The sequence below is a fragment of the Sander lucioperca genome, chromosome 8 (assembly GCF_008315115.2).
Source record: "Sander lucioperca isolate FBNREF2018 chromosome 8, SLUC_FBN_1.2, whole genome shotgun sequence".
Classification (NCBI taxonomy): domain Eukaryota; kingdom Metazoa; phylum Chordata; class Actinopteri; order Perciformes; family Percidae; genus Sander; species Sander lucioperca.
Window position 1 is genome coordinate 2,275,063 of NC_050180.1, and position 72,089 is coordinate 2,347,151.

Sequence of the window (72,089 nt, forward strand, 5' to 3'; positions counted from 1 at the left end):
AGAGAATCTGTAAGCTTAACGGATGGCTACCATAGTGGCTACTTTACAGGCCAGCAACCTTATCATCAATGTTGTTGAGGTTGTTATGGTTAGATTTATCTTCGCTAATAATATGTTGGATTCATGCTATTATTTTCATACATATTTTAATTTGGGGGGAGAAAAAATTTCAAAAAAGTATTAAACAATAATTTTTAAATTACAAAAAGGGTATAATGTGAATCTCCTACATGTTCAAGCACTACCTCCAACAGACTGCACAGATGCAATGGACACACACAGTAGTAGTGCTCTTTGTTTATCCACTTGTTTAAGCATTACTGAACTTATTTTTTGGACAACAGTAAGTGATTGGGTAAGTGGCTAAGTGAGTCTCTCATAATGCTCTTTATCTAACTGAGTAAACCATAGGTACAAGCCATTACTGCATGCCGTATCAGATACAGGATTATGTTCTCCCAATGCACAGAGATGTGTATCACAGAAACATGATAGGCATGCAGTACCCCCTGGTTTTTGTATGGGCTGCATTTACTCTGACTGACACACACACACACACACACACACACACACACACACACACACATACAGCTTCTATATGATACAGTCCAAGAAGCAGTGTATAGAACATTGTTTAGTTGGATATGAAGTTTCCATATTGTCATGATTGTCTTCTAATATGCTATTGATAATTAATATTGACTGCAATTTAAAGGGTTGTTTGGGGACCTATCCATGGTGTGTCCAGCCTCTCTCCTAATGCATAATGGATTATTGTCTCTACTGTTGTCTTATCACTACTTTCCACTTCACCTGTGGCATTCAACTCACTCTTAGCTGGTAATATCAACATTTGTATCATATGTAGTCTGTACGTCTGGCTACACCACACATACAAAAAAACACTCTGGGTTGTTTGCATTTCTCAATCACAATCATCTTGGACGGCGCTATGCTCCGGATGCAGCGACGGTGGCTCTGCAGAATAGTCTCAGGAAGGAACTTGTTTTGGTGGAACATTTGCACCCCGCAAAAGAAAACACCACATACAATATTAAATGAAGTTACCTGTTGACACAATACAGTAACGTGAGCTATTTAAATTAGCTGATACATGGTTCAACCTCATTGCCTCGTACCAGTATATTGCCATGTGTACTACACCCACAGCAATCCAAACAATTGGTCCCAAAACGTCCCAGTTAGAGAGGAAATTACGTAAACATATTCTTTGTAAATCTTTACAATCATTCCATGAAAGAACCAAACAGGCCTGCCTTGTTGCACAATCCACATTTTCTTCAAAACTTGGCATTTTTTAGGATGTAGCTTGCTAGCTCGAAGTTTGTTGTTTCCTAATCGAAGGGAGTTTGAGAACGACAATTCACAGAGAGCAGAAGGTGAGCTTTATCCTGGAAATGTACTTCCATTGATCCAGACTATATTATATGTAATGTTTTTCTAAAAGGTTTGCCTGTGGTTCAGGAGCTGTCTGCAACATTCTCAGGGAATGGAACCTTTATCTATTTGTCAAAGACAAAGCCTTTACGTAATTCACAACACGTGAGCGTGCACATCCCTGGTAGAGACATAATAGACAACCCTGGCAGAAGCATAATAGGGTACAGTACATTGACACACAAGTCCCAGGAACAACAGGCTGTCACATTAACAGTATGTCTCTCCAACAACCCACTCAGAAGTCCACTCTACGTGAATGCTGGACAGCTTTGACTCAAAATACTTTGAGTTTCTATGATGTTCTTTTTAAACACCAGGCAAAGTGCCCTTGTGTTTTCATGGGTGTTACATACAATTGGTTTCATCCCACTTCTCTAAACTGCACTCTGCAGCACTATTATGACTTCTGTTCTGGATAGCAATTGCACTGCCTGTGCTCTCTATATGAATGTAAATTAAATTAACCCATATATCCCAAAGTCATGTTTAGTGTTTTACCCAAATTTAATTTAGAAATGTTGCCATTGCTTTTAACAATAATCTTATACTATCTATTTAACTATTTGAGTATCATGATTATCCAAGTCCATGATTCGATTAAATTTTTAATTTTTTAACAGGGACGGCAATACCACAATAAGAGCCACGAGATGGCAGAAGGGTACTTTGTAACAGTTTGAGTTTATCAAAATTAACAAAGTGCAATTGAGGCACCATTAATTTAACAAGATGCACATTAGATGCACCATGGAGTACTGTCATAGACCACATGCTTCACCTTGGTTGTTTGCTTCCATAACTTACTCACGGGGAAGGCAAATAACTTAACTTCAAGGAAGCGGGAGGATTTTCAAGTTCTGGTGTTTCTCCGTCATCTCCAACATCGGCAGTGGCCATGGTGTCTGGAAAAGTGCAGCTGCAGGCTAACCTGTTACCCTGTGTCTTTAGCTGCATGCTAACAGCCGCTAAGCTACGCTGTGTCTGTCGTTTTTTCTTTGGACGTGCGCAAGTAGGTGGGGGTGAAGAGAGAAGGAAATGCTGGGGGAATCACTGATCCTGCTTGTGATTTTAATTAAAAAAGCTTATTTCGATCGATTTTTGATTTGAAATTGAAATTGTCACACAACCGGTATTTGAGGCTCACTGAACCACTAGCAGGGCTATAGACTGGTTCAAGCTGAAACTATACAGTACTGTACTAAACAATACATCTGTGACTTTTAAAGATTTAAATCTTTCGTAGGAACAAATAAGCTTGAGGGTGAAAGCCTCAGACACGGTATGGTAGAAGTACTGAGAGACTGACTAAGGCATCTTTTCATGGGATTTGTTCAGAATTACGAATAGAACAGCTGTATTTTCCTTTCATGCAGGGTGACCTTACCAGAGCAAAGATATAATTTTACAAAAAAGCCGAATCAAGCAATTACATCAAAAAACCACTCTGCAGTTAAATACTAGAGAAGCATAATGTATTCTTGCAGTGTCCATTTTCTATATTGATATTACTCAACTCAATACACCATGTCTAATGCTGCTACCACTCAGCTAGACTACGTTATATTAAATTCCTAGTGGCTAATTATCAAAGCTGTATGACTGCACGCTTTAAACGATTCTTGGCCCTGGGTCTTCATGCTGCACAGACAGTACCATTATAAAAAAAAACACTCAAGGTTGTTGGCATGGTTACTGCTGACTATACTCTTATCATAGATCTTATGATTAGTCACGTCTTCCATTAGCTTTCTGCACCAACCTCTCCGTCTTGAGTTCTCTTTCTCTCTGGGCAGGATGTTATGGGCAAGGCTGACTTGATAAGGGCAACATGTCCCCAAGCCTAAAAAAAAAACAAAAAAAAAACTGTTCTGTCATGTCATTTACCATCTGTCTCTCTCTGGGTCACAACCACCGACCCACTCTGCATCCATCCTCTGCCTTTCCGAGGCCCAAGGATCAGGCCTTTCACTGGTCTTGATGAATCACACTACTCCCCTTCCCACCTTCAGGTCCCTGGAGATCCTCAGCTCCCCTGTGGCCCCTTTCCTCCCTCCCTTCTCCCTTTTTCCCCATCTCCCTCTTCTCCTCTCCCTCTCATCTAGCCCTTTCCCCCTTGCTCTGCCCCCTCCTGCCCAGCTCCTCCTCCTTTCCCCAGGGTTCCGCAGGGCTGGCATCCACCCAGAGTCCCTCCATTTCCTCCACATCTGATATAATCAAGGACAGAAAAGAGCTAAGAACATTCTTTTCCCATGATTCTTAAGTGGCACCAGGGACACTCTGGGCGGCTGTCTGACTGGCTGGTTGGCCAACAGTTGGCTGGTTTGATGACTGTCCGGCTCTGAAAAAAAAGACCTGAAGCGCATAACTTAGCCGGATTAGCCTGTGGCTTCCCCTGTATGCTTGCACCAAAACACTTGTCTGTGATTGCAGCACTGGGATATTTCAACACGCCATCTGTATGAAATGATAGCAGAAATAATCTTAATGTAACACATCTTTATTCTGTTTGTACGCTGCATTATCCACCCAAAAAAAGATCCTTTGCCTGTTTCTCATTTCTGTCCTGTTTTTCTGCTCTTGTTTAAGCAGATACATCTTCACACTGTACATTGCAAAGATACTTTGATATCACTGTCTATTCATCCTTTAATGTAAACATGATCCTTCAATTTTTTATTAAATGATGTTTGAATTTGGCATTTCTTCAAATAACTAGGTTATTCATCTAATCACCTGCTGCTGTCACTACAGAGAATTTCAAACAGACATACCCACCGCAAATTTGCGTTTCCTAGGATAGCGAAAGAATGTCCAGCCATACTCTGCCTCTGATTGGTTAGTACTCGTTGTTTTTGTTGGCTAGATTGGTTAGATTTAGGTATGGGCAGTGAGATTGGATGGGGCTAAGGTGGAACATTCCTTTGCCATCCTAGGAAATGTAAATTTGTGTAGCGACCACCATTTGTCTGATGAGGTATGCAAGCTAGTTTGGGCAGTCAACTCCACCCTACCATCCACCTGTAGGCTCAGAGTCCACCTTTCCCTTTCGGTGGAAAATTGTGTTTGTCGCTCCCCGCTCCCTGCTTCGCTGAGCCTGTTGCTACTCTTAAGGAGTGACGAGGTCAGTGCCAAGACGCCAAATATTGCGGTAATACTGTACATATTCTACATGGCTAACATGTAGAATAAAATATTCCTGATTTAAACGTACACTACAGAGGTAAAACTATCATTATAGCCGTATTTGACCATTTAACATTTCCTTCTCAAGCCATGGTTATTAATCTGCTGCTAAAACAGCCCAGACTCTTCTGGTTTCAGACTCTCCCAGAGTCTCTACCAGATGTTGGAACATGGCTGCAGGGATTTGCTCTCATTCAGCCACAAGATAAGATAAGATATACTTTAATGTCCCTGTAGGGAAATGTGTTCTGGAATCTGTCCTGCAGTTCCACAGAAGATAAAATCATACATGTGTTATAGTTAAAGTCTCAACAACACATAGCTTCATGTAACAATTGCACATACACATACACACCTTCTGACAATGGCGACCTATTGCACAACCCCATGGCCAACATCCTACATTACCTGTTAACGTTGAGAATCTTAAAGGACATGGGCACAAATTCATTTGGATCAGACACCATTCCCTGTGCCTGTCTGATAATAGACTGATCATAGATAGTTTGTAGGGGGTTGAGTGTTTTTAAAACCCCCATCATTTTCATAGCAGACTGTACCAGACGAGCAATCTGTGATTTTAACTGTACAGACAACCAGCTGAGTGCATTATCCAACACCTCCTCATACCTAAAAGACAGAATAGTTTTTTTTTCCAATGACTCCAAAATCTGCAGATATGACCGTTTACTGCAGCACAGTGGTCTTAAACACATAACCGTAACAGGTGATTGTGGTGGCAGTTTTAATCATCTGACCATTCTATTTAAAGTCATGACCGCTATTTTAACCACGTATTTAACGTTTTGAAGAGATCTTGTTAAGTTTAGGGTACAAAAATACTTAGGGTTAGGACATTATCAGAGATTGGCTTAAAAAAGTCATGTTAAACTACTAAAATGAGGACGTAACAGCGTCATGGACTAAGGTGCGCAAAACCCTTGACTTTTGATTTCACACTGGACTTGAACCATGGTCTCCTGTGTTTGTTTGACCCATCCACCACCCCAGCCTCTCTACTCACGCAGAATTTGGTGCTCTTATACTTTCTCAACTCACTTCCTCGTTTGATCTCTCGATAATTACTACAGTGACGAGAGGTCGCCGCCTAACAGCAAAAGGTGAGTATTGGTCTTATCACAATGGACCTAAAAGGTCGTTTTCTGGGTGACGACGGTCTGGTATTATTTTTTATTTTATCTTATAAGAGCACACCTGAGTGATGGATTGTGAATAGCCACCAGCCTAAGATTACCCACTGCCCTAGGGTCAAACACTATCTCCTTGGTTCTTCACATTCAATTTAAGATGGTTCACACCATTGCACAAATCTCTCTATTTCAGAGTGGCAAACTGATAAGGCCTGGCTCACAGACTACGTTCCAGTTCCTCTCTAATGTGTAGGATGGGGTTGTGGTCAGGGCAGGCCACTGAAGTTTTTCCACAATAAACTGAGAAAACCATTTCCTTATGGGCTTGGCTTGACTTGGGGCATGGGGGCATTGTCACCCTGAAACAGGGAAGGGCCTACCTTATACCTCTGCCGCAAAGAATAAAAAACAGCTCCACACCAAAGGTCCTAAATATTTGGACTAGGGTGGTCTCACATTACCAGCTCTATCTCCACAGTGCCATGGAGGACGGTCTGGCTAGTCCACACAACATCCCGGGATAGGAGAACAACGTGCTCTGGTTTATTCGCATTTCTTTAAAGCAATCACAATCGTCTTTGCGAAATAGCAAAATAGTCTCGGGAAGGAACTTGTTTTGGTGGAACGTGTATGTAGAGAGGCGAGCTCTGGAATTAAAATGGCTGTCGAGTGTGTGATGAGAATTTTACTCAAAAAAAAGATAACTATAATTTGATTGGTGGTTCTAGCTCGGAGGATGTTTCCCGAATCGACCGGAGTTTACAATGCCAACACAAAGAAAGTGGAAGACGAGGGACATCAGGCCGAAAATGAGGGACATAATGATACTTCATCGATATAGACTAGGATAATATAGATGTAATCACTGTTGGATGGATCACTGTTGGGCCACAGGATTCCATTGTGTTTCTTTTTTACTTTTAAGTAACCCTTCCATTGATGTCTTGTGCATGTAAGAACTGCTCTGTGCACAGCTTTTCTGCTGTTCAGCTCCCTGCCATGTGCCGTGCTGTCCTGCTTGTTCTCCTGAGCAGCACTGTGCAGTGAAGTGTGTGGTGTCCTGCTGCGCTGGGCTGCGCAGTGCAGCACACTGACGCTATACACTCAACTTTTGCCTCCCTTCTTCTGGCTTGTCTCTCTGATTTTGTCTCTCTTTTTGTTGTAGGCCTACTCGGGGAGCATTAGATGGAATTACCAGCTAGCTGTGTTCCCATGACAACAAGGTACTGTTAGCGTCAGGCAGAATCAGAATCAAGCCTCGGGCTGGGATCTTAAAAAGGACCTCCTCCATTGCTCCTTCCACGCCATCTTCTTCTGTTCACCCCCCAAGGAGCTTGGTACTCCCTCTGTCCCTTCTCTTTCTCTCTCTCTCTCTCTCTCAGCTCAACCTCATCTCCCGGCTGCTGACTGAACCTGTTCACAGAGAGGAGCATTTTGAATTTCACTCTCTGCACAAACACAGACACACACACATACCATTCACAACATGCAGATGCCTGTCATGGAGGAAACACTTTGAAGCCAACTCTTGAATGAAAAACTCCTTGAATGTGCCGTTCAAGATGGACAAGGAGGCAGTCGAAGAAAGGGGAGACACAGGGAAGGAAGACAGGGGGGAGGAAAGAAAAATGGTGGATGAGGAATAGAGAAGAGCAGGGAGGTGAGGCAAGGGCAGGGTTTAGAGTGGCACTGACCCAGGACATCAGCCTCAGTGACAGCGGGGACAGAAGATATGCCAGGCTCTGCTTGCCATAGTGACTGACAATAAAGCCAGGTCCTATTCAGAGCTGCCCTGCATGGGGTACAGCAGGCATGTGTGCTCACATCGGGGGGGTTGAAGTATTTGATTTTGTGTGGATCTATGTGTGTGTGTGTGTGTGTGTGTGTGTGTGTGTGTGTGTGTATGTGTGTGGGAGGGTGAGTGATTGATTGTGTGTGTAGCCTGATGCAGAGAAACAGGGCGGAAGAGGGTGCAGATAGAGCACAAGTAAGCAGCGAGTGAACGTGCGGTAAAAGTGCATGGGTGTGAGTGTGTGTGAGTGTGCGTGTGTTTCGGGGGTGTCTCTAAGGAGGATGGAGATGAGCCACTGACTTCCTGGGCTCTGGGCCAGGACGAAACCATTCAACTATGATGTACACAGACTGTACAACAGAGGGGATTAGCACACCCAGTGCTTGCAATAGAAATATAATGGATAATATTTCTGCTTTTTTTTTTTTTTTCTTTTGCAAAGGTATGAGGAGGATTATACAATTGTCTGAAATTATTTTGGCAGGGAACAATATTTGTAGAATATTACTTTGCATTGTCCTGGAAACAAAGGTACCAAGAATAGAAGAAAAATACATTTTACAATTATTCCCTTTATCAGAAGTTGGCAAATGTATGTATTCACAAAGCCCGGATGCAACTTTGTAATCCCCGTCCTTCCGACAATCAGCGAAGAACTGAAGGAGAGTTTTGATTAAGTGAATTAAGGCTAGGCCCAGCTCTGGCAGACAGCTCAGACATTTTGTCAGCGGGGATAAGGGGAGTTCCTGGCAACATCCTAAAACAACAAAAACAACAGAAACAATAGTTCTTGCTGCTACTCTCTGCCATTGTGTTGTTTGATTTCAAGTCAAGTGCAGGTTGGGGGTCTGGAAGTTTTACATATCTCCTTTTAATTATAACCATCAAATAAGGGACGCGCTCGCTCCCAAAAATGGGGATGTGATCACTCATTTAGTATGTTTTGAGTTACCAGACAGATATCATGCTGTGAAGACAGTGTTGAGCCTGTCCTCACAGGCCTTGATAGATGGGCCTGTTCCCAGGAGGAGACATTTGTAATCACCCTTCAAACATGCTTTCTTATTTAACCGGGGAAGCGGCACAACATACTGTATTAAATGCTGCGGTGTCAGGAGTTCCTCAGCAGCCTCGCAGTCTTGACTGGTATAATGTGCTAGATGACTATCCAATTGATCAATTAACAGAACTGTCATGTCTTGAGTCATTTGACACAAGTTTATGTTCATTTTCAAGTCATTCTATGCAAGTCCAGGTGAAGTTTCTAATCCTTGGAAACAAGTTCAAGCCAACTCTCAAGTCATTTGAGACAAGTGCAAGTCTCAAAAGCCTTTTAGACAAGTCTGAGTCACATCTCAAATTCCCAAATTCATTTGGCATATGTACAAGTCTTGAGTCAATCCATATAAATCTAAGTCTAAAATAGTCTGTCTCAACGGATGTAATGCTGGGATAAATACTGGCATTCCTCCCTTCTCGCTATCTCCGCTTAGCGCCGCCCTGGACGGTTGTGATTGGTTTAAAGAAATACCAACAAGCCATGGCATGTTTTTCCCCTATCCCAGAATAGATAGGTGGTGTAGCCAGGATTGAGTAATTTGAGAAAGTCAACACTCAAAAAATTGAAGTCCAAGTAAACTCAAATCATTTCAGATAAGTCAATAATGTGTCCAAGTCAAGTCTCCAGTCATATGAGACAAGTGAGTTTCATGTCATCTCAAGTCTGATTTGCTTGAGGGTAGGTCCAAGGAAAGTCTTTGTAAATACACTCCAAGGCAAGATGCCAGTCTTTCATGGCTCTGGATGCTGTCTATTTAAATGACTTGCATGTTAACATTTTCCTTTCAAAGATGTGTTAATGTGCTTTTAGAGAGCAAAGACAGAGTCCTTTAAATTTATGTTGTATACTCAAGTAGTGTAGTTAAGCAAGGGCAGGTCTTTTTTTTCACATTGACAGGATTTGAACAGGTCAAAATTTGATAACGCAGGTACTTATGTACTACACAATTACCTACTCTATGACTAAACATTATTTATAATTATATTTATAATTTATAATTAGTATGTTGCTTACTTTCATTGCTTTATTGTTACTATGTAAATATGTAATGAGAATGTAAAGCAAAATGAGGACCTACATCTGCACACCAGTTATTCATGTGCTTGCTCTTTATCTAAAACATGCGATGAAGATAAAGATCTTTTTCACCTCATTTCCGGTTCTCTCTCTCTCAACCACAGAAGTGGGACAGTAAACACGTCCCCTCTTCATCACGTCTTCATCAGATCATGAATCATTCAGCCACAGTGTAATGCAGCTGGATGCCTGTGACAGAGTTGCAGACAGGGGGGCCTCAGACTGGCAGGTCAGTGTGCTTGGTATGTTGGCCGGGTCTGTTTGTGGCAGTATAGATTTTTAAGTGGACCTCACAGGAATTGAAGTGAGTGAGGGTAGGTGTTAATATTTTATAGGAAGGTGGTAGCCAGGCGGCGTATGGACACAATCGACAGTGTTGAATCCTGTGGAGCGCAGCACTTATGTCGGCCTGTGAGGACTTTTAATGGGGTACAAAGCTTAATTGGTGGACAGCCATGAGAGGCTCGTAAAAACAGCTATGAAAGTAATAATGGCTTAGGATAGGACAAATGAACAAAAAAACTGAATCAATAATGAGGGGACGGAATATTCTACTGCTGTTGTCAGATGGATAAGCGTGTAAATTCAAAATGTGAACGCTCTGCCTATAAAACACCAGAGTGTAGCTCTCAGACACAAGTCAATACCTCAAGATCACCAGCATCAAAGAACTATGGATGTTGTGCTCTGTAAATCTGCATGAATGAACAAAGATAGGGCTGTTGCAGACAAAAGAGAGAAAACACAGTAATGGAGATCAATTCCTACATCATAAAGGAGATGTTATGGTAATCCATTCCATTTAGGACTACAAAGTGACTTGTGCTGTAGTAATGTTTAAAAAAAGCTTTTTCCACCACATGGTGGCAGAACTGCGCCAGTCTCACCTAATCCCGACCTTACATCAAACAACTTTTCAAGCGATTCCACTGTCGCAGACTATTTTCCAATATGGGAAAGAAATCATTAGAGTCTTGCTAGAGTTGGAACGTGCTCCCGACGTCTCAATCGTTTGGTGTAAGGTGTTTATTAAACTCAGTCCCAGTCAGTCTTTTTCCCGTCTTGATGTTCCGACAAAATCAAACGTGTTTGATATTATCGTAAGTCTTGGTAGTGAAGTTAAATCACGTAAACATTGTCAACAACCAATGGCTGCGCACTGCACGCTTACTCCAGCACCAAACAGGCTAGACCCAGTGTTGTTTATGGTTGCAATGGCACTGCGCTAAGCTATACGCTAAAGGAGGAAAGTTGCTGATTTTCATACCTTCTGAAGCTAGTCATCCTGTGGAGATTTACCAACGGGTAAACGCGGACCTCCTGGTACTGCCGCTATTTATCTGCATGTACGGCAGCACAGAAAATCGTCAAACTTTCCCTTACCAGCTAACGCTAGCTGTAGCTAGTTAGCTTGGTTAATTTTTTCAAAACGAAACTAGTTGTAGTCTTGCAAATTGTGACCGTGCAGATCCCCAGTCATTCGTATAGTCTGTGATTAAAAACTCAATGACAGATTGTCTTTAGATGTGAGATGGTGTCACACTAAAGTCTTTTTAAAGTCTTTTCAGACTCTTAGTGTATTGTAGGCAGAAGTTGGATATACCCATACTATCTCAACAAAGAGGCCTCCAACATAAACTCTGTGGCAGCCATATTGGAGAGCACTTGTTAAGTAGTCAGTGTTGTTAAAGCACTGCACTCAATTGTACTTCCTTCAGATGAATACAAATGGATAATTGTTGTTGTTCAGTGTGGAGATTCAAGGTCTACACTGTGTTTGGACATCAGCTTGTTAACACAGTATACTGTATAGTCACTGAGTGCATTATTGAATAAGTTGTGGCTACTAGTTTTATTCACATGAGTATCAGTGGTTTATAGCACAGTGCCAAACACAGCGAGGTACAGTAACCAGGGAGACTCTACAAGCTGCAGTCAAGTGCTTTGATTTTTCAGGCTCTTTACTTTTATTCATAACATTAGTGAAATGACCTCCACCCACCACAGCAATTCCACTCTGTTAACACTCAGCTATGTCTGTTGTCTTTAGCATTACGTAACTATCCATCATGTCCACAAAGCCAATGAGCCACTGGACCTCAATGACCACACAGTCAGCATAGCAAAACCTCTGGTAAAAGAAACTTACTAGAACACACCGGATATAATCACCCTGTAATTTGCCAGCCTGTTCTCATGAACCAAATGTTCAAAAAGCTACGAAATGTTAAATACTGTAATTTGTATGATTTTTTTCTGCGTGCACATTGAATGATGCTGTATAAGAAAGCGACTGGTGAAAACACAGGACTTTTAAACCAGGGAGCGGAGTTCGCTTCCTGGGGAAAACAAAAGACTTTCATCCAGGAAATGCGTGTTTCTTGGGAATGTTTTAATCCAAACCACCATCTTTTTCCTAAACGTAACTAGTGATTTCGGTGCCAAAACTTAACTTTTGTCGCCGCATAACGCTCACTTTTTCTTGCCTAAATGTATATAATCTCCGGCGAAATAACTGGCAGCTCGTGGTGCTCTGTACCCGGCTCACATTCACCTATTCTAGGGTAACTGAACAACCAACTACCGCCTAGCAGGAGCTCTTTAGCGTCTTAAACAGCTAGCAACTGCCGCTCTGTAGCACAGAGTTCTGTCCTAGTTTTCATATAATATCATACGTTTTAGTGTGCATAACTTTTTGTACGATATCATACAAACCCGTTCATGAGAACGCGTTGAATTTGCATACACACCGTGTAGTATGCTGCTTCAGTATGCTGAAAGCAATACTCCTACCAAAGATGTGCAAGTAGATGGTATAGGAAGTCCTCGGGTGGGGTCTGAAGTTCAATTTACATCGCCACGCTAATCTGACACTACATTTGATTGATTAGAAAAAGTTGGAAGGGAACACTAAAACATAATTTAATCTAGTGACAGTACAGGAACAAACCTTTATATTGTGTTTTTCACCATATCCCTGGTTAATGTATTATATTCCAACCAGTAGGCTATATTTAATGGAGATGTAGTGACTTAGCTCTTTATTTTGAACCAGATCCAGTACTAGGGTCCAGTGTAAGGAGGTTTGGCAGAGCGGGGCTGTTTTCTGATTGCGCTGCATTTTTATCAACCAGTCATAACCAGGTCATGGGACATATTCTTCTCGCTGCTCTCCTCTTCTCAGAATTGTGCTTTTTTTTTCACTGTTTAGTACAATGTTCCAACATGAATGTGCATTTCCGAAGAAAGAAGAAGGAAAAAGGAGACAAAGTGCATGTTGCCAACATGGATGTGCATCATTTTTAGTGGTTGTTTAGTAGACATTAATTATTCAAGCCATTCAGATTTATGCAAAAGCCATGCATGCAGAGATTTTGCCAACGTGGTCAAGCCACTAGCCACAGTGTGCAGACACAACGGAGGAAATTATACAAGACATCTTTTGTCAAGATGTAGACCTCAACCAAATAAACTCCCCCTGTGAACTGAAACAAAGGAGGATTGTATGATCAAATATTACCAACCCACCCCCCATAAACCACACTGCAAGTTTTCGAAGAAAAGTCAACAATGCCAGCCACCTTTGTGTCTCTCACTTTGAGGTGAACAATCCAGATGCAGTGTTAAAACAGCTCTCTGACAGTTCTGACACTTATCTCAAGCATGCTGAAAATGTGGTGTTAGAAGCCATCAAACTCCCAATTATCAAAGTCACACAGACAAGCCAAGAAAATGTGGGGGAAGGTGCGGCTGTCAGTTAATCGGTGGGATTACAGTGTTTGCTCATTATCACATACTAACAGTGCTGATGAAAGGGAGAACTGGAGTAAATCTGTGGTGGGGAACTTGTTTAGTTGCACACTCTCTAACTGACTGTGATAGAATGTAATTGGTGTTGTATTTAACATCGGCTTGTCAACATTATCCCATGGAGCCATCATATTCAATAAAAAAATTTAAAGTTTGAGCTCCCATCGTACTTCATTTACATCAGTACAGACTAGATATGCTTTCTGAATCATTTTCTTTGGTACTACCGGTAACCTTTTCCTGATTTTACATCATTGTCTCCCCACTGAATCATGTCCCATCTCCTGTGTGCTCATTGTGAGTATAACTTTTCAATGTCAGGATCTCTTTTTCCCCTTCTACTTCTTACTCAGTACCATGCCTTATCTACCAAACATACTGGCCCTTAGAGAGTGTCAGAGGTTGTATCTGTGTCCTTAGAATCCATCCATTAGTCATGGGACTTGGAGATTACTAACTCTACAACACTATATTTACATGTAGTGGACACAGACATTTACAAGAGAAATATGAATGTTTATACAAAACAAAAAACATAACAATCAACTTATCAAATATTCTTTTTTTTAAAGATAATTTTTTGGGCATTTCATGGCCTTTATTTCTACAGGACAGCTGAAGACATGATAGGGGAGAGAGAGGGGGAAGACATGCAGCAAAGGGCCGCAGGTCGGAGTCTAACCTACGGCCACTGCGTCGAGGAGTAAATGTCTATATATGGGTGCTTGCTCTACCAGGTGAGCTACCCAGCTACCCTGGGTTACATTTTTTAAGTTAAAACATTTTTTTCCGACACTTTTGTCGCTTTTCCCAACATTTTTGTCACTTTTTACCAATTTTAGTTTTTTCTCACTTTTTTCTGCGTTTTTTTTTTACGTTTATTTTGTATTTTTTTCAAAAAATTTTGAAGCTTTTTCCAACATTTTTGTCGCTTTTTTTCAACGTACTTTTATTAATTATGTTCTTCAAATGCTATGAAATTGAATAAAACACCCAAATTCAATGAAAGTAGTGAACTGATCATTTATTTTACTCGTAAAGAGGGTTCTAGAGAACCATCCACGTTATTTTTTTTTTTGACAATTTGGTTAAAAGAAAGCCAAATTTCTGACAGAGAAACTCTTTTGAAAATTGGTCAAATTTGACCCGAGGACAACAGGAGGGTTAATAACCCTAATTCATTTTGAAGTAAATCTATGGTTGACCTTACCATGTTCCTCCATGTAAAAGTCACGTTCTTAAAAACTTCCTATTTGACCTCAGTATTTGAAGTGTATCCGTTACAATATACCCAAACCTTATTATGGCAATGTTTGGTGTTCCCTTTAACAGAACTATGCTAATAGACTAGTGCTGGACGATTAACTGAAAATGTATCAACATCAAAATTCTGAAGCTGTTATCGGCATATTTTTCCCATGACGATAATTTAGATAATTTATTCCTGTTGATAGGCCTACTTTCTCCTTAAAAACATTCTACCGCCCGGCCCAGTCAGCCGCATGGAAAGCATAATGGAGGATAACTCAAACACCGAGTCTGAGTCAACTGAGCAACTTGTGCCCAAAAAATAACGCTGTGTCCGTCGTCTGGAAACATTTTGGCTTCAGAAGAGATGATTTAGAACAACATGATTAATTACCGTTAATTCATTGTTATTGAGGTAAAATTTTGATTTTATGTCATATCGTGCAAGCTATAATAGACCTACTCCATATCAATAGAATTGTACAGCTTTTGCCTTATTGTTAGCGGCCGTCTTCTACACATTGGATCAAAGAGATCATGATGTGTCTTCAAATCAAAAAACTGAGATTTACTTTAAGTGGATCACTCAAGAAATAAAATAGAATCTTGTCTCTCTTCATCTATTATGTGGAGAATCTATCCTTCCTGGCATCTCGAATGCTGATGTCACGTCGGTCTAGGCGAACGCTGAAACTCCTCACTCCCTAACTATAAGCTTTATCAAAGAGGAGAGCTTTAAGTTTACTCTTAAATGTGGTGACGGTGTCTGCCCCCCGAACCCAGACTGGGAGCTGGTTCCACAGGAGAGGGGCCTGATAGCTGAAGGCTCTGGCTCCCATTCTACTTTTAGATACTCTAGGAACCTCAAGTAACTCTGCATTCTGGGAGCGCAGTGCTCTAGTGGGACAATAAGGTAGGGCTGAACGATTAATTGCATTTGCAATAATATCGCGATATGTTAAAACGCAATTTCCTAATCGCAAAGGCTGCAATTTGGTCACGTGAATCGCGAGAGCAAATCAGTCTGCACCCGCAGAGAAAGCATCAACTTAGCACGCTAACACTACGCCGTACCTTGAGCAGATTTCTGTCATTCAAACAACTCTGAGTTGTAGTTTAAAACTTTTACAGGCGTTTTAATAAAATGAAGGATTTTATTCGGGCTTGAGTCCATACATGCAGTTAATGGATACTGGTACGCAGAACTGAAGGCTCAGTTAGCAACGATTAGCTCTGATTAGCGGTTAGCTCCAGTTAGCTAGCTCTGTTATAAAGATATGGAGTGGAGGAGACTGCCACGGAAAGGGGTAACAACCAGACTCTGATAAATGACGTTCGGGGAGCTTCCACAGCAGCGTGGCTGTGTTGTTTCAACAGTTTTATTAGTACAGTTAATCTCACGACAAGACCACCAGCAGCATGCTACTACTAACGTAACGATAGCCTCTCTGTCTCTGAGTGCAACGTTGACGCTGTCATGCACGCAACTTCATGAGGCTGGAGGCAGCTCCTTCGTGTGCGCTGTAAAAAAAATACACCGTTGTATATACTGTATATACTATATTTTTACTTATTTAACTGTCTAGTAAAGTTCAAAGACAGTGTTTAAAAAGTGCAATCCATATGTTTACATGTTACATTATGTTTATTACAATCCATATGTTTACATGTTACATTATGTTTATTACAATCCATATGTTTACATGTTACATTATGTTTATTACAGTAAATAATAATTCAATAATCTAAATACTACTAAGTGTGGTAAAGCCACTTATTTGTTTTTATATTCCTGCAATCTGCACTTTAGTTTGTGTGATTTGTTTCTGACTTTCATATGAATGTTTACCCCCCCACACACACACACACACACACACACAACCTCCTAATCCGTTTTCATGATTAAGAATAATATTTGTTATCATTACCATTCTAATAAATTCCCCTATTTTACATGGAGTTTTTATTCAAATGCCAGCTGTCTGTCATTAATTTTCTCGTATTAGTTTGCCCTGTAGAATTAGTGACTACACCGACTAAAGCAGCTAAACAGTTGGGCTGTGGGTGCAGTCATTTACTCTGCAGTCCTTTTCTTTCTCAAATGTCAACGGGAACCGGAAACAACTATGACATTTTAAACCCTAATGTCTTAATAATGAAATAGAATTAAATCTAAATAAGGCAGCCATAATCAAATTCAGTGAATGGCTGCCGAAGAGCCGATGCAGTGTGTCGTTTCAGCAGCACACACTTATCTGCTCCAAAGACTTTGCACATGAATGAAAATCAAACCCATTCATATCCGAGGTCATCGGCTGCAATGGGGAACGGACTGAAACAATGTAGCGAATGAATATTAATGATCTCAGGTCAGCACCCTTGTAACAATTACACTTCACACATTAGACCACACTTTGCCCGTGTTCCCCCCTTTAAACCCATTTGCATGCACAATGAGGGATTTTGAATAAGAGGTCATCACTTATTAATGCTGTCATTTATATTTATGACCAGTGTGCTTTGGTAGTGCGGGCATGCTGTCAAAGGGCTCTGGATGAGCGCTGCCATGGAGTCATGAGTTTGACAGGATTGAGTGGGGAAGGATGGGTTTCCCCACAGTTAGACAACATCCTAGTGCAAACTCCATTGGAGAGTGTATCATTCCTGCAGCATGATGTAAAGTATCAACAGTCACTTTTAACCAGGCCACAAGCCTCAAATTGCAAAATAACAATGAGTTGATTTAGCGCTAGTGTTAATGGTGACAGATTTAGTCCCACTTAATTGTATAACTGGAGCGGTTTAAATGACTGACTGATAGCTAATGATAAATGTTAGGCACTGTCTAGTGAGGTAATGAAGGCATCGTTGATGTAGCTCGGAAATAGTTGCAAATAATGACATCTCGTATATCTGCAATCTTCTCAGCAGAGCCGGAGGAATTCGCTGCTGGGATGAAATATTGGGCAAAGGATTGAGACATAAAGCCATCTGCTTTGACTGTATTTCTGTCATGCTCCGTCCTACTTCATTCACTACAAGAATTAGAACTCAGACAGCCGAGAGGAATCGGGAGAGAGAGAGAGAGAGAGAGAGAGAGAGAGAGAGAGAGAGAGAGAGAGAGAGAGAGAGAGAGACAGAGAGACAGAGAGAGAGAGAGAGAGCAAGATACATCACGCTGAGTAAAAGTTTGTTCATTTATCATGGTCTGTCAGTGTCGAAGAATCATGTGTAAAAAAACAAACAAATCCAGTTTCATCCGAGATGGCTGTGTGCGCCGAGACAGCTTTCCAACCGTCGACTGTCATCAACTCCCCCGGCGATTTTCTCCTCTGTAGCGCTTCGTGGAAGCTAATGCATTCACATTCTGGTAGCAAACTGTGCATGATCAAGTTCAACGTATCACTTGGGAAACCCTTGTGGGTAGAAATCGCTGGGGAATAAAAGAAAGCCACCTATGTTATTGGGCTCCAAAAGAATTACAAATCATAGTCAGACATGATTGAGGAGTGACAGCAGCACAAATAGGATGGAGCGTATCTTTTGCATAACCTGGCGTATTCAAAACCCGACACACTTGGTCTTTGACTGAGTCCCTCGTCGGAACAAAGGTCTGTGGGAAGGAAGAGATTCATTGTACAATCTGGAACTGAATCCATATGGTTCAGGAAGCAGAGGCGTACACCAGAGAAATATTACATGCATGCAGATAGGTTCCCTTTTGAACGTCTCTCACTCTTCATTTCCCAATGCCTGCTGTATCTTTGTTCTATTTAAAGCCTTTGGAAATATCACAAAGTAAGTGCTTCACTTAACTAGCTAAACGTCTGCTCCGCAATCTGGGCAAAGAAAAATGTCCCTTTTTCAAATACAGACGTGCTTTATTGTCATTATGGTGCTGCCTCGCAGAGGAAAAGAAAGGACTCATTAACGCTGGCTGGAGATGGTGCGGAGCTAAACTGACCCTGTGTCACACGGATAAGAGGGAAGATTGAAAACGAGACATGGCTCAGTGTGTCTGAACATGTCCCATTGTACAAGTAAGGAGGGAGGAAGAGGAGAAGAGGACCTAAAATTACAAGTATTTTGAACTAAGTAAAGTGCTGTAACGTGAACACATAGTGCCATAGAAAGATAAAATCCGAGCAGCAGTTGCTGGTTGTATTTAGCCGCTACAGAGCTCCGGGACGCCGGCTACCAGCAGCAGTTGTTTAGCCGCCAAGAGGTGACCGCGAGCCGGCTACAGGTGCCGCCCCTTTCAGGGGTCGTGGTAGTGGAGTTTAGCCAGAAAAAGTGAGCGTCGTGTGACAATGACAGTTAAGATTAGGCACCAAAACGACTTGTTAAGTTTAGGAAAAAGATGGTGTTAAAAAGATGGTGTTAAAACACTTCCGAGGAACGAACGAGCGTTTCCTGGGTGAAAATATGTTGTTTTGTTTTGTTTTTATGTTGACCCCACATTGTGCTATTTCATTTTGAGATTATTTTCCATTGGATATTGAAGTTCATAAATAAGTGTTTTGGCATGGCTGGCTCTATATCCATGGTATTGGAAGGGGGGGATTTAATTCTCGCATGTTTTGTTTTGTTGTGCATGATCAAAAAACTCCCCCCCCCCCCTATGCTTTTTTCACAAATCCCACCCTGCATATTTGTGTGAGAGAAGGAGAGATCCTGGAGAGCTGGGGGGCTGTTCAGCCACCGATCAGAGCATGCGTGGGTGAAGTGAGACATGGTTCCGGCCAGTGGCGACGCAGCCTCCCACACTCACAGAATCCCTGCGGCTGGTAACGGAGGGCTCGACATGATGGTTTCCTTCGCCGTGTCCTCTGCACGTCTCCCTGTTTTTCTTTGATTTGTGCTAGCTGCAGAGCTCTATCTCACATACAGCATGTGCTTGGCAGTGGTGGAATGTAAATAAGTACATTTACTCAAGTACTGTACTTAAGTACAAATGTTGAGGTACTTGTACTTTACTTGAGTCTTTTCTTTTCATGCCACTTTCTACTTCTACTCCGCTACATTTCAGAGAGAAATATTGTACTTTTTACTCCACTAAATTCAACTGACAGCTTTAGTTACTAGTTACTTTACACATTAAGATTTCTGCACACAAAACACATGTAGTTTATAAAATCTGATGTTTTATTCTAAAGTAAACTAGCCAACAATATAACAGCCTACAAGTCCAGCTAAAATGATTAGACTATTAAACACACAACTGGTTGGATCCTTTACACTTTCTAAGGATTGTTCTGCATTAAGTACTTTTACTTTTCATACCTTAAGCACATGCTCATGATGATACTTACATTTTAAATATACTTACTTTCCATTTTACTTAAGTAACATTCTCAATGCAGGACTTTTACTTGTAAAAGAGTATTTTTACAGTGTGGTTTTAGTACTTTTACTTAAGTAAAGAATCTGAATATTTCTTCCACCGCTGGTGCTTATTCACTTCATGCCCAGACTTAGATAAGAAGATCAATATCAATCTCATGTCTGTGCGTACAAAGCTACAACAAGGACATGGTTAGCTTAGCTTAGCATAAAGACCGGAAACGGGAAAACAGTTAGCCTATCTCCGTCCAAAGCCTGTCAGCACCAATTAACACATGATATCGTATTTGCTTGTTAGTGTTAAAAGGTTACATGCTGATGTTTGGATCCTTTCCACTTTCTAAAATGGGAGGATTGTTCTGCATTGAGTACTTTTACCTTTAATACTTTAAGTACATTTTCCTGATGATACTTACAGACTTTGACTAAAGTAACATTTTCAATGATGGACTTGTAACAGAGTATTTTCACAGTGTGGTATTAGTACTTTTACTTAAGGCTTTAGTGCGTAACTTTTTTATATAAATGAACGTCTGTTACATTCAAGCCATTGCCAAATTAGTTGCTACAAAGCTAATTAAGACTCCACACAATCAGCTCCACACAACTCTCTCTGTATTTCTCAGTGTGACTATGTTCAGAAGATTGTGGCGTCCAGCGACTTTCGACAACAGAAACTCGAGTGAAGATAATTACCTCTTCTGAAGAGTCCATCATGTTTTTTTAATCCTCTGTGTCCTCCTTGGCTACTAGCAGCTGTTTGGAGGAGGGGGGGCGGGGTGTTGCGCGGTCACGGAAGGCTTGTATCATGTGGACGTGCCAACAGTTTTGTTGTCATTACTTAGAATTCCTCATGGGGGAGACAGAAGCTACGCACTATAGCTTTAAGTAAAGGATCTGAATTCTTCCACCGCTGGTTCTTGGCAGCTTTGGAATAAACGTGTATGCCTGGTTACTCACTTGCTAAGTCCGGTAAGTTACCGTTAATTTTACTTGTATGTTAGTAAAGGTAATCATACTTTTACTTAAGTAGATTATTGTTGTCCTCTTTCCACCTATGGTAACGTCCAATCATATTCATCCAGCTGTACAGGGCAGCCTACAGTACACTGTCCCTGACTGAAGGAAAGGAAATGATTCCAAACTGCATGTATATGCAGGGGTGAGAGAGGGCCGAAATGTTTTGGCACCTTGGATTAATAAGTAAATTAGTCGAATTGGCAGTTTCATACATTAGTGTTTGCTTAAAATGGCACCAAACACTCATTCCAGTGTTCCCCTGTTCGATCTCAGCATTGCAATGCCGTGAGACCATGAACAAGGGAACTGTGTGTAGATAGTACACATGGCTTGGGAACCGGAGGGTCACCGGTTCGAGTCCCCGTATGGACCAAGTACGGATTGTTGATTGTTGTAGCTGGAGAGATGCCAATTCACCTCCTGGGCCGAACCCCCAACTGCTCATGGCGCCTTTAATGGGCAACCCCCTCACTCTGACATCTCTCCATCAGTGCATGTAGAAGGCATGTGTATGTATTTTGGGCCTGTGTGTAATATGTAATACATCAACAGAGTGTAAAAATGTAATTTTCCCCCTGGGGATCAATAAAGTATCTCTTCTTCTTCTTCTTCCTCTTCTTCTTAAAGGGATACTTCACCGATTTAGCATTAAGCTTTGTATCAGCAGAAACACGGTAGTATTTTTGATATAATGTCATTTTTATATATTTTAATTGTGTAACACCACAATAAAAAACACTTAAGTTGAGTTGACTGTCTCACTGTCTGTCTGTCTGTCTGTTAACGGTAGGCGTGGCTTGGGACTCTAAAGCAGCGAAGCAAGTGCATTCTGGGATTTAGTGTCTTTTATCCACATGATCCAAAAACACATTTTCTGGCTTTTCTCAGCCTAGAAGCCACCAATTTCTAAAAAGAAATCACATTTCTACTACATAAGTGACCCAATTTAAAGATATATTCATCTTTCCAACGGTGAAATATCCCTTTAAATGTCATTGATTTTAACCAGGGCCGATTCCAGGATTTTTTAATGTGGGGTGGCACAGAGTACAGCATAGAAAATCTGCTAAGAAATATAGAAAATATTGGATAGGATAGAACAACACAATGCAATTCTGCTAAATACAACATCACATACAATATCACATTACATGAAATATCACATTCATTATTAATTCCACTTGTTTTCAAACAAATTGTATATCAGAATACAATACATATTTTCTATAAACTCAGTCTGCCACTTTAAAAAAACTAAAACAATTCCAGTGCTGGTTCCATGGTATCAGAATATTGGATAGTCGTCATGGAAACATGAATTGGTCATGTGATGTGACCATGTGAATTGGCAGAACAGGCATCATATTTCAGTGGGGGCCGGTGCCACCCCGTGCCCCCCTTCTAGCCCGCCCCTGATTTTAACTGCATTAGTATTAATAAAGGCATTTTGGGTCTGACGTTAAAACTACATAAGCAACGTAAACCATGCCAGTCACAACCCCATGGTGAAAACATGCTCGACACCCAATTCAGCTTCATCCACACTATATGTAACATATGGTGAAGCCACTATGCTATAGTGAATGCTTTAAATATTTCATGAGTTTACTTGAGTTCCAACCTTGGAGAGCTACGTAGCCGTCCATGAGATCACTGCAACAGATGGGCAAGTCATCCACTCGCTGCAAAAACAGGATTATTTATAATGTGTTTGAGAGCACACATTCACACAAAAATATCACCCCTGAGAGAGTGAAGAAATATGGTGTGAAGCATCAACGAATCTTGCACCCTCACAAAGATGTGTCGTACTGTAGATAAGAGACAGCCTCTCTGTGCATAGAGAGGGATTCTGAAGTATTGTCTCCAAAATAAACGGAAAGAAATAAGCAGCTTTCACATGACCTCAGCAAGAGCCAAAGCAGATTCGCCGCCATCTGCTTGTAGCTTTGACAATGATAGAAGTGGAGTTTTTTAATATAGCAAAGGAGGCCAGGCAGTGCAGTGACATCCAAATGAGAAGCAGTGTGAACATGTCGGTTCATATTACAGTGAGACGGGAACAGTTTGTTTGTGAGTGCATGTGTGCAGGCCTTTGTATGTGTGCATAAAGGAGAGCGAGTGGGAGAGGATATGTGCTGAGACTGGTGTGTGTGTGTGTGTGTGTGTGTGTGTGTGTGTGTGTGTGTGTGTGAGGAGACATTCTTGTTCATCCACTGGAGTGTGGGAAGGTAGAAGATGAAAGAGAGAGGGAAGCCAACTCCCCGAGTAAAAATGACAGACACCTTCTCACTGAAACATCCCTTCATATCCACAGCTTCACATCTCATAAGAGTTACCTTCACCAACACAAACAAGCCACTTCCCATGACAACGAGGTGTTTTCATAGAGTTGAAGTGCAACAAAAATTCCAAATACTACTTTTATCCTCCCCTTAAAGGTAGGGTTAGCAACCATTTCTTATATACACTTTTTTTTATATATATTTTTTGAACTGGTCTTTACACCCTGACAGCAATAAATAACTTATGGGCTCTGAAAAAGGAGCGAAAAATATCCGTCATCTGTAGCTGCATCAATCCTGTAAAAAACGCCCACCAATGAATGTTGTGACTTCATTCCCTGCTCAGGACTTCATTACTCCCCTATATCTTTACATAGCAAATAGTTGTTAACTGCTATATTACAGTAATGTTCTGAAAATTGAGTATAGCCCCTTTAAGGTTTAAGGCACAAATTGGTCTCAGCTCAGCTCTGCAAGATGTACAGGGAGCATATGGTCTGGGATGCAGTGGTGAATACTATACAGCATAAACAGCCTGATAAGCATACCAAAGCATCTTTATTATGTCAGGCAGTGGAAGATTAATAAGGTGATGTGTTTCGACTGTAATTGACCCAGTTAATGAGACCCTTGTTTTGTGGTTTCCTCCCCCGTAACCAACTGTGAGGGTGCTCAAAACAAGTGCCAAAAACGCCAAATGAAATTGGCTTATTAATTCCAATTATACTGATCATTGAACACTCAAATGAAAAATGAAGACGTTTCAACTTGACTAATTGGCCCCAAGAGTGAGCGTATGTTTCAGTGTGTGTGTGTGTGTGTGTGTGTGAGGAAGGCAGAAAGAAAAAACTGACTGTGGGACAGAGAAGGAACTTTTCTGTTGTTAGATTACAGTGTAGTATGATAGCGGGGGAAGAATGGTATACTTGTATGGGACTGGGATTTCGGCAAACTAAATATCTCATTTTCTTTCTTCCTCCCCCTCTACACACACACACACACGCGCACGCACACACACACACACACACACACACACACACAAAGACTTTTAAGTTATGTTTTTCCTTCCTGGAGAAAAACAAGTTATTTGTGGTTGCTCGTAGGCATAAAAAAAATATGTCACTGGGTTGGCTCCATCGGCAGATCAGGTCATCCATTAGACTTAGGGTTGGTGGTTCTGAACCCCAGCTCGTCTTGTCTACATGTCTCCTTTTATTAAGTTACGGGCCCCAAATCCTATCTACTGGCGCATGTGCTCCTCCGATGGTCCAAGTTTCCAAAATCAGAAGTCGTTCAAAAGCTGTTCAAAAAGTGGCTGGTCAGTGCTGAGCTCTATTTGGCCACAGTTCATCCAACAGCAGTTTCAAATCTAAGTGGACAGACTACTCATTCCTGCAGTGATTCGGGATGCCATGACAGCATAACCTGGCTCGCCACAGACGACAGACCCCACAGCAAGAAACAGCACAGAGAAGCTATTCACAGAGACAGAGAGGCCGGCAAAGTGTCGGGCTGTTTATTTAGTTTCGGGGTTGGGACACTGAAGAGAGCTGCTCGGAAATGACACACATCCACAAGTGCACCTAGGTAAATATACACACAGAGTACATACACAATGCCATTAAGCCTCAGCTGCACTGTGCAGTGTTTGGTGCCAGAGAAAGAAGTATCTGTTTAAATCCTGAGAATGCTGATACAGAGATGTGAATGATGTCCACAAACTGTGCCCAGCATGTTCATATGTCTAGCTGTGATAATTTAATGTTAAAAAGGTGCCAAAGGGAAATTGTGTTTTGCAGAGTATATAGCATTCGGAGTACATAGCAGGACTTTGTACCGTGAAAAATCACCAATAAAGGTTTCTAAACCAAATATTACACAACCGGACATGTCCCAGCAGTGAAGTGACCGGAATTTGGGAAGAAATTACCAGCATTGATAGATTACAGCTATGTCGCGTTAGCATGTAGCTACTTAATAGTTAGCAGTATGCTAACGTTTGATTGTAGTGGAATGGACATGTTTCAGCAGTAATGCACCCCGGAAATGGGGAAAATTTAACAACACTGACAGCCCAGATGACATTGTTAACTGCCGTTAGCCATGTAGCTACTTTAGTTAGCAGTTGACACTAATAGAATATAGCAGCAATTTCTACAGTCAAAAATAAATAAGGCTTTTAAACCAAATACTACTAACAGAAAATGTTTAGGAGTAATGTGACCCGGGATGGGGGAGAATTTAACGACACTAGCAGCCAAGGTGACATTGTTTACTGCTGTTAGCATGTAGTTACATGGGAAAATGTTAACACAGCAGTTGCTTAAAAAAAACACTCCAGTGCTTCCTACTTGGAGCAGATGACCAATCATAGCAGACCGGCTTGGAGTTGTGTAAGACTTAGCCGAGAGTAGAAAAAACTGATGAAACCGGAGTGTTCAGAATAGTTGGAAATCTGAACGTTTTAGCTCACAGGGATTTGTCTAAAATACGTTACCTCATTATTTGAAGCTCACTTTTACCATAACAATCCAACATTATAACACTGTACATATGACAGAAAACACGGAAAAGCATATATGTGACCTTTAAGTGTAATAATTGATATTATTATAAATTGCCAAACAGACATAACAGACATCTCTACCAACCTTTTGCTATTTGATCAATTGTACCTGGCGTCTCAAAAAAGTTCCCACATAGAAAATGTGCATACATAAAGTAATTAAAGGACAAGTCTGGTAATATTCTTTAAATTTCTTTTTTTCATAGAATTGTGTGTGTATCCATAGCCTGATATATCTTATTTAACTGTGCCACAGAGCTCCATTGTTGTCCAAAAACACACACACACACACACACACACACACACACACACACACACACACACACACACACACACACACACTGTGGTTTATTTTGACAAAATCCCAATTTGGCAAACTGCAGCCACTGAAGATGACTGTGTAATATGAATGGAAGCCCTGAGGCTGACAGCCATGGACAGAGTTGGTAAGTTGTTTTCATGGGATATGTTGACAATAATCGACAATACAAAAATATAAAATAACAACCTTTGATTGTTTTTTTTCTGCTGGTAACCATATCAGATACCAGTTACAGGACAATTGCTCAAAACAGTGAAAGGTGAATTGGAATTAGGGAAAAAAACAATCAAATACAGGTAATTCCAAAGAAAAAATGAAGGTGTGTTTACCCTTTGCTGATGTGGAAAAGTTATTGCATCAATAAAAGCAAAGTTACTAGGATGGTACTCAAGTATTTAGTTTCATTTAGTTTTGTTGGATTTCTGTGTGATTCTTTGGGGATTATGGGATAGGCAAAAATAAGCCTTGGCTTCAGCCTATTCCTTTTTCTGTTAGCTACTGTGGCAAATTGTGGGAATTACTTGTTTCTTTCATGTAATTTACATACACATGTTATTTTGCAGATTTTGCAAAACTTTTGCTGAAAAGTCATTAAATATTTTGGTAGAAGTTTAATGGAAACCTGCAGAGAGATAGTCTTACCTGAACATTCCCCATGCAACAATGACACATTTTTGCATTTTGCAGCTATTCCAAACCTGCTGGTAATATGAGTCATATTTAATGATGAACTACAAAATGGCCCATTTAAGCTAAATGATAGAAATGTTTTGTTGTAAGAGTGTATAATTACCTGACTAAGTTCATACTGATGTTGCCTTTTGCTACTAATGATATACTCTGTTCGTCTCTATACGGCGAGCTGTTATTATATGTAACAGTGATTTCTCTCCATTGTATACTTGTTTACTGTCTCTTTGCACTTAGGCATCTGTTGCATCTCATTTATTCCACTCCTACAACAGTCAATCTAGGAAATAATTGGCAAGTCTGATAGACAGAGTGGATTATAAACATTACTGCAACAATGATGAGGATCTTCCGCCACTACCATTAATATGATGATTCTGTTGTTCTTACTCCCCGAGACATATAATCTTAAAGCCTCAGACAGTATGTGGGTGTGTAGAATATGATTATAGGCTTTCATTATAGACATAAATAGAAGTGAGAGAGAGCTGCAGCAAGTGGGAGAGGACTGCCTCTGCAGAATGTTAAATGCTGGAGGAAATACCAAACAGCATTAATGCCTACAAGAACAGAAGAAACAGAACAGACAGAGTGCTATTGAAATAAAACAGAGACGTGTTAATGGGATATGAGAGAGAGAGACTTAGGTTTAGTAAAAGATTGTGGTTTGGGTTAAAATACTTATGTATGTGGCGTTCATTAAGGTAAGTAAGGGAGTTAACTTAGGTCTAGGTAAGTAAAAAAGTCAACGTTGACTTTTGGTTTTACTTTGGACACAAACTCTGGGCTCCCACGTGAAAGTCCTGTGTTTGTTTGACCTGTTGACCATCCCAACCTTCCTACCACCTAACGCAGAGTATCGGCCTTTTAATACTCCTCCCTACCACTGTCGCTCTTCATACTACGTCATCTTCCAGCACCGCGGACGAGCAGTTGCTCTGCATTTTGAATATTGACGCGGATGGGTGATCCAGCTTACCAATGGATGATAACGGCCCAGTAAACCAACTAGGAGGCAGATTAGGGCCCTATTGCCTCATATATATGGTAGTAATAACAACTGGTAACACCCATTCAATTGGCTGATAACATTCAAAGAGGGTGACATGATACAGGCGCCAGCTTGAGCATGAGTTTGGATGTGTTTCCGGCTTCAGTCACTAAATGCTGCTGTCTACCTGAGCTACAGTAACGTAACCATAGCTATAGAACAATAGATATGACATGACGTCATAACTAATGGGATAACTGTCCACCATTTCACCTGGGTACTGTTTACAATTGCCACCTATGTGCAGAAACTTCATTATGAGCTGTGCAGCACATGTTGCTTTATCAAAAGGACCAAAGTGACTAGGGAGGCTGGCATCAGTTCTCACATGTCAGTATAGAGTAGGTGAGACATTTATATTTTACATATAGGTCAACTAAAACGGCAAAAAGGTCAGTGAACTACATAACTTTACCGTTAGCTACCAACGGGCCAGCTGCATTCTAACTTCAGTCAAAGTAACTCCTAGCACTCAACTTGATTTGTTAGCAAAACAGATAATTTATGATAACTCAGCTCAAATGTAAGGTTTAGTTAACGTTACAACAAAGTTATTATTATAACCCTAATGTTGACATTTGACCGCTAAGCAGCGGATCCATGCCAATCAAGTGTAAACTTAGAATGTGTTAACAAGGAGCAGAGCTCATCTTCACTCCTAAACCTGTTTCTAATTATCTCAAGACATATCCAGCCAGCTGCGTTACTGCGTTACAATCTACACAAAGAGTGATTCCCAGGCAAAGCACTCCAACAGTAACGTTAACCACATCACAGCAACACGGAACACTAACGTTAACCGAGCACACAATCAGCCAAGGGATCGCACTGAACGTGATGTTTACCACATCTAACGTTAGCTAACCCAAAATTAGCTGCCTTCTCCAATCAGTTATCATATATTAACATCACTTGTTGTCATCTTACCTCATGCCTTTACACAACCTTTCTTTCAGTAAAGCAAATACAACATAATCCATGTCCTGATCAGGTAATCTAGTTTGTACTTCAGCAGTTCAGGTCAAATAATGTTATCTTGCGACGAGAATGACAGACAATTGAAACGAGTCCATCAGTTGTGCTGAAGGCATTAGCCTTTCCTAACAAAACTTTATCAACAAAAACAACTCCTCATTTACAGTTAGACAGTTCAACCTCTCATCAAAACAAAGCCCCTGCCGGTTGACAGGAAGTGACAGGCTTTATGGGAAATTAATGTCTTATAAGTTAGTTATATACAATTTAAGACATTAATACATATAATACTATATTACAGTAAGTCGTTTTTTTTCTTGTGTGTCTGGTTGTAATTACCTGCCTATGAAATTAATACTGAATATATTTATGATAAAATATATTGCTTAGTGTCTATTAGCCATCCAGAATATAAATTAAGTGATTACATATTAAATTCAGGCAAAATTGAAAAAATAAAATTATTATCTGCAATATAAATGAAAAATTATGAGATTATCTTCATGAGTGAATGCATTATTTGTTCTGTTGGAGCAATAATAATCAAAATGTAACCAAAATCTTAGTTCAAGTCTAGTCATGTTTATTTCATCCATAGAAATGGAAATTACAGTGCTCATACCCGCCTTAATGCCCATAAAAAGATAGAGCATAAATACAATACAAATAGACCATAAATACAGTACAGAAATTATAAAAATGTACGTTTAAAGTGCTTGTTATGCAGTCTGATAGCCTGAGGTTTAAAAGACAGAGCATACCACTTAGTTTGTGTCACAGGAGGCCTTAGCCTATCACTAAGTTCCATAACCCTACCAGTCAAATTACCATGAAGAGGGTGACCGGGGTCCCTTGTTATTTTCTGTGTCATTTTTGCCAGCCGGTCATCATATACTTTATCCACTGTATTTAACTCTCCCACCATTTTTCCAGCCCTTTTCTTCACTCTATCAATCCTTGCCTTCTTGGTTATCCCAGCATTCCCACCCCAACCCACCACACAGTAACTCCAAACACTACCTATCAGTGACATAAAAAACATTCTCACCACATCAATATTCACCTTAAAAGACTGCAACTTCCTCAGTGTTGTAATGTAACAAAGTACAAATACTTCACTACTGTACTTAAGTAGAATTTTCACGTATCTGTACTTTACTTCGTTATTTATATTTCCGGAAACTTTTACTTTTACTCCACTACATTTCCTAAATAAAATGTCTACTTTTACTCCACTACATTTCCCCTAAGTATCTTAGTTATTCGTTACTACAAAATATAATCAGAAGAAATTTATTACACTGAAAAAAAGGAAGTTTGGTGAATCATTGCTCCTAAATTGCCAAGATAATGTACGCTCCATTCCAGTTGGTGACGTGATGCCTGTTTGTGGCCAAGTGGCAAAAAAAAAAAAACTATATGCCAAAACTAAAGAAGAAGAGGAGGAAGCATAATGACTGATAGTGTCATGGAAGCACCTGCTGCAGGCTCTGCCGCCATGGTAACAGACGATGATCACCCCGACGACAGTGGTGATGAAGATAACATTACACACCTTTGGCCATAAAGTTCATAATCAAAGTTTTTTTTACTTTTACTTCTACTTAAGTACATTTAATATCAGAAAATTGCTATGAATACTTAAAGCAGCCATATTATGCTCATTTTCAGGTTCATATTGTATTTTAAGGTTGTACCAGAATAGGTTTACATGATTTAATTTTCAAAAAACACCATATTTTTGTTGTACTGCACCGCTCTCTCTCACTGCTGCAGCTCCTCTTATCAGCTGGTCTCTGTTTTAGCTACAGAGTGAGACCTCTTTTCTTCTTCTTCTTCTTCTGTACTATCTTTGATTGCACTCGCACATGCTCAGTAGCTCAGATGTAGATCATGTCAGCTAGCTAGCTCCATAGACAGTAAAAGAAAGGCTGTTTCTACAACTTCGGTCAGTTACAAGGCAGGATTAGCTGGGAGACTTCTAAATGAGGGCACACATGTAAGTAGTTCTTTTGTAGATTATGGTGAACTTGTGTGTGTTGTAGCTGTGCTTTGCTACTGAGAACGAGGTAGCATGCTAGCGTTAGCATTAGCGTTAACATTAGCGTTAGCATGCTAACGCTAACGCTACGAGCTAATGGTTGTGGTTAGCCTGCTCGTTTCGGCTTGTGACCGATTTTGACCAGCTCACCCAGAGACTGAAGGCAGGACACATTCAGAAACCGTATCTCACTCTAAACAGCATGGGTGGATTTTTTTCAAAGTTTGTATGTGTGTGGAAGCACCAGAGACACAAAAGAACACCCCAAATCCCAGAAAAAGTGATTTCTTCATAATATGGGTACTTTAAGTACTGTAAATATCAGATTCTTTAAGACTTTTACTCAAGTAATATTCTAAAAGGAGACTTTAACTTCTACCAAAGTCATTTTCTGGGAAGATACTTGACCAACTCTGGGAGGCCGTCAGTCCGACTGCCTTTTCTGCTGACGTTCGGCCATCAGATTGGTGTGTCAGAGCCTTGACGGTTTTCTTTTTAGGTACTGGCATTATGCAAGATTGTTTCCATAAATCAGGTAACACTTTATGAGAGAAACAATAATTAAAAATACTTGAAAATATGCTTGCTAACTGCACAGACTTTTAATACTTTTGGAGACAGTCCATCTGGACCTGCTGCTTTGGTAGCTTTCAGCCTCATAAACATACCATATACCTCCTGCTTGTTGTTTGCAGGGTTTAGTCATCATCCTCTGTGCTGCCAATCATTTCCTTAGTCTTTCATCAGAGAAGTCTATTTTATCAAATCTATTATATAAATGATTTAGGTAGGTTAGCATATTCCCTTGAGCCATTTAACTGGGATCTGTTCACCTTCCCTTTCCCTGCATATCCACTCATTAACCGCATTCCTTCCCAGACTTTCTTCATATCATTCTCTTTAAAATAATTTTCTATTTCACATTTATACCAATATTTCTCTTTATTTATTTCCCTTTTAAGTTCTTTATGGATAATTTTTCAGTGTATCCTAGTCTCCCCTAGCAAAGGATTTACTTTTGTCGTTAATTAACCTTTTCATTTCAGCATTCATCCAGGGTTTACAATTAGCAGATACCTTAACCCTCTTTTCCTGTACAACCACATCATTGGTTGTACAGGAAAAGAGTTTTTTGGTTCATTTTAAAGAGGCACAGTTGTCTTACCCTCATTACTTTGAATAAAAAACAGTATTGATGTATTGGTAGTAACATACAGAGATTATAAAGACAACATGAGCAGCTTTTACCATATTTACCAATTGAAGCAATTCTAAAACTTAACCGAGGTAAGATGGCCGCCATATGGTTCCATCCTGGAGTGGCAAGTCAGAATTACATGTCACATCAATGTGTATAGGCCACTGAATACAGGGCAATGCAAAGCAAAGTTCACCCATTCATTTCCTATGGGAACTGATCATTTCACTTCTCAAGGCATTGTAACCATTGGAGTGATGTGTGTCAAAGCACCTGCACCTAAAAGTCAGGGGAGGGATGCACTGGCACCCTCCGACTGTACTGGGGTTTGGTTTCGCATATTCCTTCCACTTGTGTTTGCACTACATTTGGAACATTTCATTACAAATTCATGCATGAAAACCACAAAATGGTCTAAGGGTATCCAAGTAAATCGTGGAAACCATAAGGCCTTAAACAATCTTTACAGCCATGTGCAAGTCATTGTTACTGCTGACACTGCATCCCAGATGCTGAAGACTAAGATGTCCACCCTGTAGAAACTTGATGTGAATGTCAGTGTGCCTTCAGTCTTTGGTCTTGTGGAGTTACAGTTAATATTCATTAGAGAGGCAGGGCCTTCTGGCCAGCATTGGCTGTTCTTGCCGTCTTGTCAGTCAGTTGTCAGACATATCAAATTTCCCAAGAAAGTTATTTTATAGCGCAAGTTATTCTAATATAATTATGTAGAAAATGTCTGGCGTTGGTAGGAGAAAGGGCTGTAAAACGTTTCTGCCATTCCCCTGCAAAGAAAATGAAATGAAAATTACCCTCAAAACCTCATCAAAGAAAATCATCAAGTGTCTTTATGGATAGGAGGTGTTACCTTGAGTGTTTACATGTGCAACAAGTACAGTATAACTTCAGTTCAAAGTAAAGGGTAAGTGCATGGTCCTTTCAACAAACACTTAAATCTCACGGAGAGATGGTTTACCACAAGTGTTCCACCATTTGATATCCATCCACCCAAATTTCTGAACAATGAAGTTAGGTTCAACACACATCAATAATGTCTTTACAGGAGCCAAACAAAAGTCAGCAATTCAAGGATGGATTGATGAACACCATATTTAGGCTCAAAGGTTTTCTTTGCCAAAGTAAATTCAATAAAGCATATTAGAGAGCGGAGAATGACTGTGGAGACATTCCCTTCTTTTCATGGAACATTTCATAATTAATACATCATAAAGCACTAGACTGAAGCATGGCCCGAAGGCTCGTCCGGACTGTAATTATCCAGCCACACAAAGAAGCCTGTCGCTATTCTTTCACCCCATTTTTCCAACCAAAACCTAATGTAATAAGTATATTCCGAGTATCTTGGTGTAAGAGCTATCAATTCAATTCAATTACATTACATTTTATTTATAGTGCCAAATCATAACAGAAGTTATCTCAGGACACTTTACAGAGAGACTAGGTCAATTCCCTCCAAACACCAAGCATTTGGTGTGACAGATACGTAAAGGTGTGTTTTTGCAAGTTTAAGCCACAAAAGTACATCTTACACTAACTTAGGGCCCTATCTTGCACCCGGCGCAGCACAGCGCAAAGCCCGACGCAAGTGTCTTTGCTAGTTTAAGACAGACGTAGTTGTCAATTTTCCAGCGTCCACGTTTAAATAGCAAATGCACCTGCGCCCATCTGTGCGCCCATGGGCGTGCTGGTCTTACAGGGAGGTGTGTTCAGGTGAATTCTTGGAGTATTGCTATCTTGAGGCAGCGGAAAGTGATCGCGCCATTGACCAACAAAAACCTGGTCTAAAGTCAGTAATGCAGCATTTCATTGTTATTTTAACAGAGCATTAGTAAAATGCGCGCGCACACTATGCTTGTTATACACAAAGGGACACGCAGCAGCACTCAAACAAGCAAAAGATTAAAAATAAAAATATTACAATGTGAAATAGTATTATGGAGTTTTGGTGGCATAGTGCTCGTGCCATATATGATCTGCTCACGCGGTTTCACTTCACGCACAAGCAGATCAGTTTCTTCTCTCCTTCCTGCTCAGCAAATCCTCCATCATAATAGCAATGTGCCAAGGTACACACACGCCTTAAAGGGAGATGACACTCTGACTGGTTTATTGCATGTTATGGGCAGCCATATTTTAGCTTTCGTAAAATTTTGCTGGGTTCTTTCAATTTTCAAGGTTAAATGTTCAGGTGACACTCGCCTGCCAGAACACACATCCACATTACATTTATTGATTTTGTTCGTAATAAAATATTTTATCCTGTCTAATTTCCATGGCGGAGATATACGTTCCCTCTGTGTATTTCTTTGTTAGATTGGTTAGCAGGACAAATGTCCTGCATACAGGTAGTTAAATGCTCTACAGGCAATCTGTATTGTTTCCACAAAACATGTTCTGTTAACAGAATAAACCCTCAAATCAGACAAATATCAATCTCTCCCATTCAACAACAGTAAAACGCTTCTATAAAATGCCATATTGTATATTGCCATGTTGTTTAGTTTAGTTAGATCAGGTGAGAGCCAGGCGTTTCCCATCATGCCCTGGGTCTTGCAGTCGGTAGAAAGCAACTGCGGTGCCTGGCTCTAAGACTTGTGTCTGCATTGATCTAGTGAGGTTATCGCTGCCCACGTGTGCATGACGTCAAAGCAGTGGTGTAGTCTACGTGAAACGCAGGTATACACCGTATACCCACTAGGAAAGGTCAAGGATTTGCGTATACCCACTTATAAAAGTGTGAGGATACGTAACGATGAATGTTTTGTGAAAGAACTTTACCACTTTTGTTCATAAATTCACAGTCTGTGTTGCGAGTCACTTAGGAACAACATCACAGTTGCTTGACGGTCATTCTCCGCGCAAATTTGAAATTGACTAATGTGAATCGCTGTAGACCATAGGAGATATAAAACTAAAGCGAATTTAAACTTAAGTCTTTCAGTGTTTTTCGTAAGCCTGCCCCGGAAGCTACCGCTGCTTCAAGTGACACTGCAACAGACGTTACTGTTGCAGAAACTACAGAAATTGTAGGAATGTTACAAAAAGCGTATGGGGTTGTCACTCTGGGACGCGTCGCTCTAGGATGGACCAGCATGAAGCTGGGAGGGGAAAATCACATTATGCTCACTACCAAAAAATTATTCTATATCCTCGATATTCCACTTCTGGGATTGCTCCTATGCCGCAGGAAATTCTGCCGGATACATGTCTTTTCGCCGATGTCCGTCCCCTTCCGCTCTCTTTGTGTTGGTGTTCTAACCTCCGGTGGATTTCTGAGGACTATGGTTAACTGCTCCTCAGATCTCTGCAGGGTAAATCCAGACAGCTAGCTAGACTATCTGTCCAATCTGAGTTTTCTGTTGACTAAAACTACTTTTGTCTACCTTGAGTTCAGCATGTGAATGCACCACCAGGAAGGATCCCTCCCCCAGTTTAGCAAAATTAAAACTCTAAAATGAAGTACCTTCAACAACAGTGCGAATGTGTGTGCTCATTATGGGGCATTAGCCATTGTGAGCAAGTTTTGAGTCGCTCAACCAACACAAAGACTCCCAAACACAGAGTGGGACACTTCTGGGGATTGTAAAAAGCTGCATGAGATTGTTTACCAAATATTGACACTTGGAAGATGAATTATTCAATCCTAATTGACTTCCCCCTGAATAATTGATGCTACGAGGGAGGAGAGGGTTTGTACTGGAGGAGGGGGGGAAGAGTTTGCACAGCTTGACCATGTGAACCAGGCCCTGCAAACGAAACTCACACGCAGCAGAATTTAATATGAGCAGACAGGTGAGTGTACATGGAAAACATCCCCCGTCGCCCCGCCGTCTGCCTGTCTGTCTGCACACCCAATAAAACCGGTCGGATTATTGTTGATCTGAAATAACAAACTGTCTCGTTGAGACTGCTGACTGAGAGATTGTGTTGGAAGTTGCAGCCAATTTAAGCATTTTTTAGTTTATTCAGTTCATTTGGTCGTGCAAACAAGCTTTTATACTCATCTGTCAAGACTAGTACCCTAATGACCTAAAGCTGCTCTATGTTCTCTGGACTGTGCCAAGTTTCAGATGGAAACAGTCTCAGTCGATTGCGTTCCACAGTGCCTGTCGAGCAGTTGTTCTGTTCTTTGTGCAAAGTCCGAGGCAGAGATAAAGGGATCTAAAGTGCTCTATTGTAGTCTGAGTTTTTCTGTGATGCTGTGAATTAGAGAAAATGCCCCTACAACTACACTTTGTGGACAAAAGTGCGGACACCCATACTGTATACTATTGTGTCCTTTTCTTCTGGGCCTGTTTTCTGATTCAGTTCGTTTCAATATATACTTTCACTGTTAAATTGAGTGCAGTATAGAGGTGGATGAATAATTTCTTTGTCATCATGTATTTGTTTTTTTTTTGTTTTTTTGGTTTGTTTGTTTTGTCAATGTATATGTCACCATTCTGTGTACCTTTTAATGTATAGTGAATGAGTGCTATGTGACTGCTGGCTGTCTCTATGTTAGTCCTATGTTACCTGCCTAGGGACTGCAGATGAAAAGTAGTTATTTTTACTAATTCTGGCATATTTACATGGTGTTTTTATACAACAGTGTTCATAAATATGCATGGTCCCTATCAAAGGACCCAATAAAATAAAATAATGAAGGGAAATATCAATGTGATGTTTTGGATTGGTGAAGACATTTTTCTGTTTCGACATGGTGATTCTCGCGTACACAAAGCCAGCTCCGTAAAGAAATAGTTTTCCAGTTTTGATATGGAAGAAGAAGTTGACTGGACTGCACAGAGCCGTGACCTCAACTCCATCCCACACCTTTGGGATGAACTGGAACTCTTTATTATAACCTCACAAACATCAGTGTTGGACCTCACTAATGCTGTTATGGCTGAATGGGTGAAAGGTACCTGGGCTGTCTTTAAGACTAGAAAAGTGCTATATAAACGCAGTCCATTTACATTCACAGACTAAATAGTGAGTTTTAGCTCATTTTTTTATCCGTCTGGCACAAAACCTTACCGTTCTGGTTCACTCTCACGGCCTCATAGCAATGTTTTCAGCTGCAGAAGGCAGCAATTTTCAGTAAAAAAGCTCTAAAAAGCCACTGTACTCTACCTGCTCAGCAGAAAACAGCAGGCAGCAAAGTTAGAGACTAGCTGGTGAACATAGTGAAGTATTTAGCAGCTAAAGAGACAGGTGGCCGAGTTGGTGGAGAACAAAAACAGAGCTAAAAGAGAGTGAATATTGGACTTACACTCACCAGGCAGACACAGCACAACTCAACTCCAAATGCATGATAATGTTTCTCTATAACTGCTGGATGTGTAAATAAGAAACAGTTTGCTAACAATTTTACAATATTAACTTAAAATATGATGGCATGTCAATATTCTGTTCACAACTTGTTTCTGCTATTCTATTATTCTGTTATTGCAGGATTACATTTATTTTAGTTCAACTTAAAGAGAGGCTAACACCAGTGGAAAATTACTATATTTGACAAGTTTTCATTTAACCATGGCAATGCAGACAAAGTGTGTGACAATGGTTAAAAACTAAATGCATACACATGCAGAGGTTAAAGAGCAATGAAAAAAGTCACAATGTTACTCTCTTTAACCGTAAATGGCAGCGAGGGCAACTGGCACAGCATTATGTTGTTGGAAACTTTGTGGTGAGTCATGTAAGCAATAAAATGTGTTTCTGAAAATATGTGAGACAAGAAAATATCCTTTCCATCTCTGTTTTTGTCAGGTCATGCATCACTCCCCCACACCACCTCCCCCCTCCCTCTCCAGGCTGCCTGGTACAGTGTTGCCATTCAAGGCAGGGAAAGATGAGAGGGTCTGCTCTATCGACCATACGGGGGAGAAGTGCGATACCTTAGCTCTCTCTCTCTCCCTCTCTCTCTGTGTCTGAGTCGCCAGCCACAATAAGGTTCCCACACACGAGGCATTGGGTTTGAGTCTCAGCCTCGCCTCCTCGCCTTTCACCATTCATCCTCCACTCTGATAAGGAGAAAGAAAGAGGTGGAGAGAAGTGTGGGGGGGTTGGCGAAGAGAGGGGGAGAGAGAAAAAAGCGAGATGCATTAGGGTGAAAGAGAAGCAAAATGAGTGAAAGGAACAGGACAGGCACTTGGGAGAGACAGAAAGAAGGGGAGCAATGAAAAAGAACGCAGGGTAGAGAAAATGAGAGATTAGAGTGAAGGGGAGGGGAGAGTGAGAGGAGTCAGTGTAAAGGCGAAGAAAAGGGGGGAGTGTGAGAGAAGAAAGGATGAAAGAGAGAGGCAACAGGGCTGATGGAGTGTGTGTGTGTGTGTGTGTGTGTGTGTGTGTGTGTGTGTGTGTGTGTGTGTGTGTGTGTGTGTGTGTGTGTGTGTGTGTGTGTGTGTGTGTGTGTGTGTGTGTGTGTGTGTAAGGTGCATTGGTCAGTAGGTTTGCAGGAGATCTGAGTCCCTCCAACGGCAGGAGGGAGTCCAGACCTGAAACTACCTGACACACAACAGAATCACGCTCTCTGGCAGGAACACACACACGCACGCATGCATTCACATAAGTAAACAAGCACACAAACATGTTTAACTCTTGTGTTTTCTTCCCAACGAACATGAACGTGTTCTCCTTGTAGGGTTTAGGGTTATTTCAACGCTTTTTTCATTCATGGTCAATAAACCTAATTTATATGACAGTTAACCACATTTTTGAGTTAAAAAAAAAACAAATTATGTGCACAGGTGTAACATTTTGCCTCATAAACCACACCCAACAAAAGAGTTTTAAACTTGAACCATGTTAAAAGTGGCTGTCTAATGAGCATTTACAACAGCACATTCCCAGGTCAGTTTCCTCTATAACCTATGATAAATAATAAGACTTATTTCAAATAAGCTCCGTACCATTTCGCTTTTATGAAAATGGTGGTGCAGTGCAGTGGCGCCGGCAGGATTCTATTTCACAAAAACCGCCCCGCTCGCTGAATCGGTTTACTGTGCCGGAAATCAACTGTTCTTATACTATTTAATGTGTATGAGAGTGTGCTCCTAGCATACTTTTATCATATCATGATGACCAGATCATGAAAATATTTTACTGAAGCGTTTTGCGAGAGAGAGAGCGAGAGAGAGAGAGAGAGAGAGAGAGAGAGGGAGAGAGAGAGAGAGAGAGAGGGAGAGAGAGAGAGAGAGAGAGAGAGAGAGAGAGAGAGAGAGAGAGCGGGAGAGAGAGAGAGAGAGAGAGGGAGAGAGAGAGAGGGAGAGAGAGAGAGAGAGAGAGAGAGAGAGAGAGAGAGAGAGAGAGAGAGAGAGAGAGAGAGAGAGAGAGAGGGAGAGAGAGAGAGAGAGAGAGAGAGAGGGAGAGAGAGAGAGGGAGAGAGAGAGAGGGCTGAATGCGCTCAGAACAAAAACAGGATAAGCCTTATAACCGCAATTTTCATGTCCATGTTAACACACGATTCAAACAACATGTTTCCTCCGTCCGTGGGTTTAGCAATACTCAGCGTCCATAGCAACCAGCTTATGTACGGATTGAGTCCTAAAAATGAACACTGTGATTAATAGTGGATGGGTTGTTGGTGAAATAACGTATAATTAATGAGAAAATGAAGACTGCGAACAGAGCAGAGAGCAGAACAGAGCTGCTGTCGGCTGCTGCTCCTCTGCGCATTTACGCATTGTTACCATTAGATGCGTTGCATGTCTCACAGAAAAAAAATGTACGCGCAGTGCTACAGGATTACAGCTGGTGCAGTGGTTAGCACTGTCACCTGCTACCCAATATCTAATTCATTCAAATCCACTGGTGGCCTTGATGTTTGAGAAATGTGCATGTTCTGTGAATGTATGTCCTCCCACAGTACAAAGACAGGGAGATTAGGTTTAGTGACATAAAATTGCTTGTAACAGACTGGTGACCCCTCTGCCTCTCGGCCAATAGGAGCTGGGCTCCAGCCCTCTGGAGCCCTGCACGTGCTTGGTGGGTATTGATAATTGATGGATAGATATTAGTTTAGAATAGTTTCATAAATAAAGGTTAACTCATGTCATGCAAACAGCTGGGCTCTGGTTTTTAGCAAAAGCCATTTTCAGCAGTGAATAAATACACATCTGATGGGCTAGTGAGTAATAATGGGAGCAGGATATATCCCATTAATACAAATACACTAATTATTTTACACCTTTTTGTTAAAAGGTAGATCAGAGTTACTCATTGCGCGGCTCGCGAGCCTCCTTGCGGCTCATCAAGCTTTATTTTGTGGCTCGAATGGCAGTAGATAATACGGTGATATGATCATGCAGTCAATACAGATATTTCATGAAAACATTAAAAACAAGCAGTGCTATAACACAACCCTAAGTCTGCTCTATTACATTTATATTTAAAAAGTACCCAAAACAGTGGCATTACAAGATGGAAATATAGACTAGAAAAGATATTTAAACTTGCTCTGTAACACTGACTGTTTGTGTTATAGACGTTTGGGTGGTCTGTTCAGCTGTTAACGCCAAATGTGCTCTTGGATGGTTAAATACATGATGGGCCAATGTACAAAAAATTGCATATTGTACATTGTTCAGGGATGACAGATTAATAAGGAGACATGCTATTTATGACTGGATGTAACTTCTGATACTTTGCGGTAAAAGTAGCTCTCCTATTAGTCCTATCAGTGTGGCTCTCATGAAAAAAAGTAGTGAAGACCACTGCACTAGGTGATGTGGATGCAAAACATAGCAATGTGCCAGCAGAGGGCAGGGAAGAAGACTGCTAGCCCAAGTAAACGTGGATGTAATCCATGCAGGTTTCAAACTGTTTTATGGGGAAAGAAATGCATTCAGTGCATTTTTGGTAGAAACACTGAATGCAAACTGAACTATGTTCTCTGCAGAGTACCTTGAAATAAGTGCAGTCATGTAGACAAACACTAGAAACACACTTTGCACGACTTATAATGGCATCACAAAGAAGCACATAAACGTGTGTGCACCCACAAATGAACACACACAGCCACAGATACACCAAAATGATAACCCACTTGATGTACTCTCCTACACACAAACACACCACACAACAGCAGTCCTTTTACTGAAGTGGATTAGTCTCCACAATGCCGTCCTTTATTCCCAGTGGAATGTGACTTTTTTTTTGGGGGTGGGGAGAGAGTAGCCCCATCCTTCAGTAAAAACTTTTAACTATTTTCACTTTTTAAAAACAAAATCATCAATCAAGGCAGGTGGGCGGCTGTCAGGGGGCCAGGAATGCCCCACTTAGCCGTCACATGGCGGTGATTATTGTGTTCATCACTTTGAACACTTTGATTGCAGGCTATGACAGAGCGCTCCAAATAATGTGTCTATTGTCTCTGCAGGCTGCTATTGATTAAGCCATCCCTAACAAGGACTCCAGACTTGTTTTCACCCTTTTATTGGCGTTCAAATTACAATTATATTAATGGTTAAACAATGTCTTGGACCTAAATGTGAGGAAAAAAAATGGCAGTGTGATGAGAAGGTGAGGCAGGTGAAATAAAGATGTACTATTGATCGAAGGAGCTAATTTGGCGGGGGGTGGGGGGTGATGAATAAACATCTATTACAGAGCATCACCTGGAGGGTGTGAGACGAAGCGGGGAATATTGTTTCTAATGAGCCGGCCGCAGCAATGGCCAAATTGCTCCTGTCATGAAAACTCCATTTTTCATGCTGCTCTACTAATGGCCTGGCTAACTGAAATATACGGGAAAAGGAAGTGCTTTCCAATTTGCTTGTCACACAGTTTGCCACAAATCACCTGCGGACATCAAGCAGGAGGAAAAACAGCGTTTTTCCATTTGCATGTGACGAGAGTGACACAGCGGCTTCATTTACTTACGAAGCCGTTTTTAAGATTCTACGATGACATGTAGAGCTGAACACCTGTTTACAACTCTAAAACCATGGTTCAGTGCAACACACACATATAGTATAACACGCCTTAATAATAGGATTGAAGTCATGTGAGCAGCAAGTTAAAGGAGCGGATCTTGTTAAAGCATTTTTAGCCTCTACTGTGAGCAGGCTGTACCAACAATACATCACTTTCACTTAATTAGCTTTTTACTCATGTAGCACAAGTCACAAAGGGAGGGAATGAAGAAGTCACCAAGGTAAACAGCCAATTAAAAGTGCCAGTTTGGCTGCAGAATAGTTAGCAACCTGGATGATACGTCACATTCTGTTAATATTAAAGGAGCACAGCGGATGGGAATCTATTGTGACTGATGCAAACAATAACGGAGAGTGAATTTAGATAGACCATATATACATACAAAGATTACAATGCATGCACCATATCTAACAGCGGGGTAATGCAATTCTACTATCAGCATCTGTGTATCTCTCAAATATATCTGTATTGGGATTTACATTGTGGTTTTCTGTGTAATCATACTGCCACTTATACTCCAAATAATAAATAATGGACTGTTTGTGAAACTCACTTACAAAACAGAAAAAAATAAATAAATAAAATAAAATAAATATTTAAAGAAAGCTGTGTGAAGAGTGGAAAAAAATGTGCCTAGACTCATGAACAGCGCACACACACTATGCTTGTTACACACACAGGGAAGCGCAGCAGCACACAATCATGCAAAAGATTACAAATAAAAATATTATGGTGCAAATCATCCATCATAATAGCAACGTGCCAATGTACAAACGTGCCTGGCTTTTAAAGGGAATGGGAGATTGGTTTATTGCATTTTACGCCAAAAACACACCTATGAATTAATTAAGACGCTAAGCACAAGCCTTTTGAACCATGCGCCTGGCGCACAGACCCTTTTTTTTTTGCAAAAGTGGATTCGGACACGCCCTAAACACACCTGCACCAGGCGCTTCATGCCGTGCGCTTAGATCATTAAAATAGGGCCCTAAAGGTTATTTATATAATGGAAATACGCCCAGATGAAATCAAAGTTAGTTTGAGTTGTCTATAATGAGAAAAAAAGATTATTGATTATTATTACTATGGACATTTTGCATGCAATGTTAATATGGCCCCTTAGGGATCGTTCGGTATTTAGGGAATGGACCACCGGACAAAATAGGGGAGAGTCATGTGTCTTTTTATTATTTGTTGATGGGAGGGTCATCCATTTTTTTAGTCTAGGGTGGAGGGTCACCCAACTTTTGTATTCATGAGAACAGCAAAATTTCAAAGTGGCTTGTTTGGTGCATATTTATCCATGTAGCTCCGTGTAGCTCTCTCAGTCTCGGCCCCTATCTCTAGCAGATGGTCCCTCCCTGTTTAGTCAGCCAGACAATTTGAGCTGTAGCTTTAGAGACCGTGGGATTACCCAAACTGAATAAATCCCGCTCGCACATATAAACACAAAACTGCTTTGCTAGCTCCATCGTGTTGTAACTAAGACATCTGATGAAAAAAATAATTGTATTCATTAGCATGATTGCCGTATTGTTTAGTTCAAAAACATCCAAAACACCGTATGAATACATACCAGACGCTAGCTTTTATTTTGAAAAGTCAACGGTCGCAGAGTTCACCAGCCGGGAGTGTCATGAGACGGGAGGTCTCCGGGCTGCAGCTATACCTGACTCAAAATCCTTTCGGTCCCGGTGATATTATTTATATATATATATATATATATATATATATATATATATATATATATATATATATATATATATAAACGACGAAGGAAGGAGTGGTAGCATGTAAGCTCCCAAATTGACGCTTCTCTGAGAAATGGATTTAAGAAGAATGAATGGAGTTTTGGATAATGTTCAGCTTTGGCAGCTTTACCTATGATAAAATATACAATGACTGAGGAAGCCTAGTGACGAGTCCATAGCAACCAGTGTTGAATTTGTTATTTCCCAGAGTACTTTGCTGAATGGTCTCAATATTTTATTGTTTTATTTCATATGAATACTGGTTTACTAGAGGAGTAACTTAGTATTTGAAGTAATGCAGTAATGCAGGAAGTGTGCATTTAGTTTCCATGCTTATTGTGTTTCCACAACAATGTTAGTGAGTAAATCTACTGAAATGGTCACCACACCATAACAGAGGAGTGGGATGTGTAAGATGAGAAAGCAGAGTCACATATGTCATGGCTGTAAAAAAACAATGACTATGTCTTTGCCAAGCGCAAATCAGTACAGAATGTATTAATAAATTGTTGGGGAGGGTCATCACTTTTTTCCATATAATTTTGGAGGGTCAACCAAAATGTATTGCTGGTGAAGGGAGGGTCAGGTCTATTTTGACTAAAGGTCCCAAAACTCCTCCGGTGGCCCCTGAAATAAATAACAAACAGTCCCTTAATGTGCAAAAGCCCATTGCACCATACATCATGATTTAAAACTAATAATAATTGGATGTTGTACATATATATACATATATATACAATGAGAGGAAGCTCAGATAAAACAAAGTTGGTTTGAAGTGCAACAAGAAATAAGAAAGCTATTGACACAAATCTGAAAAAGGTCACTCTGCTGTCGTACACAACTTTCAAAGAGCAAGGCTTCAAAATCAAATCATGAGGTAAAAAAAAAAAACGTGCAATGTCAGTAAAGCTTTATCATACACTGACTGCACAGCAACTTCAAACTATCTACAATCTCATAGTTCTGTTCAGCCTGCGTTTTTATAGAAAAGTCAAGGTAAATGAGTTGCTAGCAGTCCCTGTTTACACAGTAACCATGAATGTACGGACAACAATCAAACAATGGGGGAGTTAAACTCAGTGGAAACAAATAGGACTATTACTATATTACTTAAACAATCCAGATGAATTCATTTACTTATAGGTTCAGAAAGCATTACATATGCATATCCGAATAATGTATTCACAGATGTTTAAGCATAAAGGCTACACACACACGCGCACAAACTCACATACACACACAACACATTCAGATACAAGTCAACCTGAGCAGTGATAAATGAGTACATCTGTGACTTGGTGAACTATAGAGTGTATTGACTCTGTGTTTTCTCTGTGTTTTCTCTGTGTTTTCTCTGCGTGTGTGTGTGTGTGTGTTTCCCTGCCACCAGCATGCATGCAGCAGTGGGAGATCAGTGGACCAGATGTGAGTGATTTATGGAGTGGCAGAAGCTGCGGCGGAGATGCCTCCAACGCGTTAACCATTATTACCCGCAGATGGAGCAGCATTTGCACCCAACGGCGTTCACAGGCATCGGGACTTGGACGCCACTGTCCTTTCATCCTTGCTCGCGGGGCCATTTTTTTTTTACATACGTGTGCGAGCGAGGCCTTTTGTGAGGCTCCGAATAGCGTCCCACCCTGCGATGACCTCGCTGCTGCTTTTTTTTTCCAACAGCATCTTCCAGTCAGGAAGGCCAGGCGGTTTGGTGCCATTTGGCTTTGCTAGGCAGGGCGGTGGCTGCGGCGAGGCCGTCCATGTTTCACACACGCAAAGCACTGACCTCACAGGGCTGATGAGGTGAAAGAGATTTAATGGGGAGTTAAAGGGCCAAAATAAAAAAGGAAGAAAAAAATGATATTCATGGCCACTGAGGACCTCCTAAATCCCAGGGGGAGAGTCCAAAGCCCCCACTTAGTGCCTCAATCATTGTAATAGAGACCCTCTTGCCTTTTCCCAACCCAGAAGGTCTGAGGAGCAGGGGGGGGGGGCAGGATGTAGTCACTCAGAAGCTGTCACCAGTGATGATTAATACCTTTTCTTCCCCAGGGCAAACTCTGTAGCTTCTCTGCATCAATCCATCCATCCATCCATCCATCCATCCTTCCACCCATCCATCTATTCATCCACCCAGCTACCCATCCTGCTACCTCCGGCCTCCCATCCATCCATTAGTTTGTCCATCCAGGGTTTTTCCTGCATAGAGAAATTTTTGGCGCCCGCCCAAAAGAGGTTTTAGCCACCCCCAAAGGAAAATCACCACCACCAAAATGACAAGAATTGAGAATAAAAATAGCAATTCAGATCCTTTTTAAATGCGTTTAAGAGCAATTTACCAAACAACCGTTGAACAAGCAGAACATAACCTTGAATATGAGAGCTAATCTCAGTTATATCTCCATAGTTGGGCTGTACCGGACTCTCCTGGTAATTTATTTAACTATACATTTTATTTTTTAAACCAGTTTTGTTAACTGGGGTTTTATTTACTCGATCATAACATACATTTTTTTATGAAATTGTCATGAAATAACAGGAAAATGCATAGATCTGTCTGTTGTAGACCCCAGGAAGAGTATCTGCTACATTGTTAGCTGCTAAGGGGGATACGAATAAAGAAATAAATAGGTAACACAGACTCATTGCCTTTACTGCCGCGTGTAGTCCTCCCCAAAGGCCCATTCTGAGCCAGGAAAAACCCTGCCATCTATCTTTCCTACTAGTCATGTTTACATTCATGAAGCCAGATACCAAAATCTGCCATACATTTTCCTGCCTGCCAGACTCATCCCTGGCTCTACATGAACTGATTTTCTGATATATTTTGAGACAGCGAGACTTTTACTGTGATCCAACAAATAGCTAAGCGTTAACACTATTTCTGTTTAATAATATATAGAAGTTGTGTATACACTGGGGTATGCGCTTACTCAGATTTATATATAAATGACAAGTCACATTACACAGTAACATGAGCAGTTACAATGATCAAACACCTGGAGAAAAGTGGCTAATGTACAAAATTACACCCAGAGTGAAAGGTTTTCCAAAGAAATGCAGGTCTGCATTTACCTGCTAAGGGGCAGAAAAGAAGCACTTTGATCTCAGTTTTTCTATCTTGTGTTGCCAGGTGTACAATCATTTTCATATTGCTACGATAATTTAGCCCTTTTTTTAAGATGTATGCTTCATACGGCTATTATAAAAACGCCAAAGTGTACCGTCATTTTTACAAGTCATAGTTTCAGTTGTTCTGTCCAACAGTAAAATGGTATGGAACTGATTTGGAACCATGGTATGATTATTCATATATTCACTATGCAACCCTTCCTCACCCATAAAACGATCCTAAAGGTCGATTGTGCAAGCAACTCATGACCACTCATATTTACATTTGTTGTTAGGTTGCAACCTCTCGTGGCTGTTGTAATTACCATGCGAGCAAACAAGGAAGTGAGGGGACAAAGTATAAGAGCGCCAAAACTTTGTGTAAGGAGGAAGGTTGGGGTGGTGGATGGGTCAAACTAACTTTCAGACAGGACTTTCATTCAGGAGACCGGGGTTTGTCTCCCATGTGAAACTAGAAGTCTACTTCAATTGTTTTTACGTTAACCGAGTTTAACGGACTTTTGTAAATGTAAATGGCCTGTATTTTATTTTATTTCTTTTAAGATAATTTTTGGGGGCTTTTCCCTTTATTCGATAGTGACAGTGGATAGACAGGAAAGGGGGAGAGAAAGAGGGGGGATTTGAACCTGGACCGCTGCCAAGGACTCAGCCTACATGGGGCGCACGGCACGCTCTTACAGGGTGAGCTAGAGGCCGGCCCCAAATGGACTGTATTTATATAGCTCTTTTCTAGTCTTAACGACTACTCAAAGCACTTTAACATATAACAGGAACCATTCACCATTCACACACATTCACACACTGGTGGCCGAGGCTGCCGTACAGGTGCCACTTGCTCATCAGATAAACATTCACACACATCCACACAACGATGGTGCAGAATCGGGAGCAACGGTTCTGCCCAACGACACTTCTACATGGGACTGCAGGGCCAGGAATCAAACCACCAACCTTCCCGTTGGTAGGCGACCACTCTACCACCTGAGCCACAGCCCGCCTTGAGCCAATCCCTGATGCTTCAACCTGGGCCCTATTTTCCTATGTTTTTGTGTGTAAGTGACTGATGGGAACAACAATCTTTGAATGCAATTTTGTTTTTTTTGTTTAAAAAAAGGATGGGTATCACTTTACTTGAAGGTATCTACATAAGAGTGACATGACACTGTCATGACGCAGTCATGACACATGAACCTTAACTCTAACTTACTAACTTAAAACTAACCTTAACTTGTCATGAGAAAAACCGAATGACACAAAAGAAGCATTGTCATAAACATTTATGACTTGTTTATAATGTTTGACATGTTCATGACAGTATCATGTCACTCTTATGTAGATACTAGTGCTGTCAGTTAAATGTGTTATTAACGGCATTAATGCAAACCCATTTTAATGCCGTCAATTTTTTTTGCGCAAAATTAACATTCTTTTTGGCCTAGCAAACTTTGTAGTTTTTTTCACATGCTGTTGCAACAACTAGTAACGTTAGAAAAACTACAACACCACACCGGATCTAGCTAGACCGGAAACAAAACAACAGACACACTTGTTTGGGCTTGCGAGCCGGCCAAAGAGTAGTACATACCTGCAAACTAGTCGCTTTTCGGCGGAAATCTCCGTTTTGAATCGGAAAATTTCATCCACGTGAATCGTGTAGATCCGAAGAGTTTTTATTTTGGGGGGGGGGCGAGACCCGGTGCTAATACGGCACCGGTGCCTTAACGACTGTTATCTACCGGACTGAATAGCAACGCGGATTTCGGTGCCTTATTTAGGTGCCACTTAAAATGCCTGCGATTCTGATGTTCCAAAAACGGACGTTAGAGGGAACTGAAACATCGCCGGATGGGACGCTAGTCAACACTACACTTAACAGCAGGTAATGTTAGCCTACCGTTAGCTAGCAGCTGGAGTAAACACGGTTAAAATGCTGACAGCTAAACGGTGTGTCTGTATTTCACTGGAGAGGATTGTAACACCAGACTGTAGCTGCCGTTGTCTGAAAAACAACACAGACTCAGCCTCGCCTCGCCAGCCTCGTGGTGCATTCAAAGTTATTGTAAAATACCCATTTCCCGTAGAGAAAATAGAATAGAGAAAAATGTGCGATTAATTGTGATTAATTGCGAGTTAACTACGACATTAATGCGATTAATCGCGTTTAAATATTTTAATCGTTTGACAGCACTAGTATCCAAGGATCTTACTCTTTAATAGAAAGGTCAACCACCTCAGAAATCCTTTTCATAATGTTGTCAGACACTTAGAATAATAATCTGAGCCTGTCAGCGGCAAAACAAGCACTTTTGTGAACGTACGTACAAGCTGCACAATTGCTCTATTAACTTACATTGTAGCTTGTTTCGCCGCTGCCGACTGCAGCAATCTTGCTTAATACTGGACCAATGTCAGAGATTGTTGTTCCCAACAGTCACATAGGGTCCAGTTTGAAAAAAACCGGAAGTTACTCTTTAAGTTGATAAGATAGACTATGTAATTTTAGCTGAACAACAGCCACAGGAGAATCATACACGTACAGAAGTCAGTAAACTGACAATGGAAGCTGCGATCATAAATATACTTATATATATCCACACATATCCAATGCGTGAGCTTGATATTAAATAACATCATAAAGGTATAAAAACAAGCCACTACACAAGACAGTGCCTTGATATTGGATAATAATACAGGATTGTTTGCATTATAGCTGCACATCATTTAGCAACACATTCTCATGAACGCGTTTGTATGATGTTGTACAAAAAGTTATACACACTAAAACGTACGATATCCTACGAAATTTAGGAGACCGCCCTGACACCGGCTACAGAGCTCCATGACGGCGAGCAGCAGTGGCTAGCTGTTTAAGCCGCTATAGAGCTTTGTGACGCCGGCTACAGACCTCCGTCACAGCTCAGTCGTATCAGCGCAGTTAGTAGATGTTTTTAGCTGCAACAGAGCTCTGCGGCGCCTGCTACAGTGCTCCCATGGTGCTCCGCATGGTGCTTCGTCAGGTCAGCGGTATTTGGTGGTTCAGTTAACCCGAGAAAAGCTGACTGTGAGCCGGCTACAAAAGCACTGCAAGCTGCTCGTCGTTGGCCAAGATTACAGTTAAGTTTAGGCAATAAAAAGTGAGCGTTATGCTGCGACGAAAGTTAAATTTAGGCACCAAAACGACTAGTTAACCTGAGGAAAGAGATCAAGGTTTGGATTAAAACACTCCCAAGGAACACACATTTCCTGATGAAACTCTTTTGTTTCCCCCGGGAAGCTAACTCCGCTCTCTGGCTTGAACGTCCTGTATGCTAACGCCCAAACATCCACCCAGACCTCCACCCTACGCGGCCAGCCACGTTCTCATACAACAGCAGTCAATGTGGTCCATACAGCAACAAAAAAAACGTGGAAATCATACAAATTACAGTGATTAACTTTTTTAACACATGGTTCATGTGAACAGGCTGCATTTCACTCTATATTGTGATTCAGTGCATATTCCCCAACAAATTTTATATAAATGAAATTACAACAAAAGTCACAGTTAAAATAGAGTATGTCCCCTCTGGTCTGAACTAGCCCACTCAGGTTCAAGCGGAGCATCACAACTCTAATCCCTTCTTCCATGCATCAGCCAGATGTCTGCTCTTCTGTGAGTTAGGGCAAATAACCAATGGCAACGCGACTACTCATTTCAGCATGGTAACCACCTCGCAACACACAGTGTCAATATCACTTTGCTGTTCTCCTTCACCTCCTTCTTGTTTGAAATCTGTCGGGGAACAAAACTTCTGCATCCTCACCGTGTAAGCTAATGTAAAAGGAAGAGGATCACAGTAGTGAATGCGGCAGTGAGTGGGGTAGGGAATCCAGGAGATGGTAATACTGACTGACACAGAGGGAGGTTACAGATGAATAAAGAAAGGAAAAGACTGTGCACATACGTAGTCTTGTTGGACACAGAGAAGTAGAGTGTGTGAGGGTTTCAAGAGGCAGACAGAGCAAGACAGAGCAGAGAAAGAGAGAGACAGATGAGGGCTCAGACCGAGCTGACAGGTGTAATTGGAATCTAAATAGCAGAGAGTGACGTTGACTGACAGCAGCTTAAACCTTCCCATGAGGCCCCTCCCTCCCAGGCTGCTGCACTTCCCCAAGCTACACAGCACTTTCATTTTATCCCACTGAAAATAGTCAAAGTCTACACACAACGTCTGCTTTGACCATTGTACTGCTTCATTCCACATTTGCATCTCAACCTCTCATCAAAGACAGAAAAGATCTTCTGTGCTTCGCCAAAATAATATCTCTGATTGACTTTGTAGCAAAAACTTCAAAGTTCAGACGTGGAAAGAGCACAAAAATATTCTAGGTAAGTAAAAGTGCTATTACTTTGCTGAACTTTAGTACAAGAAGGCATGGGCTGGTATGAGATCCTGACGGTATGATACATAAGGTATTGCAATTACAGCTTTAAAATGTATTATTTTGAAATGTCCGGTTAAAAAACAGCTTTTTTTCCATGCAACACAATGTATTTGATTTTTGAAGACACTGCACACTGGCAGGTAGAGGGATTTCTAAACTGCACTTTCTGTCCTTGACGACTCATACAAAAACAGCTCATACCCCAAGAACGGTATGACGGAACATTTTAGTGCTTTTGAAACCGTGACTTTTTCAAACCGCGGTATACCTTGAAACCGGTAACTGGCCCATGCCTAAGTACAAGTAAAATGCTGACACTTTGCAATAAGGTATTCAAAAATGTAGGTAGTTACTGAGGAACGAATGAGGAATGTATGAGGAACGAATGGTTAGTTAATGATTAGTTACTGATTGACTGTGATTCAAGCACTAATGATTAGTTATTGCTAAACGGACTGGTAGTTACTGTTAAATGAATCGTGAAAAAATCTTTAGTGCTTGATCACAGTCAATCACTGACTACTCATTAACTAACCATTCGTTCCTCATTCATTCCTCAGTAACTGCCTACGTTTTTGTGTACCTAATATAAGTGTTATTACCGGTTTAAAAATCCACTCAAGTAAAAGTAAAAAGTTGCTCCTTACTTAGTTACTTTTTTCCCAGTGGGGGTGGGGGGGGGGGTCTCTCGCTGGTGTCCAACAACATTAGCAATGTCTTTTTGGTTAATTTGAGCAAAGACTTTTTACTAAACTATTAAAACTTCTCAACTACCTATGCAACGGAAAAGTATTACTTAACGTTACCTCTACATGCTTGCGCAGGTTTGATTGTTTTTTTCCACTCATTAACGGGTGTGTTTTAAAATGTAGCGAAGTACAATACTTCAAACAAAACATTCTTAACTTGAAGTAAAAGTACACATCGCTACGACGACCTTTTCAAGAAGTTGGTAGTCCAACACCGCTAGTTAACTTTGAAAACATCTCGTTTTGCACGTCTGCATGTAAACAGTAATATTAGTGGAATATTCTCTTTCATTAGCCATGTAAACAACTTAGTCGGAATATCCTCTTTTTCTGAATAAGGGAAAAAAACGGAATATTATGTGCATGAAAACGTAGTCACTGTGAAACCACTTAAAATGTGTTTCCAGCGCACGTGTATCAGGTTTTTAGACCAGTTTTAACAGTGCACCTGGAAAGTTGTACATCCTGTTGAGCAAAAAACTAGCACCAGATTAGCCAACCTAGCGTGGGTGTATGAAAAAGGTGGCAAGTTGCTAGTGTTCTGTTAGTGGGGTAATAGAGGAAGACAATTGCTATGGCAACAGCATGAACACACATGCAGATGCACACACACACAGAGACATCATTGGATCTAATTAGCCAGAAAGCTGACAAGTGGATGCTAACGCTGGTAATGGCTGGATGCGAGAGGAACAGACGGTTTGGAAACGGCAAAGCTTCATCTCGTTGATCCAACGCCTGTTATTTCTCTCATCCCCCGTCTCTCAGCTTCCTTCTCGTTCACTGTCAGAGTAGGACATCCGCTGTCATAAACATGGATGTTATGAAAGCCTTTTGAAAAGACTTAAGAGCCGGAATATGAGTTGAGGATGGGTGCTGACGTCTGCCGGCCCCACGGAGATGGCTATCGAACAGCACACAGGAAGCAGCCATAGTACATTAGCAGCCCTGTAAGGTCCATTAGTAGCTGGGAGGAAGAAAAAAAATATCCTCTAGAATGAATAGATAGATATATTTGTAATGTTGCTGTTTACCTGTTGAGAATTTTCTTTATTATTGAAGACACAAAAAGAATGAGACTTTCTTAATGTAACATTTGTACCATAATCAAACAACAGTCTTTCAAACAACAAGATGGACTCACGAGGAAAAGGCGGAAAGATATATGGCAAAGTATGACCTTATTCCGATGTTTGGTGAATGTTAAAAGTAGCGATACATGTCTAAACTAATAGTATCAATTTTCCAGAATTAAAGAAAAAGGGTAAAATCCACATTTTTATAGTATTTGTATACATTCAATTTTTCTTTTTGGCCACTTGGAGGCAGGGAACAAGCTGCAAATGCAACATCTGATATATTATCACCTTATGAAGTTGGGCTAATGTGTTTGCAAAGGTGTATCTGTTGACACATCCAGCATCCAGCAAACTCCTGAGCAAGTTGTCTTTAATATTAGATGATGTTCTGCTACGGGAGTCACGATTTCGATTTCAGATCCTGGTTTTGATTTCGATCATCAAAATTTAAAGCTCGATGATCGAAATCAAAACCAGGATCTGTGATTCTCCCATTATTTATTGTTTTCAAAACAACAACACAGATAGAAGACACAGGGTGCATCCCAAATTCCTAAATTGCCTCCTTGACTCCTCCACTTGCCGCCTGTCCTTGCGCCTTAGTCCGTCCCACCGATAAAGCACCGGAGAGACCTGAAGGAATCATGTGAAGAAAGAGGAAACGAGGAAATATGTTTTCAGAGGGATGAGACGTCCTTTCCTCTGAAGCGTCACGTGAATTCGTCAGCTGTATGGGCGAAGTTAGCAAAGGCTTTCAGCTGCACAGCTTCCAGGAAGGCTGCTCTCTGTATCCTCACTCATAGCTCTTCAGACATCCCTCCGCCATCCTCGCTCATAGCTCCTCAGAGGACCCTCCTCAGAGATCCCTACTGCATCCTCGCTCAGAGGACTATCCTCAGAGATCCCTACTCCGTCCTCGCTCATAGCTCCTCAGAAATCCATCCGTGTGGCAACATTTTGCCTTCCCCGTGAGTGAGTTATGGAGATAAACAACAAAGGTAAAATGTGTGCTCCGACGTGGGTTCATGGTGCATTCAGGTACACCTTGTAAACTTGTGGTGCAGTCATGTACACCTCGTAAACTTAGGAAACTCAAACTGCTGTTGTAAAGAACCCTTTTACCATCCAGAGGCTCTTCTTTTTGTTGTTTAACAGTTTAAAATTTTTTATTGAAAATGTAAGCGATTTGTGACCTTAAAATTGAAAGTCAAATCAAATCCTGGATTTGGAGAATCATGACACCCTTATTTTCCGCTACAATAAGTTCACCAGCTAGGTGCTCACTTTGTCTGTCAGTGATTTCGTGCCCGGCAGTTTACAGTGGGTGTTCTTCAGAGATGTAAACGTCTGCCTGCTGCAGCTGGAAATGAAGTTGAGGAAGTTTGTAGACTGGGAAATCAAGTTTTCCGTCAGGAAAACCAACACTTAGCTAAAAAAGGCTAAATCGTTCCATAATACTTTACGGGAATGGCAGAGTTGAGTGATATTTCCCTATGAGCAACACATTTCACTGTACAGCTCTTCCATTTAAAAAAAAAAACAAACTGTACATATTTTCTTATAATACTCTTTCAGATTTTTATTGTTGATTTGATTTGTTTCTTCACTATTGCAGTGCTTGCTTTTGTCTTTCTTTTCTATTACCATGTTTATTCTAAGGTTTAAGCCAAAGGTTAATTCACTTAGATGACATCACACAAGTACAGGGACTGTTACAATGGGGTTTAAGCGTGGCTAATTTTTCCGCACAGCTAACGCCATATTTTCCTGTCACCCCCTCAGAGCCAAGGGCAGCAAGCTTCTTTGTGGACTCTCCATTTGCACCAAAATAGCAGAGGGCCTTTGCAAGGCCCAATACTTCTGTAATCAACGCTCTGTTATGAATTATGTTGTCCAAACTGCTTCACCTCCTGACATTCTCTTTCTTTAATCCCTCCAAAGAAAAGTACCATCACTCATTTTCTTGGAACAGTCTTCATACAGTAATAACCATAATTAACATGCTATTGTTGGTTATTTGGGTTTGATTGCCATGGCAACTGATTCACCTAAGATGGCTGGAGTAGGCAATGCTCCAGACCCCCGCGCTGCCACACAGTAATCTATGTGAAGGAGAGGGAGAATAAAAGAGTAAAGAATGTACGAAGGAGGGAGAGTGCGCGACACAGGCAGGGGGAGAGAGCGAGAGAGAGAGAGAGAGAGAGAGAGAGAGAGAGAGAGACAGATGGTGAAAATAGAGGGAGTGAGAGATATATAGGAGGAGAGAGGGGGAGAGAGACCATAGCCAGGAGGGAGGACGAAAGAATAAAATGGGGAACGAGGAGAAGTCCTTCATGCTTTGTTGGCAGGGATTAAAATGTTTGCTGCCGGGTGGCCACAGATGCTGCTGCATGATGTACAGCCTGCAGCAGAACAACATATATGTGCAGATGTTATACTGTAGCGGGAATTCACACACAGTATAAAGCAGGGCCCTTCAACATTTTTTTTAGGCGAAGGACCCCTTAGGACCCCCTACCCATTTATTGTATTAAAAATATTCCTTCCAAAATTAGGTGATTCATCCTAAGAGGTTTATCCTTTTAATAAATACTCTTTAAAAAGTTGCATGTCAAACTGTGCCGGATGGATGAAAATGAACGGTTTTAAGTTTAAACATACATGTGGAAGGCACAGTGAATCCTTTAGCTTACCACAGTGGCTACCTTACCTATAGTAAGCTTATCTTCAATGTGTAAATTAAGTGTTTTCATTTCACAAATAGGCCAATTTATCTTTGCTATTAATATGTTGGATTGAAATGTTTTCATATATTCATAGTGAAATGTTTGAAAAAGGTTATTTTTTGTACATAATTTGACGGCCCCCCCTGCACTTACTCTGAGGACCCTTTAGGGGTCACGGACCCGCTGTTGAATATCTCTGGTGAAAAGGATCATATGTGACCACAATAAAAAAGATTATTAAAAAAAAGTATACAGGTACCAGGGGCGATTCCAGGATTTTTTAATTATTTTAGTGGGGTGGCGCAGGGGGATATATTGGGTAGGATAGAACGACACAATCCAAATTGTGTATCCAAATACAATACACATTTTCTATAGGCTCTTGACAAGGGCTGGGAAGATTTTTTTCACAGAACGGTATAAAAATAAAGTGCAATACACTTACAATAAAATTGCCTCAAACTTCAACAAAGAAAACCTTGCTGTACACAGTTTTCAGATAACAGGAAACAGAACAGAAATAAAGTGATATTACACAACTTCCTACAGCAACAAGTGCTCTACAGTGAGTTCAATATGTTTCTACTTCTAAACTGGCCTCAAAACTTCAACAAAGTACACAGTTGCCATACAATATGTGTTTAAAGTATACATCCATTTACCAAATGGAAAAGCAGCGATTGGCCGAACAGGCAGCAAAGTGACATTACTCTGATCCAATGGAAATCAAATTTGTCAGAATGACAGCACTCTAGCCTAGAGCTGTAATCGGGCCTTAAAAGTTCGGCCCGACAAGGCCCGAGCCCAACAGAATTCGGCCCGAGCCCGACCAGTACATTTTAATTGACAGATTTTTAAAAGCCCGAACCTGTTTACAGCCCGACTGTACAAAAGGCCGTCTATCAGCAGTGATTAGAGTGCATGTCGGAAAATAGCGCGGACACGCACTTCACGCTGCGAGCGGGCACACGCACCACTCGACGGAAAAGGGAGAGAAAGAAAAAACGCACACAGCTCTTTTGTCTTCCGTCAAGAATGAGTAATTTATACATTTTTTAACATCATTTATTCATGACTAACGGAGGCTGTCGGCCAGTTGGAAGTTGGAACAAAGAAATAAAATAAGCCCTCCAGAAGCCAGCCTCTGTTTCACCTCCTCAGCATCCATTTTCACACTAATCGAAACGCTTCACCTGACCGCTCGTTTACTGCGCAACTCGGAGCACAAGCCCGAGCCCGGCCCGAGCCCGTGTAACATGATAGAAATGAAGACCCGTCCGGTCCCGTCGGGTTCGGGCAAAGATCTTCAGCTCTACTCTAGCCCAACTGGGGGGGGGGAGCAATCTTATTTCAGGGCACCCCCTCTAGACCCGCCCCTGACAGGTTGCAATTTGGTACCTTATAACTATAACTCGTGGTTAAGATGAAGAATAACACAGAGAAGATATAATACAGGTGAAGAAACTGCGATAGATCACATTAATACAAAGCCTGAATAAAGAGCTCCTGACCCTATAGGCTTCCACTGGAAATAAAAATAGACACTCGCAGCGACGCACACTTCTGTCCCCTTTCTCTCACCGCCTTTCGTTTCTCGCCCACAGCCGTTACATCTATTTATACTTGTATCCATCACCAGATATCAGAGACGAAGGGGAGAGAGACGGAGTTGATAGGAGGAGAAAAAAGTGAGAGTGACATCGTGCATTTTGAATCAACGACAGCTTCTCTGCTTTCGCTGCTGAGAAAGGTTGTGAGAGGAGACAAAAGGTTGCACTAATAGTTTTAATTTCATTTCTTTTTTTTCTCCAGTCCCAGTGCTGCTGGATGGCACCCTCAGCTCCTTTGTTTGATTATTCGTTTGATTAAGTTCATTTTGAACATCAAAATAAAAGATGAATAAGAACATGTACATTTCCGTGCAAGCTAGAAAACCAAGAAAAAACAAAACCCTCAGCAAACACATCTTTTAAGATTATAGTAAATGATTCAAATAAGGATTTCCTTCCTTCCCTTTTCTACTTTTCTACTTTAGTTATATACAAACTTCACTTATTTATACATGTACACATCTGTCAGGCTTGCCAGAGCCGTAACATGATAACGAGATACTGTGTAAAGCCATGCAAATACACACTGACACATCCTGCACATCTGCCATCACCACGGTCGCGCTTGGTTTCTACCCACAATGCACAGATTATTTGAGTGTACATACGATGTACCCTACATTTTACTCCTGTATACCCAGGGCGTATATTAGGGACATCAGGGACATATTAGAAGTATTTTAGTTTGAGTTTGTTTACGTGATGCTGGGCATGCCAGCATCCGTCACACAAACAACCGGAGCTTCTACTGACACAACAATGTTTTCAGTGAGCGTCTGAAATGTGGTTTGGTCGTTCCCTATGTACTGTAATTCACTATTTAATAAACACTATATAGGGAATAGTGAGTGAGTGAATGGTTTCCAACACAGCTATTGTGTACTGAAGTGTGTGTTTCCCTTTCTCCATTTGTGTTTGCTACAGGAGTCAGATGGGCCTCAGGACGCAGTGAATAAATCATGAGCTCTCTGATTGCTCCAAAAAGAACATTTATCCTGCTGAAGAAGAACTGAAACAGGAAAAAAATAACACACTTCATCCTCTCAAAGCTGTTTGTACTTGGTAATTCTCTCTCTCTCTCTCTCTCTCTCTCTTTCTCTCTCTCTCTCACACACACACACACACACACAAGATAACACAGCTCTCGGCCTCGATGCATGCCACTCTACAGTCCATTCACCCCTTCTGGCTCATTTGTGTTGGAACTCTTCCAACATGACTGACAGTGCAGTAGAGGGAAATGACGAGTGAAATGCAAGCCAGCGTATACTGTAAGGGGGAATTGATTCACATAAACAAGGGCATGACGTGTGCTAAATCAGATACTGATGTGCAGGAGTTAGTCAGCTGGGGTTCTACTAGTCTATATTGGCGAAGTTTCATTTCCAGGATTGCTCCTGTGCCGCCCGGAAATTCCGCAGGATGTCCCTCATTTTCGGCCGGATGTCCATCACCTTCCTCTGTCTTTGTGTTGGTGTTCTAACCTCCGGTGGATTTATGAGGACTATGGTTAACTGCTCCTCAGATCTCTGCAGGGTAAATCCAGACAGCTAGCTAGACTATCTGTCCAATCTGAGTTTTCTGTTGCACGACTAAAACTACTTTTGAACGTACACATGTTCCACCAAAACAAGTTCCTTCCCGAGGCTATTTTGCAGAGGCACCGTGGCTCCATCTGGCGCTTAGCACCGCCCAAGACGATTGTGATTGGTTTAAAGAAATGCCAATAAACCAGAGCACGTTTTTCTCCCATCCAGGAATGCTGTGTGACTAGCCAGACCTTCCCCCCGCAGGGCTGTGGAGGAAGGTCTGGCAATGCGAGAGGGTTCTACACATCATTTGGTCTGCAGGTTGTATCTACATTTGATCTTGGATTCGATTTACTTTGGCCAGAGGTGTTTTTGAGGTGCTTTGATGTGTGGTCTTCTACAGGTCTGTTTAACCTGTGCAGCTTGTATTTGCCTCACAGCCACTGATGCCTTCCCTCAATCCTTTTTAGACCTGTGTGTGTGTGTGTGTGTGTGTGTGTGTGTGTGTGTGTGTGTGTGTGTGTGTGTGTGTGTGTGTGTGTACCTGAACAGGTCATTGGGAAATGGGATGCAAGATTGTATTTGCTTTTGTCAGTTAAAACTTGTATTAGTAATCTATCAAGACCAAACCAAATAAAAAGTAACCTGTTAAAAAAGCTAACGCTAACGTCACATTATCAGGGCTCTGGGTGTTGATATAATGTATTACTTTAAGTTGACATTACTTTCAGTGGGCTTTGTTTTATGTTTTGACTTGGTAGGCACAAGTGCAGGATTAATGCAAACTGTTAATCATCTAAATCTTCCCCTAGATGTTCCGTAAAGCATTATGAGTGTATCAATGTTATCTGATATTCTAGCTGCTCCTCTTGAGCTAAACCCAGACAGTGAAAGATCAAACTGTGAAAAAAAAAAAAAAAAACAATAGAAAGTGAGCGGCCATGTTCAAACAGCCCGAATTTTGAATGGAAATTGTATTTGCTGAAGTGTGTGAGCCTATGTTATATTTTTGCAGTGTCAAAGTACTGTGTGAGATTCACTACAGTCTGGTGTAGACAGGTTAACAATGTATTTGTCCACTAACTGTGCAATAGTCAATTAACACCTGTAACCAGGGCTGGAGTCCGGTCTGGGGTCCTGTCTCCATCACCACCGGAGTTTAGAACGCTAACACAAAGGAAGAGGAAGGTGAGGGACATCTGGCTGAAAAAGAGGGAAATCCAACGGAATTTTCGGTGGCAACAGGGCAATCCCGGAAGTGAAAGGTCATGGATATAGACTCACCTGCAGCAAGAAAATGAAGATGATGAAAGATGCATTTATTCATTTAAAAAAACAAAAACCAGCCCTCCTGGTAAATTTGTCTTGATGACTACATGTGGTATAAATAATCAGTGATTAAGAGTGGCTCTGGTGCATAAATATGAACTATGTCGTCAGTGGGAAGCAGGTGGCAGCGGTGCAGATCAATAAACACCACCTCAACAGTATCTTCATGTCATTATTTAATACTGGCTGGCTGCACATGTGGTATGTGTAGGTATTACTCATCTCTCCTAAGTAAACATCAGCTCCAGTACTCTCCACAGGGAAGGGATCACAGTTGAAGTGCAGTGCTGAAACAGAAATACGTGTTGCTCGATTCTTAATAAGATGTACAGGATCACTCTCATCTAATCACCCCCCAGCTGTCTTGCTACAGGATATACATTACATACATTAACTTGAAACAACATTAATCATTTACTGTAATAACAACTGTCATTCAAACTATATATTTACTGTAGATAGTTAATGAGAAAAAAAATGTGTTGTATTTTTATCTTGCAATTATCAAATCAAATGACGTCAAACTAAAATCCCAACTGCTTAGCCAACACATTCTTACTCCCAACTCGGTCTTGACTACAGCCCTGCCTGTCCCCATGGTAACTGTACAGATCAAACACAACGACAACTGTAGCTGCAGGATGCTAGCCTGACAAGCCAGACCCACATCATGATGTTGGGTTTGGGAACTCACCATTGGCAGGGCTCAATCCGAGGGGCGGGACAAACGCTTGTCTTTCAAATTCCCTCTGCACGCAATAGGATAGCGCTACAACCAACCAGAGCAACGAAGAAGGTAGCGGAGCTAGTTGATAGATTAAACTTTTGCCATATCTGGTCGGCAAAACTCTGAACACATCTTCCTTTTTTAAGAATGACTTCAGTGCCGTTCTTTGTTCTTTTCTCAGTGAAAAGCTTAACTCCAAGTCTTCCAGAGTCGCGGCCAAAGCCGATTCGAAAGACAGCAGCAGCCATCTTCTTTGTTTTCAAGTAGCAGGGAATTCTCGCGGGACCGTCTCAACTCTGCCGTCCTCATGTTAAGCCCGCTCACCAACTCTATACATGATGTGATTGGCTTGACCAGAATTTGGTTTTTCCAGCTCGCAAGCCAACGGAGAGTTGACCGGAGAGGCTGACCCTGGCTGCAAATTACATTTGCTGACACTAGGGTGCGTCTAGATTTCTAGGCTAGCAGGATGCTAAAATTGTCTAAAATGTCATTCTTGAAAACTACACAAAATATCACAAAAATCAAGTCATGAAATTGTGACGTGATGTTTTCACCAAGAGATTACAGAGTCCAAATGAGGTGCCAAAATGAACGCTGTTTTCACAAAACAGTATTAGTACATATATGGGAATATACTGTACATGTCCAAATGGCAGACTCCATGAGAACATTGCCAACTAACACATCCTTCAAGGACAGGAAAGGCTAAACTTCACCTCCACTCGACACAAAGATGGAAAAGAAACAACTTCTGCCCACTTTATTTCCACTCCAGTTTGCACTTTTCCACAGACAAGTATCCTTGATTAATAGACAGCTGTGTCAAAGACTTGGAAACAACATTTAGCTAAGACAACTTTTTAATGTCTTAATGTCATTGGAGCCATAAAAACAAAGAAGTGCCTTCATTCCCAGTAGCCATGCTAAAAGCTTAGTATTTATTAATGCTACTGTGCTGTGCAAGGGAGTTTCAGTTTCACGAAGAACGAAATGAGTACAATTGCTTTACGAGAGCTGCTATCAGCAACCGGTATATCTCCGTAAATTACTCTAGCAATTAGCATTAGCAAAAATGCTAGCGTTGAGTAGAGCTGCTTGTAGTTCCCTGCAGGCAGAGGAGTAGCTGTTGCTTTGAGCCTTGTTAAATAGGCCTGTGCTGCGCGGAGCCAGCTAACACAATGTAACATTTAGTGTAATTAACAGAGGTGGTTAATCTTTTCATGTGTAAATACGTTGATTTAAACATGAAACAAACAGCATGAATAGCATTTCACAAACACAAGGTTGAATAAGGGCACGTTAATTTGCCAGAGCTGAGCAATTAGGTAGAACACAATGCTAATTTCAACTCTGTAGTCCTTTGGGATATGATAATGCACTATGTGGAGAAGCATTACATGGGTAGGCACTACATGTTCATGCTTTCAAGTGACTGTTAATTATTCATTTACATTTTTTTTTAACCATGTCCAACTGGGATTGGAGCCAACAGCCGGCTCCCCAACCTGCTCCATTGCAGAGACAAATACTTGTGTTATACGCAGTGTGTGTGTGTGTGTGTGTGTGCATGTTTGTGTACATATTTGTGTGTTTGTGTTTGTGTGTGTGTGTGTGTGTGTGTGTGTGTGTGTGTGTGTGTGTGTTCATATCTGAGTGTGTGTGTGTGTGTGTGTGTGTGTGTGTACATATCTGACTGTGTGTATGTATGTGTGTGTGTATGTGTTTTCCAAATTTCCCTGTGTGTGTGTGTGTGTGTGTGTGTGTGTGTGTGTGTGTGTGTGTGTAGATGTGTGTTTACTTGCGTTCTCAGATGTGTGTGATCCTGACCACCCAGCCTGTCTGAATGAAATATGGGCAGACCAGGACTGTCACTCAGCAGCAGCTGACTACAAAAGAAGCTGTGATGGAAAGATGAAACAAGGGGACTGGCCTATGCACATCACTAGTTAATGTGACGTGACCTTGTCCGACAAATAGTTATGATGACGGAGCTTAGTGCGGCGCACCCACACATCAGGGGCGGGCCTTTTTCAAATCAGGCGGTGATGAAAACCGTCCTCACTTAAAGTGCTTTTGAAAGCCAAGGCCAAGGGGTCTAAATGCTGTAGCTAATATAATTAAACCAGGTTCACACAGGTCCTGAGCCCCAGGCTTTGGGTCAGCCTCCCAAGCCCAGGGAATGTCTCTATTCCTGGCCTACAGAGCAGAGCTGAGGCCCCCAGAAAGTCCTCAAGCCCCCTCCAGGCTTTCACTTTTCCATTTAACCCAGATACCAGGGGGTTTGGTAAGGAAGGGAGGGGGAGAGTAATAAGAGGCACTATGGAGCTAAGTGTTGTGAAATGGAGGGGGGGAATGAAGCGATCCCAGCCAGGAGGTTCCTTAGGATCAGGACCCAGTGGCTGACCCCTTAACCTATGCCCATGCAGATTAGTCCCAGGGGCTCTGGGGATCGGCATGGACGGTAAGCAGCGGTACATGTGGCTGTGGAACAAATCAGAGGAAAAAAGTTTTAGGATTTGAGAAAGAACAATTGATTTTGAGGAGGGGCCTTGACTCAGGTGTAAGCAGAGACACTGGTAACAAAGAAAAGAAGAAAAAAAACAAGTGTGTTTGCTTTAAATTAGGACAGTTATTATTGATTCTTATCCAAATCAAATCACACTCCTCATCTCACATCCATCCACACCATTCGCCTACATTCCCTTACAGTTTCAAACTCAAGGCCCGCGGGCCAAATCCAGCCCTTGCATATTTCGATCCAGCCCGAATATCAATTGAGGTTCAAAATTAATTTTGGCCAGCCTAGTTGTGCGCCAAACCAAAAAGATGGGAAACTGTTTTTCAAACTGTAATCACGCGACACTCAAAGCAGAATTTGGCAGATTGACTGACTTCAAAACTCAAAAATTCCCAAAGAAGCAGAGAGTTTTAATATTGAGGCTGGAAACAGGTTGCTGTGAGTCAGCTGTGTGGTAGCCTGCTTTTTTAGGGCTTTATAAACTTTAAGTGAGCAGATGCGGTAATACAGTCAAAATTTTTTGACTTTTTTAAAATAAAAGCATGTCAATAACCTACACGTCTGGCCCTTGATGTGACTCTCATTTTCCAGTGCGGTCCTTAGGAACATCGCCACCGGATTAGGATTTCATCAGCTGGCGTTCCCAGAGGTGGTGTGTGCAAAGGAATTTCCCCAGGACTTATATCCTGTTCATGTGCACTTGTCTCCCATTGATTTCCCATTCCCTGAAGCCCCTTCCCCCATGCTACCAGCCTAAACATCACACACAAAGCCCACCCAGTTAGCCAGCAAAAGACTGCTACCCTGCTAATCTGTCCAAAACCTATAACCTAACATAGGAACAATTGTTGGCATTGCATCTTGAATACCAGATTCTCACTATCTCTCTCTTTCTCTCTCTCTCTCACTACCTGTCTTTTAATGTATCACCCCATCCTTCTCCTTAGCTATGAGCAAGCTGTTGGAGAAAAGTGAGAATGGTGCTTAACATGGGATCTACATTGAAACACTAGCAGTCTGTCAGTGTGAGAGTGGGGAGAATGGCAGTTGACACAGCTAATGGGAAATAACAAATGAAGTAGATGAGGCTAAACAACAGGTCTGTCCACATCACTCTAGTAGTTGGCAAATGTCATCACTTCTTCTTTTTGTCCTTTGTGTATGGATGTCATTACGTAATGTTCACACGGCTGATGCTCACACTGAGTTTAAAAAACAAACAACTAATGCTCAAACAATTTGTGGCCTGACAAGTGGCATTATTAAGTGATAATGGAGTTCAAAGGTCAGCTTGCATATGGCCAGATGCTCTGAGTCACTTCAGTGTAAAGCAAGTAAAGTCTGTTGATGACAGCATTGTGCACAGCTTGTTTGCACAATTCTTCCCCACAATTCCAACAAGGGATTTAGCAAAGCCATGTTTGCTGACTAAAGGCTTCACTTTGCAGCGCAAATAAAAAGGCTCCACATTGTTTTTCTGGGTTTAAGCTCAAAAGTAAACGGTCACTCAAAGCTCACACACATGGTATCAGGTGCCTGTTCTCATGGCCTACGTAAATAAATGCCATGATCTAACTCTTCCTAAAGGATTACAGCCTTTGCAATTCAGAATACGTGATTGCTTCATCAGAACACCATTGATCTGCCTGAGTGGAGTTGCACTGACAGCTTTCAGATGCAATGTTTCTCAGAGGCCTATGTGTGTGTGTGTGTGTGTGTGGAAATGATTAAGGAGGAGGAGCGAGTGAGAAAGGAAGCAATATCATCATGCCAATCCTTTGATATCTCCACTGCTGTTGACAAAGTGAGAGAGTAAGAGGTAGAGATGGAGAATTAAGAAAAGGAAGTGGGCATGCAGCGACAGGGAGAAAAGCATCTCATCTCTCATGTAATCCTCAGAACGTGAAATAGTAATACAAAAAATGGCGGAGAAGAGCCGTGGCAGGAAATGACATCCGATAAACAGGCTCGGCCGCTGCCTCCATTAGCCGTCATTACACTGCCGACCGTGGGACAGGATACCATTTCCAAATGCTGCAGAGATCCGCAGAGAATAAGGAGCCCAAAATAATTACAGACATCTCATAAATAGATGTGTCATATCTATCCAATCACTGTCTGGAGGGAATTTCTGAATTGCCTGTCTCTGGTCATTTGCAGGCAAATCTCCCAATGGCCTCTCAATTCCCCTTATTTTGTTGCTTTGATGAAAAAGGAAACCAGATCGTGCAGAGATAGATTGTGTAACACATGGCCAATAACGTGTGTCTGGGGTAGCTGTTGCGTTTACGGGCAAAACACAGGGATTTATAACACACACGTCGTGATGAAGACAGATGTGAACTTATTGAAACAACGGTGATTTGTTTCACCGCTGATCTGCAGACTTCAAAGCCTGATGTCAAGAAGCAACGGATCTCTGAGGGGCTTTCATATTCCTGGGATGCCTGAGGGAAAACAGTTAGGGTATTTGACAAGTTCAAAACAGAAAGGAAACATCCAACTGTATTGAAGCAGCATAGTTAGCAACCATTTGACCTCCATCTTAGTCTCAGCAAGCGGGCTCTGTGTGTGTGTGTGTGTGTGTGTGTGTGTGTGTGTGTGTGTGTGTGTGTGTGTGTGTGTGTGCGTGTGGGTGTGGGTGTGTGTGGGGGGGTCTCAAGATGGAAATTGCCACTCATTTTTCACTGTAACTCTTTGTTTTGCTGAAGCTGTGCTGCGGATATGACTGTGCACTCCGTTATCGTGTCTGAAGAGGAAAAAGAAAAATCACCCCACTGAGAACAATAGCTGCTGAAAAGTGACAGAGACAGAGACAGAGAGAGAGAGAGAGAGAGAGAGAGAGAGAGAGAGAGAGAGAGAGAGAGAGAGAGAGAGAGAGACAGAGAGGGAGGGGGAGCGGAGTTGAAATGGCAGTCCCTGAGATGGATGACAAGAAATTGCATCTCTCAGCTTGCTTTTCCTTTTTCCTACTTTCTTTTTCTGCATCTGTTGGAAAACAGAGCCTTCCCCATATGCTCCGCTCCTCAGCTTTTTTGTTTGCGTAATTGCTTTAGTGCAGCTAATTACCATATGCTCGGAGAAAACGGAAAAGAAAATTACAAGACACACAAGTAACCTCAGAGAGACAGGGACTATAAATGCTTCTTCACTCGGAGGCCATTCTTGTTTAAAGCGGTGCAATTAAACGTAAATCTGTGCAACAGCAAGATGTGATAGCAACAGCCTGAAAATCTGTCCTTGGATTACCAAACTCTTATTTCTTCTGACAGCTGCTGTTCACATAACTTTAAGATGTTGTTTCCTTCAATCCATCACAACACGCATTTAATACATTCAATGCGTTGTCTTTCTTTCAATCATTTTATCGTAGATTTCAATTTTAGACTATAGGTTTCACACCCGGTGTTACATTTCAAAATCAAATGGTATATACAAGGAGATACAAAATGGTACGTAACATAGCAACTTAACTCAGACAACGGCTAAACATACAAACAATCAGACTAAGTAACAGCAACAAAAGCAACAACAACAACAAGAGGGGGGGGGGACAACAACACATACATACATTATCATCTTCCATTTTTACAACTACAATAACTTGTAACTTTTAAGACTCAGATCCAAGGAGTTGCAAAACCTTTTAATGTAATATCAGCATATTCTTGTCCAAGAACATCTATAATAGGGCTCCATGCTAAGCATTTTCTATTGTTGAAAACATTGTCTTCCATTCAACCATACTTGTTGTCCTGAAAAAAAAAATTTCGTCTCCTTTATCGACACTTTTGTCTCTTTTTTCAATGTTTTTGGCTCTTTTTTTTTATTTTTTTTTACGTTTTTTCACTACCATTTATAAACACCACTAACACCAACTTATTACCAGTTTTACACTCATTTTTGGAATTCATGGTCAGTAGGCTACACCTCATTTATAGGAAATTATACCTAATTCTTGAGTTAAAAAAAGCAGAAATTATGAATTATTTAGACTCATATTAAAGGAATGATAATTACAGAAGAGTTCAGTCTGGTTTTGAAACATTTGAAACATTTAGCAAAAACACCCACAATAGGTTGTTTGTTCAAGCAGGAATTATGACTTATGTTAACGTTTCTCTAGTGGCTGTAGTAGTTCTGACGGGAGCAAAGTAGGAAGTAAGGTGAAGAAGTATAGGAGGTTGGTTGGGGGGACGGTGGTGGGGGTGGATGGGTCAAACAAACACATGACTTTCACCCAGGAGACCGGGGTTCGTGTCCTGTTTAAAAAAAAAATAAAAGGAAACGGAGAGTTGTTGTTTTTCACGTTATAAGCTATGTCACGTTCTGCGTCAACCCGTTCTTACTCTCAACTCGTCAAATACTGATGCTTGGTCAGTGGCTCTCAGCGTCGCATGATGACCCTTGAAACAGGCGACAAAACCGTTGAAATAAGTTGCTTTCTATGGACACACTTCCTCATAAAGCCAAGCGTAGCCCCAACACTACAAAAGACCACTGGACCAGTCTGGTTAAAAATTGTGAGTAAATTTGCTGATCTGGATCACTGCTCTTTATCCTTAAAGCCCTCTGAGGTCTAATGGCATTTTTAAATTTCTTCTTGAATTCACCTTTTAAGGGTACAACCTAGCCTACAACCTGATACCAATGTGTTTCATATCAAAATGTTTAGAACAAACTCAGCTTTCAGTCTAGTTATTCCCACATTTGTTCACTTAAAATGTGCAGCTGAAAAGTTGTTGATGTTCGCTTTTTGAAATTTCTCAAATCTCTTGTGAAAACAAACCTATAATCAATTGTTTAGGTGCTTCAAATGACTTTACAAAAGTCTTGGGTTCGCAAAAGTAGCGTAATATATGAATAAAAGTAAAATGAAATTTTGTAATTTCGCTTTTTGGAGTAGGAGTGTTGTCAAACATCGCTTGGCCTCGCCACTGCGTCTTTTGTACCCAGAGGGTTAAAACATCAAGGAATAAGAGCAGGGGTCCCAACATTTTCATATTGACAATATTGTTGCGGACTGGCAGACTGGGTTAATATAATTTGTGGCCCGGTAGCTGAGGAGACCTGAATTAAAGGAATGGTCTGCAGGGCAGGGCTCTAGTCCTTTGGATCGTCTTTACTGTAAAGTGCACATTCTGAGTTTCTAAAGCTTGATTGTTTGTGCCCTTTTGAACAATGCAGAGTGACCAAAGATAGAGAGTGAGGAGGAGAAAATGTGAGTTTTTATTGGAATTTAACCCTCAATGCTACAAGTATATGGACGCCCCCTGTAGGGGTTTGATCCTGCTGTTGTGACTCTGTAGTGTAAGTAGTACAAAAAAATAAACAAAACTCTGTGCTTATTATATACAATTTTACCCATTATTGTTTTTGTTAAAGAGTTGTGGGGGCAGCACAGGGGAATCATCAAAATTGCATTTGATGGATGTTTGAAAACTATCCAACAATGGCATGTGAAGGGTTTAATCTCTAAAGTAAAGGCCCCGGCAAAGGTTGTGAACGTGGCCAAATGAAGAACTTCACGTCACAAGGTCCCTTGAGCTTTCCTGAGTACGGCACCCCTTGGGATGAGCTGACATTCCTCAGGGACCCCCTCCCTATCTAATCTCCACTTGTACATGGAAGCTACATAATATGCAAAGCCACGTGGGAGTCATTATGCCTGTTGAATATGTTCTGGAAACATGTCTAAGCAGGCCGGACAGCTATGGTTTCTCACTTCCACTGTAAGTGAATGAAAGTGCTGCAAAGTTCATTGATTACTTATCCTTAGGAGGGTTTCACACAACCCGTTCTCATTCCCAACTCGTAAAATACTGATGCTTGGTCAGTGTCTCTCAGCGTCAGATACCGACACATAAATCATCCTTTAGCGTCTGTATGGATTGCACCGGGCAGAGCAACAGCTACGCGGCGCTGTAGGATGATGTAGTATTAAGAGAGACAACGGTAGCGAGTAGTATGAAAGATCGCACAGGACTTTCACCGGGGTTCGTGTCCCGTTCTTGTCCCACGTGTCACTGAAACCAGAGAGTTTAGAACCGAGACGCCCCCAGAGTAACTTCCTGTATCTGTCTGACGTGGGCTCCGCCACGGCCACGCCTCTTTAGGAGACTAGCTGCAGGTCCTGAGAGTATTGATTCCAATAGATGAAGTGAACACAGATTATGAGCGATTCTTTCGCCCCGTAGTCACCAAAGTATATTTTGGATCCATTTTCACAAGCCACATATCTCCAGAACATTCTGACAATAAAATGGACACATCAGGAGGAAATTAATTTAGTTTGAGACCTGTTTCTGTCTTGGGACCAAATTCTCGCGAGATCTTGCAACACAGAGAAGCTAACGTCAGCTAACGTTCGTGAACATTCTAACAAAACTAATCTCTGTGATGCTAAATATGTCTTTTAGCTGTGTAAATAACTAACGTTAGCAAAAGAACATATTAATACATTATTTAAATATAACTTTTCATCTATCCACATGACGTTCACTACACGTTCAAAGAGGTCACGCCCATTTAGGAGACAGGAAGTGTGTACCATTTTATACCATTGGCGCTGCTTCAAATGCGCCAAATCTTTAGTATAGACGATCTTTGCTGAAACGTACATTTTGTAACCCCACCCACCATCTTTTCCTAAACTTAACTGTCGAAAAAAAGTCGTACATTTTTTAAATGACGCTAAATTGGCCCTGACCCAGAGAGGCGAAAAGTGACTCCAAGAGTCCCGACTGCATCTGACTAAGATGCTAAAGGAGACTTTTTGCGTCAAGTAACAAACGCCAAAGGCACCTGACCAAGGGTCTGTCAGATTTGATCCGTTCGTTCCACTAACATTTGGAAAGTCTAGAAGAGCGGCAGGATTAAATCATTTAATCCCCATTCAAGTTAGCGGAGCGCTAAACAATAAGTAGCCGGCTTGGCCGGCGGAGGTCTCTAGTGCGCCTGCTCCATGGGCCGCTCAGTGAGGAAGCAGCGCCGATCATCCGGGTCATTTCTGGCCCCATGATGGCTTCATACGCCACTGAGCAACTCTCATAGGAACGAACGGGGCTACAGCTCCATACTGACGTTTAGTTCAGTTCAGTCACTTTAATTTCCCAAATGGGAAAATTAAGCTGCAGTCAGGAGTGCAAGACAAAAAGCTATACAACAAAGTACAAGTAAGAAAAACACAACCATACAGAGACATTAAGTACTAAAATGTTTCCTGTACATACAATATACAGTACAGCAGGTAATGATGAGCATGGTCCCCATGTCTGTTTATGTCTGAGACTGTTTCCCTGGTCTAGTGAGAATTAGCAGTCTGTAGCCATGTTGTCATCCTTCTCACATCTCTTGTTCACTGTTGTTCTGTCTGGAGAAGAAGACAGGAGTACAACAGACAAAGACAGCCAGTTTAAATCAAGCGAGGCTTTATGTGCAACCTTGCTTCATTGCGAGAGGTTTGCCCTCAACTATAATCACTGCTTAGAAAGGCCTGGATTCTCCCTGTAAGAATGTTTTCTTTTTGTTGTATTATTTCTGTCTGTGCTCTTCTTTCCATAGCTTCTCATATAGCCTTGGTGCCATGGTCATTATATACGGAGGACAGAAAAATAAACAGAGTCCAGACTGTCATCGACCGTGATGTCAGACACAGGCCTTGAGGACTGTGCAGAGGAAGAGGGATACGGCTGAAGATGCAAAAAACATCCACAGAGTGGAGAACAATGGGAGCTAGATATAGCAGAAGTTTGTTTAAAAAAAATGATACGGATAACACTCATGCCTCGCCAGGCCTCGCGACAGGCCTTGCCGATAATTCAGATGCGGCGCTTCCCCCTGAAGCCGGTGAAAAATTGCAGACCATAAAAGAGAAACATGGCTTCTTCTTTCGCAGGCTTTGTTTACCTCGTTTCCTCGGTTGGCTATAAAGCACAGAGAGCGATGTATCTGTCAATGCAGTGATGGTATGTCGGGGGAGCACGGCAGATAGAGGTGAGGGAAAACACATCACAACAAAAAAATAGGAAGTGACACGCGTGTGTGCAGACGAGCGTGTGCACACATAAACACCTAAGAAACAAGAGCCGCCTCCCAAAGACACACATTTACTTTCTTGTTCCCTCACACACACACACACACACACACACACACACACACACACACACACACAGAAACATTCAGACCATTTGAAGAGTGCGGGTGGCGTCTGTCAGTGTGGCAGGGCTTAGTGTGCTCGGTGACGTGTGACCGTGACTGCCTCAGCCACTTCACACTGTGTTTGCAGTGCTTATCTGAGTCA

General features: G+C 41.3%; 2 long non-coding RNA genes across 2 annotated transcripts; both read left to right on the forward strand.

Moving 5' to 3' along the window:
* The first annotated feature begins 6,019 nt into the window (after window positions 1-6,019).
* Window positions 6,020-22,070, forward strand: LOC116043135. The gene is made up of 3 exons (XR_004103399.2): window positions 6,020-6,029; window positions 15,671-15,674; window positions 21,957-22,070. It is a non-coding gene; the product is annotated as an uncharacterized LOC116043135 (long non-coding RNA).
* A 23,799-nt stretch (window positions 22,071-45,869) lies between these two features.
* Window positions 45,870-54,123, forward strand: LOC116043199. Its single transcript, XR_004103421.2, has 3 exons — window positions 45,870-45,880; window positions 49,532-49,537; window positions 53,985-54,123. It is a non-coding gene; the product is annotated as an uncharacterized LOC116043199 (long non-coding RNA).
* Window positions 54,124-72,089: the final 17,966 nt, after the last annotated feature.